At 51.0% G+C, this 61,886-nt stretch overlaps 1 protein-coding gene across 10 annotated transcripts; it reads left to right on the forward strand.

The window, feature by feature from the left end:
* Window positions 1–16,513: 16,513 nt before the first annotated feature.
* On the forward strand, window positions 16,514–59,929 carry Jade2 (jade family PHD finger 2). Of its 10 annotated transcripts, none has more exons than XM_029483637.2 (14): window positions 18,182–18,229; window positions 18,970–18,991; window positions 20,574–20,661; window positions 26,489–26,546; window positions 28,933–29,027; window positions 40,459–40,616; window positions 44,903–45,063; window positions 45,689–45,900; window positions 47,674–47,841; window positions 49,418–49,534; window positions 50,685–51,149; window positions 55,104–55,221; window positions 57,588–57,719; window positions 58,526–59,929. In XM_029483637.2, exons 4-14 carry the CDS (start codon window positions 26,489–26,491, stop codon window positions 59,329–59,331), a joined length of 2,490 nt encoding a protein of 829 aa, XP_029339497.1. In that variant the 5' UTR covers window positions 18,182–18,229; window positions 18,970–18,991; window positions 20,574–20,661; the 3' UTR covers window positions 59,332–59,929. The 10 variants fall into 10 exon arrangements, with proteins under 10 accessions (XP_029339499.1, XP_029339496.1, XP_029339493.1 ...); XM_029483638.2 differs by lacking the exon at window positions 18,182–18,229 and adding an exon at window positions 18,488–18,510; XM_029483639.2 differs by lacking the exons at window positions 18,182–18,229; window positions 18,970–18,991 and adding an exon at window positions 16,514–16,633.
* Window positions 59,930–61,886: the final 1,957 nt, after the last annotated feature.

A 61,886-nucleotide genomic window follows, 5' to 3' on the forward strand; every position in this document is an offset into this window, starting at 1 on the left:
CAGGAGGATTGTAAGTTTAAGGGTAACCTGGGTTATACAGTATACATAGTAAGTTCAAGGCTAGCCTGGGTTACAAATGAAATACAGTCCACTGGGCTGGGGTATGGGTGGGGGGAAGAAGTTTGGGGGGAGGGTGAGGGGTAAGGAGGCGAAGAGGGAGAAAGGAGAGCATGAGGTGAGAGAAGGAGGAAGGAAGAGATGAGGAGGGGAGAAAGAAAGGCATGGAAAATTTGAGTATGAGGAGGATGATTTGGGTAATACACAGAAGAAGAGGAGGAAGAGGAGAAGGAGGAGGAAGAGGAGGAAACAGCATGTGAAGACACAGAGACACATAAGCAGGCACAGAGGAGACAGCGTGTGGTGGTGAAGGCAGAAACCACAAAGATGTGGCCACAGGCCAGAGAATGCTTGAAGCAACCAGAAGCTGGAAGAGCCAGAAGCACCCTCCCCTGAGGAAGGCATTAGAAGGAAGAGGTCTTGTCAACACTGATTTCTGGCTTCCAGATTCCAGAGAATAAATTTCTGTGACTAATTCTTCCTTTTGTTGGTTCTTCATGGCATCTGCCTTACGAAGGTAACATGCCCAAGCTGCCTCTGCCTCCCGCAGTGTACCCCTACCCTGCCCTTTGGCAGGTTCTCTTACTGACCATCCCCACCTGCCCTACACATCCTCCCTATGCACTCCAACTCTGAGCCCCTTCCCGCTCAGTAAGTCTGTAGACTTGGTGGGTATGTTGGTCTCATTGTAGACTGCAGGCCCTTGGAGGGCAGGCTCTGACCTGCAGTAAGATGTGTGAGTGATACTCAGCACACAGTAGGTGGCTAAATACCCCCACAGTAGGTGGGTAGTGATCCCTGTGAGTCCACCATAAGCACCATCTACATGGGCATAGCCTGCTCAAGTGTGGGTTAGGGACACAACAGTCTCTTCAGAGGGCTTCTGACACCATCTACACAAGCCATCCTCAGCTCTTCCACTCCCCGGTTCCCTCCTGGACCTGTGTGATTCTGAGGAACTTGGGGAAATTCCTAACCGCCCCTTTCAACTGAGCCCTTGGCTCTTGGAGTTAGCCACAACCTAACTACTCAGGTCCCTCCAACAAGGGGACTGTGTCTGTGGCCGGATGACTCATGCACACTGCTCCATCCCGCAACCTTGGGCGGGACTTGGGCTGGGGAGGATGCCAGCCAGCTCAAGCTAGGAGCTTGCATCCTGTTGCCCCAACCCAGCCCTACCAGAACAGAGTGTACTCAAAGCTCCAGGACAAAAATCTGGAAGCAGAGAGCCGGCTCTCATTTGGACTGAGATCTGAGTGATGAAAAGAGCAGACAGAGGAAACAGCAAGTTCAAAGTTCCTGAGGTAGGAATGCGCTTGACACAACAGAGACCTGAGAAGAGCACAGCAAAGGCCATGTTACATCTGTCTGTGACTCCGGCCCCCAAGGATCTGGTCAGGACAGGCATAGGAGGACTCACCTGGATAATCCAGAGCCATGGCCCATCACAAGCTCCTTCTTTTTTTTTTCTTGCTGCCCCAAGACAGGGTTTCTAGGTGTAGCCCTGGCTGTCTTGGAACTCACTCTGTAGACCAAACTGGCCTGTGAACTCACAGAGATCCTCCTGCCTCTGCCTTCCCAGTACTAGGGTTAAAAGTCTGAGCCACTACCACTGCCCAGCCTAACTAAGCTCCTTAACTTTTTAAGAGTTATTTTTCTTTCTTATGTATGTGTATATGGGGTGGGGGTGCACAAGGGCATGGGGGGTTCCCTGCAGAAATCAGAAGAGGGTGCCTGACCCCTGAGAGCTGGAATTAAAGTCAGTCATGAAACATCCAAGATGGACGCTGGGAACTGAACTTGGGTCCTCTGCGAGAGAAGTAATGGTCTTAACTGCTGAGCCATCTCTAGGTCCAGTGTCTGGTTTTGTTTTGTTTTGTATTTGGGGGTTTTTGTTTGTCTGTTTGTTTGGTTGGTTTGGTTTTTCTTGAGACAGGGTTTCTCTGTATAACCCTGGCTGTCCTGGAACTCACTCTATAGACCAGGCTGGCCTCGAACTCAGAAATCCTCCTGCCTCTGCCTCCCAAGTGCTGAGATAAAAGACCCATGCCACCACTGCCTGGCTCCACTGTCTGTATTTTATTCATCTCTGCAGAATCTCTTTCGTCTCCTAATGGAACATCTTCCCAGGTTCTGGGAAGTACACTGAAGACAATGGGGTGGGTGTTGTTTCTCTCCTATGCCCTTTATATCCTCCCTACCTATTCAGATGTAACCATGATCTACCAGCTCATCACAGGCCACAGCTTATACCTCCTCCCCTTTGTCACATCTCCACCATCAGCCACACCCTTCGATCTTTCTCTTCATCTGACACATATCTTCCAACCCTTCAGTCATCCAATAAGCAGACTTTAAAAGGTCAGTTGAGGGGCTGGAGAGACAGCTCTGTGGGTAAGAGTCCTAGCTACTCTTGCAGAGACCCCGTTTTCAGTTCCCAGGAGCCATGTGGTGGCTCACACCCATTCATAACTCCAGTTCAAGGGGTCCAATGCCATCTCCAGACCTCCTTAAGCACCAGGGACTCGTGTGGTTCACACAGAATCACAACCCTTGTGCATGTCAAATAAAAATGAAATCTTTTTAAAAGTGCCTTTACCTCTTGGACCTCAGGGTTCCTTGACACACTGTCATTGTCAGCCCATGCGTGCATCTAATTTCGTCACCTTCATAAGGACTCTTTCCTTCTTACTTGTTTGGTGACACGTGGGTCTTGCTACATAAGCCGTGCTGACCTCAAACTCACACGTTTGAGGAGCCATCCTGCCTCAACCTCCCAAGCTCTGGGATTACAGAGATGCCCCACCAACCCTGCGGGGACCCACTCCAGGCTGCTCTAACTGCATCTTCCTTACTAAGCATAAATACTGTAGACTCTCTGGGACTGGATGTTGATCTTAGATTAAAAACGTGGGTTTAAACCATATATCTGCTAGGCAAGCACCGTGTGCATCAAATCACAAAGCCTCAAGTTAGATGGAAATTATTTTTAGGTTGTCTGGGAAAATAGCTCAAAAGACGGAGACTCCAGAGACATGGCCTTAGGCTTGTGTGGGCATGTGCTGATAAAGGGCAGACACAAATGCATATGTAAGAGTACTCTCCGCCTTCCCTCAGCCCCCACACAAGCATCTCCTTGTTGGCTTCCCTTCTCTTCCCCTCCCCTCCCCACCCATCATCCGAACAGAGCAGACACGTGTGAGCAGCAACTTATGTCCCACCTCATCTTGTATCCTGTTTCCCTTTCTTCTCTTTCAGATAAACAGGGAGGTGCACACCATACACGCCAAGACGTTTATGTGGAGGTCCAAGGAAAACTTGAGTGAACCGGTTCTCTCCTACCACATAGGTCCTCGGATTTGAACTCGGGTCATTGGGCTTGGCAGAGGGTTCCTCTACCTTCTGAGCCACCCCTCGGGCTCCTGGTACCTGCTTCCCTTAAGGAATGCTTGTCTATCAGGGCCTGGACACAAATATCTACCAGCTTTTGTTTAAGTTCCAAGAGCAAGTGGGGATCAGGGACATAAGAAATGGAGTGTCTAGGAACAGACATCGTCTAGGGTGGCATGCACTGTCCATGCAACCCTCTTTGTTTAACCTGCAATATGCCTCTCCTGCCCAGCCTGCATGCCAAAGTACTTTCCAGACAATATTCCTACAACTAGCCTAGATGGGCATGAGCTCAAGAAAAATTCTCTTGTTCCCATCATCTTCCTGATGAGGGCATCTAGTGTGACTCCATCCCAAGCCTCTCCCTGAGACTCTAGCTAGACCTCCACCACTCCCTCTACAGCCATGGGTCCTGGATATCCAATGGAAAATGCCCAAAGGAAGAACACTTGCTCCTTAGTCTGACAAGAAGGTTTCAAAGGAGTCGCCTTGCGTGCTGAAGCACTTCCCACAGCAGGAGGTTGGTCAAAACCAGGACTGAAGTCTTGAGTGGAGTGGGGTGCCTCGGGGTGCCTCGGGGCCTCACCACTTTTGGGCTCACACTGAGCCTTGACTCTATCCTCCTACCTGCTGGGGTTTGCCTTTCTTCCCTCCTGTAGTACAAGGATCTACACCTCTATAACCTGATGTCGGGGAGGGTTTAGGCCTAGAAGGCCCAGATTCCAATCTGAGCACAGCCCACACCAGGATTCACCAGCTTAGAGCCCAAACCCTGGCCTAGTCTTTCCATCCCTTGCCACCACCCAGGCTGGACTTAAACTTGCTCTGTGGCCCAGGACAACCATGAACTTCTTTTTAAAGAATTATTTCTATTACATTGACTTGTCTGGGTGTGGGTGTAGTTATCCCTTCGTGCATCACAGAAAGCAAGCGGAGATCAGAGGATAACTTACAGAAGACAGTTTCTTCCATCATGTGTGCCCCAGGGATGGAGCTTAGGTAGTCAGGCTTGGTGGTAGGTGCCTTTACCAGCTAAGCCACCTCGGCCTCCGACTTCTGATTTTCCTGCTCCTACCTCCGGAATACTAGAGTTACAGGCGTGTGGCATCACGTTCCATTGATTTGGTGCTGGGGACTGAACACAGGCCTTTGTATGCTAGGCAAACACCCTGTCACCTAAAAAACACCCGAGCCCTAGGTGGGTTCTTAGTAACTGTCCGGTAATGAATTATGTCTGCCTCTGCCACCCCAGGGGCTGGAAACATTTCATCTGAATATACTGGGAAGAAATAGAACCTTGCCTGTGAAAGGAGTGAACATCCTCTGAAGGCCAAACTTCTCAGCTGCCTTTATTCCACTTGATTTCCAGACCCAGACCCAGTGATCTGACCGAGGCCCTCAGGCCACAGGGAAATGGGGCTTGCTGAGACCCTGCTGGAGCACAAGTTCCATGCGCAGGCTTTAAAAAACATGGACTCTGAACTGGTCCATCGAAAGCATCCCAGAGAGGGACCATGATTCTAAGTACCGAAGAACACTAAACAAGCCCAGGTCACACAGATCACAACACTTGAAGCAGACTGATGGGACAATACAATGTATCTCAAGTGTCTTAAAGTAACTGTCACTTGTCCCTTAGCTGAAACTTTCTTCCACAGAGGTGGCCTTACTCCAAGACCAGCTCACTCCTTCCTATTTCCCAACACTTACCAAGTATCTTGTTCTGTATATTTCTCTCTCTCTCTCTCTCTCTCTCTATATATATATATATATATATATATATATATATATATATATATATATACACATATATTTTATTTTTAGATAGGGTCTCATGGAACCCAGGATAGCCTCAGATTCACTCTAGAGCTGAAGATCACATTGAACTTCTGATCCTCCTACTTTGGTCTCTCAAGTTCTGGGATTTCAAGTATGTTCCACTGGAACTGGAGAGATGGCTCAGGGGTTAAGAGACTGTTCTTACAGAGGACCTGGTTTTGGTTTCCAGCAACCATAGAGTGACTCACAACTACCTGTTCCATGGGATCCAATGCCTTCTTCTGACCTACTGGACTCCTGCACACATCTGGTACACAAAGACTCATGCAAGCACACACACATACACATAAGTATATCTAATGATTAAACTTTAAAAGAACAAAGCTAGGCATGGTGCCTTTAATGCCAGCATTTAAGAGACAGAGGTATGTAGATCTCTGTGATTTTGAGGTCAGCCTGGTCTACAGAGGGTTCCAGAACAGCCAGCTAAGGATAGCATGGAACTTCTAATCTTCATACTTCCATCTCTCATGGGTTGGGATTACAGGTGCGCACACCAAGACTGGCCATGCCTGCATTTCTGAGGTGTTCAGATAAAATGTTAGCTTTCAGACTGGGGTGTTTTTCAGATTCCGCACACTCCATACCCTCACTACCAAAGTAAACTAAACAAAAAGGGGGACTCACCATGCAGTCATTTTCTTCTATTGTGAATGGGGTGACATAGTACCTTGTATCCTGAGGTATGCTTACCACCTGAGGCTCTTATTCTGTGTATACCAGTGTTTGTGTGGTTTGCCTGCTTGTATGTCTATATACCACTCGTGTGTCTGGTGCCCATGCAGGTCAGAAGGGGCCATTCCAACCCCCCAAAACTGGAGTAACAGATGGTTGTGAGCTACTATGTAGGTGCTGGGATTTGAACCTGGGTCCTCTGCAAGAGCAGCCAGTGCCCTTTACCACTGAGCCATCTCTCTAGCTCTGCTGATCACATTTTTTTGGGTCTTTCTCCACACTGGAAGTACACAAGATTGCTCCTTCCTTGGCTCCTTGTTCAGATGTTCTCTTTACTCTGCCCACCCAGGCAGGGTCTCCTAAGAGGAGACTGCTGGGAGCCAAACTAAATAGTCTCACCTCCTCTTCCTTCCAAGTTGAAGACCCACTGTTCCCACCTTACCTCAGCAGGCTCCTGACACATTTCTCTAAATGAAGGGCACTTCCATCCTCAGGAGAGTCCTCTAAGATTCTCTGATACCCTTGCTGCAATGCAGTGTCCCAGGCAGACACCAGCGGCCACTCTGGACCATCTTCTCCCCTCCCTATCCCATCTGACTCAACATCTGCTATGGTTTACAAGTGACACATCCCCCAAAGATCCATGGGTCGGAAGCTTAGTCCCCGGTGTGCTGATGTGGGAGGTGATGGAACCTGAAAGAGATTGGACCTGGTGGGAGGTGTGTGAGACACTGGGGAACCTGTCCTCCGAAGTAAATGTCTCTCACAGCCAATCCTCCCAAGAGTGTGCTGCCACGCACCTCTGAGCTTGGCCCGAATCCCTTCCTTGTTTCCGACCATAGGATCTCTCCTCTCACAGAATGAGTGGCAAGAGCCACCGTGATGACATCAGGTATGAGGTTTCCAACAGAACCACGATGAGGTGAGGTCTGCATCATGACCTTGAGCCTCCAAAACCGTGCCTGTGTCAACTTTTTTTCTTGCAGTGCTGGGGCTAGCAAGGAGTTCCTTATGTACACTAAACCAGCCAGTCACTTTGTCACCGAAGGGAGGACTGGAGCGATACTACAGCTGTATACTCTTCTTCGGAAATCCTCCTGTGCTGGGTGTGGTGGTACCCACCTTTAATCCCAGCATCCCAAAGGCAGAAACAAACTCTCTGTGAGTTCAAGGCCAGACTGGTCTCCATAGTGAATTCCAGGACAGCAAGTACCACATAGTGAGACCTGTCTCAAAAGGAGAGGAGAAAGAAATCCTTTTGACCATTTTAACCCCAGTTTCCTAAGACAACACTTCGTCGTTTTGCTTTGTTTGTCTGAGATGGGCTCTCAACCTTGAGATCACTATTTAGCTGAGGATGACCTTGTGTGCTTCTGCCTCTACATCCCAAGTGCTCAGATTACAGATGTTCACTTCCAGGCTTGGGTTATGTGGTGTGAGGGATCAAAATCAAGGCTTTGTCCATGCGAGGCAAGTACTGTACCACCTGGCTGCGTGCCTACCTAGCCTGTGAGTGTTTCTAAAAGTGAGCTATTTCTTTTTTTTTTTTAAAGATTTATTTATTATTATATGTAAGTACACTGTAGCTGTCTTCAGACACACCAGAAGGGGGCATCAGATTTCATTACAGGTGGTTGTAAGCCACCATGTGGTTGCTGGGATTTGAACTCAGGACCTTTGGAAGAGCAGTCAGTGCTCTTAACTGCTGAGCCATCTTTCCAGCCCAAAAGTGAGCCATTTCTAAGAAGGCCAGTTATTACACTTGTAACTAAGCATAGAGAAAGCCTGGGTGTCTGGCAATATAGAGACATTTGTTCTGATTTATCCGAAGCTCTACGAGAGGTGAAGGCTGTTTGTTCACACAACTCAGCTTGATTTAAAACCTGTACCTTAGGTTCCTGAATGGTGTTGATCCCCTCAGCTCGGAGTGGGGCATCTCACACTTGGACTCTGGTTGGGTGGGCACTGATCTGACAGGAGTTACTGGTTGCTGCCAGGTTCTGGAGAGGCGTCTGGAGGCCCATGGGATCTCCACTGCCCTCTGCCATCTGTGGCCAACAAGCTAGGTCTGAGAGGATGACGAGGGGACAGGTGGCCTGGCTGGCACATTATCCAGACATCTCCAGGGACTGGTCAGAACCATCTTTGAACTGGCTGCCTGTGGCTACGGAGGGGCACCTCTCCCAGTTACACACTGGCGTACACCCAGGCAGAGCCAAGTTCAGATCTTGCCAAGGTAGAATCTTTAGCCACAGACAGCCTTGAGGGGCTTTTCCCTCGGTCCCGAGTCCCAGCTGCAGTTTCTTTGTATCGTCCAGGGGGGCTGGACTTTTAGCCTTGCCTTCTTTCTGTGTTTGGCCTACAGTAGGTACTCAGCAGAGTCTTATTGAATGAGCAATGGCTGGAATGATAATCATACTTCAAATAAAGCCACCTCTTACTTCTGACTCTAGATGGACGAGGAAGACAAAATTCTTAGAAATGTCGATAATAGGAAATATGGAGGCTGGGAATGTAGCTTAGTTGGCAGAGCTGCCGAGCATTCACAGGCTCTGGGTCCTGGGTCTGTTTCCCCAGTACCACATAAACCTAGGCATGGTGTCACGTCCCTGTAATCCCAGCAGTGGGAACTTGTAAAGTAGAAGCAAGAGGAACAAAAGTTCAAAGTTGTCCTCGCCATCCTCAACTACACTGAGAGTTCAGGGCCGGCCTAGAATGCATGATACCCTGTCTCATAAAGAAAAAAAAAAAAAAAGAAGCCAGAGGTGATGGGCTATTTATGACTTTAATTCCAGTAGTTGGGAAGCAGAGGGGGGCCATCTCTGTGACTCTGAGGCCAGACAGGGCTACACAGTGAGACCATCTGAAAATAATTTTTAAAAAAAGATTTATTTATTTATTTATTTATTTATTTATTTATTTATTTGATGTAAGTACACTGCAACTGTCTTCAGACACACCAGAAGAGGGCATCAGATCTCATTACAGATGGCTATGAGTCACCATGTGGTTGCTGGGATTTGAACTCAGGACCTCCAGAAAAGCAGTCAGTGATCTTAACCACTGAGCTATCTCTCCAGCCCAGCAAAGCTTATTTGTATCTGTACAACAAGCATTCTTTCCAGATTCCACTCACAGAACCCCTCCATAAATGCTTCAGGTAGGAGCAGGGCTCTGACCTGGCTTACTAATGGCTATGCCCATTTGATTTCAAGGGCAACATGGCTGCTGCCACAGGGAACTTTTGAGGCACACAGGCTCAAGTGCCTCCCCTGGCTTCACAGATCAGAGCCTTCCCTTGGAGAGGCTCCTGGTCATCCATGGACTTGTTATCTTTGAAGAGACATTGCCCTGAGCACCAAGTGAGTGAATGTCAGCCTGGAGCCTGCATGAGGCCTCCACACCCCACCCATCTTTGGAGGCAGGCTGCTGGCAAGTTTGCTGGCACAGCTGCTCTCTCAGGCTACCTGGATGACTCAGACAAATGACTGAGTCAGAGAGTTTGTCTCTCCAGCCCTTGAATGTTGCCTGGAACATAGCAGGCACTCAATAAATATTCAGTGCACAAATGCTGAATTCATCTTAAGCATTTTTTTTTTCAACTAAAGCACTTAGGATACCGGGGACCTCTGCTTCTGGACATAAATTGCAAGTTAGTTTAAAGGATATTTGTGTTCTCAGGAAAGAGTCCTGGAAGAACACCTATTGTCTAATGAGCAATTTCTGATTGCCAGGCCAGGATTTGACACCATGCGCACAAACTTCATGTTTCACAATGGATGGTTCACGGGGAGGAGCATCAAGAATGACCAGCTAAGGAGGTTGGAGAGTTGACTCAGAGGTTAAGGACACTGGCTGCTCATGCAGAGGACCTGGGTTTAGTTCTCAGCACCCACATGGTAGCTCTGAAATTCCTGTTCCAGGGATCTGAAACCTTTTCCTCACATGGTGTTCAGAAATACATGAATACAAAATACTTGTAAACATAAAATAAGTGAATACTGAAGGACAAGAAAACTACCAGGCAAGGGCCAGGGAGGCGCAGAGGGAGTAGCTCAGGCTAGCATGTATGCTACTCTGGACTCAGTACACAGTCCTCTGTGGACGTACATACTTGTAATCCCAGGCACTGCAAAGGTAGAGGCAGGAGGACCAAACATTGAAGGTCAAGTCATAGAAAAATAAAGTTCAGGGACATCCTCAGCTTCAAATTCAAGTTCAAAGCCATCATGGGCTACTCAAGATTCTCTACAATAATAATGATGATGATAATGATAATGATAATAATAACAACAACAGCCATCACGGTGATGGTGCATGCCTTTAATCCCAGCACTTGGAAGACAGAGACAGGTGGATCTCTGTGAGTTTGAGGCTAGCCTGCCCTACAAAGCAAGTTCAAGACATCCAGAGCTACACAGAGAAATCATGTCCCAAAACACCAAAATAAATAAATAAATATGTAAATAATAAACTAAAGTGAAAAAAAGAAAACAATACTGATGTAGCAAGACAAGCATGGTGATTTGAACCTATAATCCTTGTACCTGAGACTGAGGCAGGAGGATTACTGTAAATTCAAGGATGTCTTGGGCTACAGAGTCAATTCTAGGCCAACCCGGATGATAGAGTTAAGACTGTAACACAAAAAACTGAAAGAACTGCCGAGCAGTGGTGGCGCACGCCTTTAATCCCAGCACTTGGGAGGCAGAGGCGGGCAGATTTCTGAGTTCGAGGCCAGCCTGGTCTACAGAGTGAGTTCTAGGACAGCCAGGGCTACACAGAGAAACCCTGTCTCGAAAAACAAAACAAACAAACAAACAAACAACCTGAAAGAACAAAGTGACTGTGAGGATGTAGATCTATAGACCCCCAGCCTTGCTTTAAACCTGCTTATTGAAACCTGTGGGCATCAGGTAGGACTATGTCTGTCTGTCTCTTTTTCTTTGTGTGTACGGTAGAGATCAAGCCCAGGCTGTTGAAATCTGCACCTGTTTTGTTGTTGTTGTTGTTGTTGAGGCAGTCTTATTTAACCCTTGAACTTTCTATACTAGAGGTTAACTGAGCTTCTGGTCCTCTTGACATTCTTTCAGCCATGCCCCGCAGCCCTTGCTCCTCTTTCTTGATCCCAGTCAATTTTAAAAAAAAAATTTTTATTAGGTATTTTCTTCATTTACATTTCAAATGTTATCCCAAAAGTCCCCCATATCCTCCCTCCCCCCAGTCAATTTTTTGCTTGCTTCTCTCTACTGTTGTCAAGGTCACCAGGCACCTCCGTGTTTCTGAACCTTAAAATCTTTCTATGTTTTGTTTGTCAAGGCAGGGTTTCTCTGTGCAGCCCTGGCTCTTCTGGAATGCTCTGTATAGAACAGCTGACCTCACACTCAGAGATCTGCCTGCCTCTGTGTCCCCAATGCTGGAATATGCCTGGCTGAAACTCCCTACACAGGTCAGGCTGGCCTCAGCCATGCAGAATCACTGGAGTTAAAGGCCTGAACCACTATGCCCAGTATCACAATAAAACATCCTGTGATCCTTCAGCAGTTTGGGGCTGCTTCACACCTTTCTTCCAGCTCTCTGGATGCTTCTTAAATGGTTTACTTTCTAGATTTATTTTATTTCTGAGTCAGGGTCTCATGTAGCCCAGGCTGTCCTCAAATTCTGTATGTAGCTGAAGATGACCCAGAACTTCTGTTTCTCCATCTCCACCTCAGCATCACAGCGGGGACTCAGCAGCACTCTGGTTTATTGGAGGCCAGGGATTGAATCCAGGCCTTTGTGTGTGCCCGGCATGCAGTCTACCAACTGAACCACATCCTCAGCCCCTTCTTTCTCTCTTTCTTAATGATACCTTTGTTGCAGGCTCCTCTTCCAGATCTTATTCAGTGCCCAAGGGTATCACCTGTATGCCTTCTTCTACACTTCTATGATGCTCTCAGAAAGCCCCACAGCTTTAAATAGCATCCATCAGCCCCACTTTGCCCAAGTTGAAGCTGCCATGTCAAGCTGCCTGTGAGAGGCCTAAAGGTGGATGCTCAGCAGGAACCTCAGACGTAACATGTCCAAAGAGAAGCCCTCCCCTCCTCAAGTCCCCTCCTTCCATTTCTTCCCCTTAAATGATGGCAACTCCATCTTCCTATTGGCTTAAGACGAAACTCTGGTAGCTGTGCCTTATTTAACACAAACATTTTACTTGTATTTATTTATTTGTATGTTTGTGGGCATGTGTGGGTTTGCATGGGCCTGCACATGCCACAGCTTCATGTGGAAGTTGGAGGACAGCATGCAGGAGTTTATTCTCTCTCTCCACCAAGAATATTTGGGAAATTAAGCTTGGGCAGTGAGGATTGGCTGTACCTGCTACACCATCTCACCAGGCCTTCTAATTTTCTTAACGCTTCTCTTTCTTTAACAGAATCAGCAAATTCTGTTACAATACATACCGAACCCGCCCAAAACCATCCTCATGGCAACTACTCAGGTCCATGGTAGTAGCATCCTGCATCCTAAATGCTCTTCCTGCTTGGGTCCTGAGTGTGCAGTCTGTTCTCCATGTGACAGCCTAGTGACCTGTAAAATCTAGTGTTGGATCACGGCACTCTCCGTTCACCCCCCCCCCAACCCCCATGTCACTCAGGAAAAGCCAAATCCTTTACAAGGTCCCACAGAGCCCTACAAAGTCTCACCCTTTACAGATGGCACACTCTGCCAAGAGCACGTACCTGCTAGCCTCTTAACTTTGTTTGTGCCATGTATTCAAGTGCTCTGATACCTATGGATTCCTCTTGAGCGTAAGATCTTTAATATTTTTGCAATGCTAAGAGTTGAATCTAGAACCTTAGGCAACCTAGGCTGACCTCAAATTTGCCATGTCGTCAAGGATGACCTTGAACTCCTGGTTCTCCTCCGCCAGCCCCTGTAGGTGGTAAGAGAGTAGGTGTGAGCCACCATACTGAAGCCCTTGAAGTAAGTTCTATGAATTACAAAGAAATCTAATTATACTGAAATGCAACTCTCAAGATATTTTCAAAATGTGTAACACACTAATCTGTGTGCTTTATTAAATTACAAGTGCAGCATAATTTGAAGTAGTGACGTGTAATGGCATTCTAGGGTATTAGTAACAACTGTAATGGTTGTAAGATACCTGTGATTCCTACCAGGAACCACATCACAGGTGCACTTAATATTGAAGATTTACTGTCCTTATTTATAATTGAAGAACATGCTACATTTTACTGATGGAAATGAAGATGTGACCGTTTCGCCCATCAAAAGTCAAGGCCCCTGAATTCTACCCACAGATTTATGGAGGTGAGTACCCCTAAACTCCAGGTTAAGAAGCTTTGGTTCATAATGCACCCTTTTCACACACGCGTGCGCACAGACACGCTCACTTGGCATCTTCTCAGATCATCCGATTTAAAACTGTACCCCTTAGATATGATGCTGTCTTCTGGCCTCTGCAGGCACTGCACATACACAAAACACAGATATACATGCACGCAAGACATCCATAAACATAAAATAAAAATAAATCTAAGCCGGGTAGTGGTGGCGCACGCCTTTAATCCCAGCCCTCGGGAGGCAGAGGCAGGTGGATTTCTGAGTTCGAGGCCAGCCTGGTCTACAGAGTGAGTTCCAGGACAGCCAGGGCTACACAGAGAAACCCTGTCTCGAAAAAACAAACAAACAAACAAAATCTAAAAAAAATTAAAATTGTACCTTATACTGTTGTGATTTGCAATGGAACTTTTCACTGTAGCACTTAATTCTCTTCAAACACACCAACATATATCTCTAGTCCCAGCATTTGAGATTGCAGAGAATTTGAGGGTAGCCTGGGTTACACAGTGAGTTTGAGGCTAGTTTTGGCTCACAATTGATTATTTGTTTACTTGTCTGTCTGTTTGTTTATTTTCAGGGCTGGAGAGATTGCTCTTGCAGGGGACAGGAGTTTTGTTCCTAGAATTCAGGTCAAGTGGCTGACAGAGCCTGTAATTTCAGCTCTAGAGTTTCTCATGCCCTCTTATGGTCTCCACAGGTACCTTGCATTCACACACAGATATCCACACACAGGCACACACATACACATAATTAAAACTAGAACACAATTTAAATTTTTCTTCCTCTCTTTCTCTCTTTTTTTTTTTTTTTTGCTGAGGGAGGGGCAGGCTATTCCGTTCAATCTGTTGTCTCATTATTTTGCTGTCTTGGTTAAGTTGAATTCTCTGTGTAGCCCAGGCTAGCTTTTAACTCTTGGTAATCCTCCTGTCGCTGCTTCCCAAGTTCTGAGATTTTAGGTGTGAACCATGATGCCTGGCTATACAGATTTCCTATTTGTTTAATTAAGCTATGTACATAATGAATTAAAGTCAGTCTCACTGTTATTTTGTTAGCAGGTCCAAGGTCAGCCATGGACAGTAACACAAAGCTCTACGGAATCCAAGGACTGGAGGGGATTTGGGTTCTAAGCCAGTGGTATTTCCTAAGGACTGTTTAGGGGCCCTGGTTTGGCCCCCAGTTAGAAAACTATGTCAAGGACTAAATAGAGCTGCTGCTCTCGCAGAGATCAATCATAATGTGACTAGGCAATAGCATGACTTTTCTCCAGCGTGTAGTAAAAGCAAAGGGTAATGACACCAGTGCCAAGGTCACCTGCACTTAGGTGTCCACTCACCACTGCCGGCCTTGGAAACTATCGAGTTTCTAAGGCTTTTCTCAAGAGGGTAATGGGCTTTTGTGGGAATGAAGTGGACCAGCTTGCACACGGAGCACAGAAGGAAACACATGCACAGAAGGTGTTCCTTCCCCCTATCATCTCTCTAGGTCATTTTACGGTTCCTTTTCTATTAGGCCAAGACATTTTTCTATTCCAGTTCATGGGCTCCCAATGACCAAGGCAAACAGCTTGTCCTGTCCTCTCCTGCACAGACATCCCACCCCACCCCCTAGGCCAAAGACCAAATCTGTGGGTCACTTTAGACTCTGCCTCTGTGTATTGTGTCTCTACCTTCATGCCGGATTCATGGCTGACAGTTATCGGGACCTTGACCACTGTTTCTGACCAGTTCCTCTCCTAGTCCTCTTTCTGTGCACACTGGAGTTCTTGTATGTATCCTCAAGGGAAAGACTGAGAGAGAGAGCATTGTCCTCTTGTTCTTACCTAACATGGGTTCAATCATAAGCAAAAACAGCAAAAAGAAAAGGCAGGGGCTGGAGATAGGGCTCTGTAGTTAGGAGCACTTGCCGCACTCCCAAAGGACCTGAGTTCAGGTCTCAATCATACACATTAGGTGGCTCACAAGCATCTGCAACCCCAGCTACAGAGAGCATCCCATGCCCCTGGCCTGCCTCACCTGCCTGCATCCCTACCTGCCCATGTGCAGACACATAATTAAAAATAGGTGCACATACATCTACACATCATTAAAATAATTGGGAAAAAGGAGTTTATAAGAAAGAAGCCATGAGCAAAGCACTCACATGAGCTGTGCACTCTTAGCCTGGTCCTGCCTTACTTATAGGGAATGTAAATTTACATATTCACATACATGGGTATGCGTGTGGTCATGTGGTCTCGGTAATCTTCTGCTCCCCAAGGTGAAAACAGATCCAGAGAGAGGTATTCACTGATCTGCCTCACACAGCCTTCTGAGCAGGAAAGCCAGGATTAGAAACCATTAACCTCTCGTTGGGCACTCCCAGCCTCCAACACGCGTTAGCAGACATTGACCTTGGCCTGGGAAAATCTTCTCAGTGGACCTCTGAGAACCAGAGTTAGGGCTAACTGTGAGGTGCTGATGAGCCAGCCCCTCCTCTTGCCAGACAGGCCTCTTTTAGACTTTGTGAATGAAGACCAAAGAAGAGAAGTTCTGCGGGTGGCTTCCTTGAGTTCTCCTGTTGCAGAAAGCGCTTAGGTGGCTTACTTGAGTTCTCCTGTTGCAGAAAGCGCTTGGTTCAGCGTTCCTCGTGTCCCTCTTTGTTGCTGAGACAACCTCCCCGTCGGAGGATCTGAGCTGTTTTGAGTTTGTTTATTATTAGATTTATTTCTCCTATAAGCAAATGTGTTCACAACATTCCGTCGGGGAATCTTCTTAATTGTCACATAAATGTCATCTTATGTAAATTGAATATTTATCTTTGCATGCAAGGGGGTTGGGGGTGGAGGGGAAAGGAAAAATAAACAAACTTCAGTCTTGGAGAGGGAAAGGGATTTGAAACTCATCCACCTGCCTTCAAAAACAAAGGTGAGTTGGGGGGGGGGATCATTGGATTATCTTGGAAGGGGTAGAATACATTGGCAAGGGTGAGATTAGATGCCTTAGGGATGCTGGAGATGAGAGATGCCTTAGGGATGCTGGGCCAGGCTTCCCCAAACCTCAGTCCAAAACTAGCCAACCTCCCCAGCTGGAGCATTCCCAGGAGGCAAAACGTTGCCCCCCCCCCCCCCCACGTGCCTACCCCTCCAGGAGGCCTGCCCTTTTCCTTCCTAGAGAGAAGGTGAGCTTCCCAGGCACAGCGGGTTGGGTGGGTGTGGCCCGCAGCTCAGGGAACCGACCCAAGGCTCCGCCACTGCCGGCTAGCCGCCCGACAGCCCGCCCGCCTGGCGAGCGCAGGCTCTTCTTCCAGAAACTGCGAGGATTGGAGAGCACTGTTTGTGCACCACAAGGTCAAGTCGGGAAGTGGAGTCGGAGGAGGAGGGGCGAGAACGAGAGGGTGGGGAGAGGGGCGCCCCGCTTCTCTGCCAAGTACCAGCCCTGGGAAGTTGCCCCTCGGTTTTTAACCCTTTGCGGTTATAAGATGCACGAGGCAGAAGGAAGGGGGTACCTGGGGGCAAACTCCTCCTGAGGCTAGGACATGTTGCCACCCTGCTAGCCACCCACCCATCACAGTGCGCCTCACCCCCCCCCTCCGGAAATGCAGGGCAGCACCGGGCGCCAGGAGGCACCCGTGAGGGGGAGGGGGCAACAAGCCCAAGAAGGGACCCCCTCCCCCTAAGGACAGCCCCTCTCTTCCGGAGGTCGCCCACAATTTCAACTTTCCCTGCCTAGGATGCTAGTTTGCATTTGGTGTGGGTGGAGGAGGAGGACCGCGCCCCCTCCCCCAGCCCCATGCGCGCCCCTCCCCTGCACTCCTGCCAGCACTTTCTGCTCACTTCTGGCGCTGCAAAAAACGCCACGCGATTTATTCGATTTCGATTTTAAAACCAGTGATTCCGAAACCGGGCGGAGGGCGAGGGTCTTCCAGCACCAGAGTCCCTGGGGGTGGGGCGGACGAGCTGGGTACTCCGTGCAAGCCTCGTTTCCTCCGCGAGTGTCGCCTCCAAGCTGTTATTTGCAAAGAAACGTCTTTTTGACGCAGGGAGAAATGGCAAATTTTAAGTACGTCATTAATATGGCGCCAAAAGATTTTTTTAAGTATAAGCTTGCTTTTTTTTTTTTTTAGGTTGTGGGGGGCTCCGCCTGGGTCTGGGGCGCGAAGGGGGCGGGGTGTGAGCAGAAAGTGTGAGTGAGCGAGTGGAGGGGCGGGGTATGTGTGTGAGTGTGTGAAGTGTGAGCCGACCTGATGGGACTTGCACGGGCTCAGCCGGCGCTCGGGCCCGGCCCTGGGGACAGGGCGGGTTGGGGGCGCCCCGGAGTCCACGAGGAGTCCGGGCCCGCGTGCAGGCGGGCGGGTGACCGTGTAGGGCACCCCCCCGGGGGGGCCGCAACGCTACCTGGGACTGTCGCCGGAGCCAAACAACTGGGAAGGGGGGGGGACACGACAGGGGGGTGCCGGGAGCGGAGATCCGAGTGAATTAGAAAAAAGTGGCTACTCCCCCTCCCTCTCTTCTTGCCCGCCCCCACCCCACCCCACCCCCACCCCAACACATTTTTTCCCCCTCTAAAGAGATCACAAGGAAGTCTTGGTTTAAAAAGAAACAGAAACATACACAGGGGGTTGGTGAATGGTGCCGACCGCGGCCATCGCAGTTGGAGGCTATTTTTTTGGGGGGTGAGTAGCGTCCATGGAGTTACTTTGCGCCCACTCCTAGTGGCACCAGCTCTGGGCTGGAGGGCTGACCATCTTCCCAGCAGGGGTGCGGGGCTTGGGGGGCGCCGCGGCCCGGTCGCCTCCCTCGCCACGACCCCGGATGGATGCGCGCCCCCCGCCCTCCCGCGCCGGCCCCAGGAGCTCCTGGCTTCGGGAGCATCCTTCCCGCGCCGGCCCCCGCCGCCGCGCGTAGCCGAGGGCAGCGCCCCTCGGGAGGGCACCGCGGAGCAAGGTAAGAGCCAGCCCCCAGCGGATGGGTCCTGCGCATCTCCACGGCATTATTTTGTGGGCTTTTTTTTTTTTTTTCAACAGATCTGCCAGTGCTCCTCGCTCCCTCTCTCTTGCTCGCTCGCTCCCTCTCTCGCTGGCTGCCTGTTCTAGGAAGCCAGCGCGGGGGGTGGGGGGGGGGGACGCACAGCACTGGGGAGAGAGATTGCGCATGTTGGTCAGCCGTGTTTTAAAGAGTACAGTGCGGGGAGGCTGAGAGGGGCGCATGCAACAACTTTTGGAAGGGTGAGCCTGGCGACCTTCTTTATTAATGACTGCGGCAAAGCGCCCCTGGGCCGGCGAGGGGGCGCGGGCGGGTGGGGGCGCTGGGGCTGCAACTTGCCTCGCGGGCTCCGGCCGGCCCGAGGGGCTGCGGCGCTACCGGGGTGTGGGGTGGGGAGGCCGAGTGGCGGGCACCGGGGCAGGGGAAACCTGGAGCTATCTGCCCTTCTGTCTCCCGAGTTTCATTTTGTTGATACGCAGCACGTCCGGGTGCCGAACCGGGCTGAGCCGATGCACATGACCCCGCACTGGGCTCACGTGCAGCCGGTCCAGTCCTAGACACCTTCCGGGGGCCACCGCCTCCGCCCTGCGCCCCCTTTCCAGGCTGGGTGCACGAGGGAGCTGCACGCGGGGGCAGCATGCTCGGTTCTTGGGTTCAGAGGCATTGCACAAATTAGTTTTTTTTTTTTTTTTCTTTTTAAGGGGCGGGGGACAACGTTCCCAGGTGAGTGCTGGGTGCGCAGCCCAGGCAGCCAGGGTGCATACTGGGGTAGTGGACAGCAGCTCTCCGGTGCTGCGCGGGAGTCCGGTGGGGGAGAGGCACCGCGAGAGTGGAAATGTACCGGCGACGGCCGGAGCGGCGGGTGCGCGCTCGCGGGGCGACGGCAGGGGGCGTGGCCCTTGTTTACCTTCTCCCAACTCTGATGGTTCGCGTCCCGCTTCAGGGACGACTCTGCAGCTCCCCGCTCTTCCCTCCGCCCTTACTAAACTCTGGGTGGTACCTAAGAGCAGCAGACAAGTGGAGGGCCCTGCCTGGGACACACGCACCTGACCCCAAAATGAGTGACATTGCAGCCCCCGCCCCCACCAAACATTGCTGCAGTCCTTCTGCCGGATCCCCGGCCCCGCCCCGCCCCCGGCAGTGGCATCTTCCCGGCTCACCTCCTTCCTCCCTCTCCCTCCCTCCTTCCCACCCACTTGCCTGCGCTTGCGGAGCGGCTCTCGCTCGCCCACTCCCCGCCTGGGTGCAGACTTGTGGCTCCCCATGGTCCCTTCCCGCCCATCCCTGGGCTCTGAGACATCCCCTTCTCTAAGCAAGGGGTGATCCTGGGTCAGCTTGGAGACTCGTAGCTTTTCTGCCGGAGGGTGAGGACATCTGCAAAACCGGCTTGGAGGCTTTCCTCTACCTTCCAGAGAGGCCCAGCCAGCTCAGCCCGGTCCCTCTACTGCACACCTCTGCCCCGCTCAGTACCCCCGCCCCCACCCCGGGCTCAGTTGCCCTTCCCCGAGTCCCCTAGACCCCTCCCCCGCCCCGGGCGTCAAGCCCACCCACCTCCTGGCACCGCCCCCGGCCCGAACCGCCTCTTGCCCTTCCTACGCCTGGGCCGGAGCCCCCCGCAGCCACCTCCGGCTCCTCCTCCCGGCTCCCGCGGTCGGAATCACGCCGGCGCGTCTCCAGCCTGCGTGCCCGTCGCCCGCCGCCAGGGGCAGGCTGGAGGCGCGCAACCCTCTTCTAATCCCCTTAGCCGCTGCAGCCGGCCTGTGCACTTTTTTTTTTTTTAAAACCAGCTTGGCCTCAGGCCTCCTGCTGGTGGGGGGGCGGGGGAAGGGGACCGGGTTTCTTTATGCCCGAAGGTACATTGTACTGGTTATCCCGGGTCTCTGCAGATTTCCAAATTTCACCCTTGCCCCTAGCACCCCCCACCTCATCTGCAGGATTCCGAGGTACAAAGTTTTACCCAGAGGCAGTTTGCAAGAGGTCAATGGGAGGGATTATGGTTGTTCTCAGAGAAGTGGCTGAAGGGTTAGGGAGGGGCGCGGCCCCCCATTTAGAAATGAAGAGTTCTGAGCCCGGAAGAATGTTAGGATGCTCCCTTAACGTTTATATTTGCATACAGACCGGAGCTTGGGAGCTGGGTTCTCCTCCCAGAGTGGCACTGTCTCTCCCATCACTGGTAAAATTCCCAGTAGGACATTTGGCAGAAGATCCCGGCAGAGGGTTGCCAACCAAGCCTGGCCCTGTTTCCTGGGTTCCCAGGGTGCTGACTTCTTTTTCCCCTCGCCTGATTTCTTTTTTCCCCCCTTAGGGCCCCAGGCGAACACACCAGCCCTCCAGGCCCTCCGGTCCCATCTTCCTTGGGCGGGTTAGGACTCGCAGAGCAATCTACTAAGCAGGCAAGGAAAATAAGAGAAAGAACTGTAAGGGGGGGAAGGAATGAGTAATAAAACTGACCTAGTCAAGAGGAAGCTTTTATGTTTAGGCTATGCTATTTGCTTTTTAGGTCACAGGCTGCAAAAGCAGGCTTTGATCCGAAGTGGGCGAATAATTTATTGAGAAAGTTTGCATGGTGTGTGTGTGGGGGGGGGGGGGGTCATGTTTGATCTGAAGCCCTCTCCTCGGTTGTTCCAAGAGCTGTTGGCTGCTGTTTTGAGTGGAAAAGCATTTGGTTCCACAGTAAATGCCTTTTAGAGGGGAGTCCTCACTCTACGCAGCAGGACTTAACAGTGAATGTTGGCTTTGAAACTGTTTGGCCAAGGGTCTCCCCAACACTCTTGGAGATGAAGTGTTTAAGGACAGAGTTGTTTGGGCTCTGGATACAGCAAATGTTTCCAGAGTGCTTTCCCGAATCCAGCATGCTTTTCCCCTAAATTGCCTGGGTAAATGGCCGGTGACTCCTATCCAAGAGGCTGTCAAAGATCTCAGCCGCTAGGTTCTCATTGGTACTGTGTATGTGGGGGTCCCCGGGTCCCTATTGTACTTTATCTCAGTGTAAGCCTTAGACACTGACTCCCCTAGGTTTGAGGCAGCGGGCAGGATATTCCCGTTATTTATAACCAGTGTTTCTATTAGACTAGAAGGTGGTTGGTTGCCTCAGTGCCCCCGCCAAATGCTTCACTGTATGTACAGCAAGCTGTCTGCAGATCTCTCGGATGGGTGTTTGCGTTGCATGAGAGGTTGCCAGGATAGAGTTGGGGGTGGGGGTAACTTTGACGTATCATGTCCCCCATGCAGTGGGACACTTAGACACTTAAATGGCAGGTCTTAGCTCAAAGCTTCGGCACCTCCTGGAAGTTGGTTCTGGAGCCTTAGGCAGCCCTCTAAGCTTCCGCTCAGAAATCTCATTGGAATTTAGAAAACTTTATCTGTGCCGTAAGCCGTCCTGCAGTCTTGACCATGGAGTCAGCTAGCCTAGGTTTGAATGTAGTTTCCAGCTGTGCTAAAGGCACCAGAGGTCTTAGTTTACTTATCAGCCAGTGGGATTGATAATAATTCCTATCTGTAGGTAAGCGTAGGAAGTAATAGATTGTATTAAAAGACTAAACCTGGGTCTAAGGATATAGCTGGTCAAGCCCTTGTCTAGCAATTCCAAGCCCTGGGTTCTAGCAATATAATGAGTGGAAAGAGAAGGAAAAAAGAAGAAGCAGCAGCCTAAAGTGAGTGGTAGCACACGCACAGTGTTACCACTCTGTTAATGAACTGAGGCAAGCCAGTTATTATATGCACTGTGGCCTTTGATCTGTTAGCCCCAGGCTAGGTCAGAAAGGCAGCTTCTCTTCTCCGAAGAAGAAATGAGCATCTAACAGGTGCCTGTGGGCAGCTAGACTTAGGAATGGTCCACTGAAATTTGCCCTGTGGGGAGAAGAGTAAGGTTGAGGAAGTATTGAAAGGTAAATTAGGTAGAACCCGTCACACTCTCCTTGGTTGGGTGGTAGAACTGGCCTGCATGATTGACACCTGTAGGTACTGGAAACTGGGGCCTGGGTGGGACACTGAAGGTAGGCAGTAGTGTGGCAGGAGAAGAGATCCCAGCGCCTCTCAGGCTTGGAGAAGTAGAGTTGACAGTCACAGACAGCAGCCCTCTTGCCCTGTGCACAGAATCATTTCTTGTATCCGCAGTTATTGTCCCTGAGAAGGCATTAAAGCTAATGAGAGATGGGAAAGAGTGGGGCTCTGACCCCTGTTTGAAACAGTTTAAGAGTGTGCAAGCTCTTGTTTTCTGAACGTCTGGCCTTCCCTGCACAAGGAGGCTCTGAGGAGAGGTTTTCCAGCCGAAATATCATTAAATTGTATTAGCATCTTATTACACACACGCCTTCGCGGTCCGCCTCAGACAGGGAGTTTTTGTTTCTCTCTGAGAGATTGTGTCTGGAATGGTAAATTGCCTGCTTGAAGGCCCCCCTCCCCTTCTTCTTCTCTCTCTCTCTCTCTCTCTTTTTTTTTTTTAAAGAAGGATGGAGTCCTGCTGTGTGTGTGAGGGCAGGTCTGGTGGCCCCTGGAGAGGAGAGACTGGAGGCCAGGTTGGGGTGTTTTAACTGCCCCAGGGAGTGGCTGCAGTAGCTGGCCTGAAAGACCCACTGTTCCCAGGGTCAGCTGGGAGGGCGTTAATGGAGGCCCAGGGTGTTTATTTGAATTTATTTGCAGAGACATCTTTAAAAGAGACTGGCATTGGGCAGTAGTGTTCCAGGGCCAGAACTTTAGTGGGGGGGTAGGGGGGTGGCTAAGGCCGGTGGCCTGTGCTGCCAAGAAAACATCTGCCACCAAATTGCTGCCCTATTACTGAGTTGACATTGGTCATTAGCCAGGAGCCCAACCACATAAAGCTGCCTGGAAAATGTGTAGGGTCAAGACTGGGAAGGAGGAGTGTGCAAACAGGAGGGAATCTTGGGCTAGGGTGTCAGTTTCTGCCAGTAGCAGGCCAGCCAGCTGGGCTGTGTGGTCCTGACACTCCATGAGGGAGGGACCCGTAGTGTGTTCAGTACTCCCCACTATACTGGGTGCAGTGTGAGAGTTCCTGGCCTTCACACAAGGATCTAGCCAGACATGCTCTTTACTCTTTCCCAACAGGGACAGTTGGCAAGTAGCTCAACACGCCGACGTGCGTGCGCTCTGTAAACGGGGATGGAACAGCTCATTTCTCTAAATAGGGTAATGGTCAAAAACCCACACAGGCAGCTGGCACAACTTGTGCCCAGGTCTGTGGACGCAGGAAGAGCCTTTAGCTTGGAAGAGGAAACAGAAATAGGCCAGAGGCTGTAGCTCGTTGGTGAGTTCTTGCCTTATATGTAAGAGGTCCTAGGTTCAGTCCCCACTGTTGCAAGAGCGATGTCACTGTCCCTCAATGTAGTGAGGGAGGGGATCGTCACTGAACTTTACGTAGGCAGGGTCCAGATAAGTTTAGGAGGGACTATGTGGAGATATGGAGATCTGGCCTTGGGTCAGCTGGAAGCCTGTGAAAGAGTTTACGGGGTTGGGAGTGAGGCAGGATTTAAGCTTGGAAGTTCTCTTTGGGTGCTGTGTGTGGAGTTTGGATTCTGTGAAGGAAGTAGTGAAAGAAAGGAAATGAACTTAGATGGGCCCAGGTGAGAGGTGAGGTGGGCTTGAACCAGTCGGATGAGTGTAGAGTTGGGAAAAGTGGGTGTGTTCGGAACTTGCAGAGGAGACACAGAACCCTTGGGCCACTGCTCCATTCAGGGCACGCTGGTTACCCATCGTCCAAAGGAGAGCTTCCCTGTGTGTTTGCATACTGGGGTGGTATCACAAGTGCAGTGGAGCCAGAAGAATGGCAAGAAAAGACCTTTCTTGCTTAGATTCACTCTCCTTGACAGATGGATTACAGGACCGATTCTTATCCCTCAGAAGCGAGTGCCATGTGTCACGGATGTCCTCTGCCGGAGCAGAAACTTGACTTGGGAGAGCTGGGAGGGGATGTTAGAGTAGGAAAACCCGAAGCCAGGCACACTAAGCAGCTCCATCACACACACACCTGTTTGCTGTCTACCCCTTCTCCCGCCAGTGGGCCGCACACAGGCTGCCGCATTGATGGGCCTGCGTGTAGGACTACCAGCTGACAGGTTACCTGTTGGTTTCTGGGCAAGGACTCAGCAGTGTAAGAAGGGTGTGGGCAGCTATAGTCACTGCCTGTGCTTTGCAAGGGGCCGGCCCGGCCTCTGTAGGGCTGTCCGTTCTGGCCCAAGGCTGCCACCCGCGCATTTACTAGCTAGCATCAAGGCTGCCGTGCATTTCCTAGCTAGCGTCCATGTGCTGCTTCAGTCTTCACACTCATTTACTCATTCACTCTCGCCAGCTGATTCCCGCCAACAAATGTGTTTAGTTTGGCCCTTTCAGGGTGTTCTTCAAATTCTGACTCAGTTGCCAGCACTTTAAATTCTGGAGATGTATGGGGAAGTCAGATCCAGTTTACCTCCTGGGGAGAAGTTTGCCAACACCTCTGGCCTTGTGAGTGCTGGGGGCTAAGATTTGACCCCTAGCACTCCTAAATCCATGGCCCCTGTTCCTCCTCTTCCTGGAGGTCACACCCAGGGGCTTGTGCATGCCGAGCCCTTGGCTGGCTACTGCTGAGCTCTACCTTGGCTGGCTACTGCTGAGCTCTACCGTTAGCCCCCAGCCAGCTCTTAGTGTTGCAGGAGATCCTGGTTTGGAGGTACTGCTGCTCTCGTTGTTGAAACAGGGAATTGTGGGAGACATTGGCTTGGCGAACTTACAGCCACACAGTGATGGGGCTAGGTTGGGCCAGGTGTGGGCTAAGGCCAGAGTTCTTTTCAAAGTCGGCCTTTCTCAGATCCTGGATGTCACAGAGGGTGATGGTTTTGGTTCTGGGCTTCCTCTCTGCTGCAAAGAGGTCATGAAGTCTGATGGTCAGGGATTGGGTCTTTTAAGTCTGTTGTTATAAAACTCTGTCACCTAGCCCTGAAGCTCCTTTTCCTCATGTCATAGACTCTTAAGTGAGAGAGACAATTGGCATAGCTACCGGGGGATGTCCTGAGAGTTTCATGGGGTCCTTGTGTGCTAGAGGAGCCCCCCCACCTTCATAAGAGGTGAGGTTCCTGCTTCTTGGGTTGCTTGCACTGCCGAGTGTCTCTCAGTTCTTTGCCCTTTAGGAAACACTAGGCAGCAAGCAAGCAGCCCCAGTAAGCTCCTCCAATTCTAGTGGGAGGAGACCATGGGTAAAAGGCTCCTCACTGAGGTCAAGGGTTAAGCAGGTCCACTCGGAGGTCTGGATGATTCTCCTTCCCACTTAGTGAGTAGATATGTCAGGGTCTCTGTGGCACTGCGTGAAGATAGAGGCATCTCCTAGCTTGACAGGAACAGGCTAGAGGTAGAGGTGTCGAGAGGCAGATAGATGGGTTGTACTGTAGCGCCTTCTCCCTAAGAACTAGAACTGAGCGGGAACATGGTGGGAAGCACCCTGGGCCAGGTATCAAGCCGCTCCAGGTGTTCTCCTCCTCCAAGCAGGCTCTGCCGTTCAGGCTCCTGTCAGACCTGAGGAAGAAGTGGGTAGGCACAGCCTTCCAGGCTGAAGCGGATTCTTTATGCAGAAGGAGTTCAGGGTAACCTCGGGAATCAGACCTCACCCTCTGGGATTCAGCGTTCATCTTCCATTTGCTGGTTGGTAGTGGAAAGAGGCAGGCTTCCTCCGTAAATGGGCCTGAGTCTTACAGCTCATCAAGCTGCTAGGCACTCAACACCGTGGACAAGGTTGTGAGAGAGCTGCCCTTAGTGGCTTAAAAGTTAGATGGCATAGATAGGATTGTACAGTAGGGTTGTATTTACCTGAGGATGGACCTGCTGCCCCATTTCCACACCCCAATAGCTACCACGCACAGGATCAGGTCTCAATGATGGTTTGTGCCTTACTTTGACAGCAAAGGTCCTAGAAGGATCTTTCTTACTTCCTCTTCTCCCTCTTCCCTGTAGGGAACACTCACTCCGGAAGTATGGGGAACTGGGGCTTGAGGGGTCATTGTCACCTTTCAGTGTGTGCCTCCTGGCCTCCCTGCAGTCCTCTGACACCAATGGGCAGACTTCTGTTTATCTGAGTTCCCTGGGGCCTCCTTTCCCAAGCGCTGGCACTGTGGGTGTGTAGAGAAAGGATGAGGCTGGAAGAGGGGCAGGGCTTGACCTTCCTCTGCATGGGAGCGTGAGCTGAGGATTTTCCCTGATGTCTGGGAAGATAATATCCCTTCTCGACTTTTGTTGCAGATGGAAGAGAAGAGGCGAAAATATTCCATCAGCAGCGACAACTCTGATACCACTGACGGTGAGGCCTTCCTACTTGGCTCTGTGGGGTTGGGGGACAGTGGTTAAGTAAAACTGCCAGGCCCAAAGACCTGGTAAGAGGGCGCTAACCCTTACCATTCAGCTCAGCCCAGGGCTACAGGGGTGAAAAGTCAAGTTGGGTTCCTCTGCCCCTGAGGTGTTCAGTCCTTGCCCTTATCCGAGCTTCTCCGACCCCTTTAGTCTACGGCCCTATCCTCTAGGTAGGCCTTCCTCTCCTTGGACTAGACTAACTCTTCTCAGGACACATGCTGCTGGTTGATACAAGAAAATAAATCCTTTAGCTTTTAGAAGTCTCTACAAAACAGACCTGAAACCTGTTGCCCTCTATTGTTATAGTTAGTTAGTTAGTTAGTTATCATAATAAGTAACTTCCTGACCAGTGTGGTAAACCCTGACCGAGAGGATTCTTATCTGCTGTGTTACCAGCTAGAGTCTGGCACACAGTAGGTGTTCTATAAAGGTTGGCTGAAGAAATTAACGAAGAAGCCCAGCTGTCATGGAAGATTGGCAGTAGTGTGTTCTAAGAGGTAGATTTAGATAAAGAGGTGGGTGTGTCAGTTGGATGTCTAGAAGTGGGGGAAAGGTCCCATTGTCAAAATTCGAAGGTCGATTTGGGAGCAGAGAAAAAGGTGTGTGTACAATAAGAGCGTTCTTCCTGGTTGGTGACAAAAGGTAGCCATTGCCCAGTGGCCCAGGAAGCCATTCCTCAGCCTGTTGGACCAAAGAATTCCATCTTCATGGGCAGGAAGGGGCATGCAGCCGGGAAGATCCCATCTTGCAGTAACTACTTGAGTGGATCCCTCTAAGAAGGAAGCCAGCCACACTGCTGGGGAGGCTGAGCCTGGAGCCCTGCATCTCTAGACCTGGTGGATTCTCAGCCTCCTTATCAACCCGGGGATCGATAATGCCTAGCCCTGTCTGCTTCTAGGCCACATCTGCTGCCCTGTGTGTCTGGCTCTGGTTGTAGGTCACTCCTCCCTTCCATGTCCTTTGCTGCATGAAGAGATCACAGTATCTATAGAGTTTTGTGGCCACCCATCTGCCACTCCTAACCTGCAAAGTCATGGGCATTTGGGCCATGGAGAAGAGGCAGGTTGGACCCAGACTTGAAGTTGTTCCCTTTCCATCAGCTCCCATCACTGTCCCCATCTGTGACTGTTAACTCCTGTTCTCATCAAAAACCTTGGCTCTGGGGCTGGCTATAGTGGGGCACTTAATCCCAGCACTTGGGAGGCTGAGGCAGGTGGCTCTCTGTAAGGGAGGTCAAGGCCAGCCTGGTACCCATAGCTGGTTCCAGACCAGCCAGGGCTAAGGAATGAGACTCTGCTCACAACCAAAACAGAAAAACCCTGGGTCTTCCTCCTGAGGCCATTGCCCTATAGTCTAGCAAAGGCCTCGGACTATACAGTCATGGCTAACTGAAGCATCCCTTTGGATCATCCTAAAGCTATAGATATGTTATCCTTCAGTTAGCCTTTAGAGGACAGGTCATCTCCTATCCTGTTAATCAGCTTCATATTACTGTCATGTAAGGTTATTAACTTAACGAAGGGCAGGTTTACTTAGCCCACAGTTTTGGGACTTTTAGTGCCTGAGCAACTGGCTCTGACACTCTCTGAGGTTTCAGGTTCTTAAATAAGCTGCACCACCTCCCAGTAGCATTATCCTGAAGACTAGGGTGGGAGGGTGGGGGGCTGGAGGATACCAGTGCTTCCCAGTCCCCTCCCACCGTGTCCCCCTGTCTTCCTACCTCAATTAACCTAGTCAGAACAGTCCCTCAGAGGCTTTGGCACAGGTTAACTGATTTGTCACGGGAGTGTCTAGAGACTTAATCTTCTAGATTATTCCCATCAAATTGGCTTTTAACAGTAACTGTTTCACACCCACCTCTTCCAGGCTTACAGAATATTTATTGGTGGTGGCCAGTAATCAGGCAGCTCACTTGGGTCTAGCCTGGTAGGCTCCAGGTCTGTTCCGATTCATACTCCCCTACCCTGCTTCTGTAACCGGATAGGGCATCCAGGAGTGCCATGATGCACCTAACCTGGGGCAGACTGGAGAAAGGGCATGCATGGAATGTTCTGGCATTCCTTGACCAAGTAGGAAGCAGAGTCTCAAAGAGAATAGGGACTTCTTTGGAGCCACAGAAACAGCTGGTAACTGCTGTTGATTTCTTAAGCCAGTGGTGAGTGAAGGAGCCTTCATATTTCCATTGGTCTGGAAAGATTGGGGCCCAGGGAAGGGACAGTGCCTCCCACCTTCTGATCCTACAAGCAGGTGCTCCCCCTAAGACTTCCCATCCCCTATGGGATTAGATGATGTTTCTGGCTCTCCAGGAGTCCTCATGGCCTGTCTTCTCTCTGCAGGTCACGTGACATCCACATCAGCATCAAGATGTTCCAAACTGCCCAGCAGCACCAAGTCGGGCTGGCCCCGGCAGAACGAGAAGAAGCCCTCAGAGGTAGGCAGCAGCGGTGGAAAGGTTCAGGGAAGGATGCGGTTGGGGTGGAGAGGCACCTGTGGGGAGTGAGAGAAAGAAAAAGCTGAGCAGATGCATGAAGGTCACGTGTTCTTGGCAAAGGGCCTATGCCCAGTGCCCAGAGGTGGTCAGTGTGGCAGAATGGGATGAATGGGGACACCAGTATATGCTTCTGACAGTACTGCACGTGAACCTGCATATTAAGCAGGGTAATGCCTTCACCTCCTGATCTGCACGTAGAGGCGTTGATGGCTTCTGTGGAGGGAGTCCTTGGTACATGACCTCACAGCAAGACCTGGCTTCTTGTGGCCAATGAAAAATTCCATGCAGGGGCTTTATCTCTTCCCACTTAGCACTTCACCGGCAATGTCACTGGGCAGAGACGAGGCCCTTGGAATAAATGTGGCTGTGAGAACTTCCAAGGCTGTGCATTTCCAACCTGGTCCTTACACATGTAGCTGGTGTAAGGACCATGCTTACATGGATGTGGGGTCAAGGACCAAGCCACACTCTATTTTCTCCTGTTGCTTTCCACTGAGCCATCTAGTTTTTACAAGCTCCTAGATATGTATTTGGGCTGGACCTCCGGTATACTCTTTTAAGTGGTCTTTCCTAGAGCTTTATATTTTAAAAAATTGACTTCTTGCCTCCCAAGATGCCTTGCTTTGTGCCTTTTCCCTTTGGGGCAGGGGGGTTGGGATAGGGACCCTATGAGAGTGGTTTCCATTTTCCTTCCAAGTTATAATAACTTGTTAGTTTGTGTGTGTACACATAGGGACACACGAATGCACATGTGTGTGTCATGGCATGTATGTGGAAGACGGAACAACCAGGAGGAGTTGGGTCTTTCTGCCACTTAGGTTTCAAGGGTCCAATTTAGGCCCCAAGGCTTGACAGTAAGCACCTTTGCCTGCTGGACCGTTTCAGTGCCAGCCCTGATAGCTTCCAAACCTGGTTCGAGTGGTTGTGGGTGAAGATAGCTCTGAGTGTTGTGGAGGAAGGAGCTGGATGCTGGGGCTGAAGAGCGAGAGTAGTTGTGACTCTTACCTACCCTCCTCCTTCCTTTCTTTTTTATTAGATATTTTCTTTATTTACATTTCAAATGTAACCCCCTTTCCTAGTTTCTCCTCTGAGACCCCCCCATCCCCTGCCCCTCCCCTTGCTCCCCAATCTACCCACTCCTGCTTCCTGGCCCTGGCATTCCCCTACAATGGGGCATGGAACCTTCACAGAACCAAGGGCCTCTCCTCCCACTGATGACCAACTAGGCCATCCTCCGCTACATGTGCAGCTCCTACCCTCCTCCTTAGCTGACCACTTGGGAGGATAGAGTGTGCCAAATACAGTGTAGGAAGCAAAATACGGATAGGATCTTGGAAGGCTCTGCCTCTTCGCGGATGAACAATAATTGGTCACCTTTATTTGGCCCTCCTGGTCCTTGGGGGCAGGAACTGCCATGCTCATGTAAGACTTGAGGAGGTGGCCTCTGACATTCCAGCCTTTCTCCAGCTCCCTTAGGGTTCTGCATATTGGCCTGAGATGGGAAACTCTGGAGGGAGCTATCCCTTCCCCTGCCCCCTCTCCTGTGCTAGTGGGGGATGGGGCGCCTTCTCCACTGGCTGGGACCAACCCTGGGTGGAAACAGGTGTCAGCAAGGCTGAAAAGAAAGAACAATTTGCATGGGGCAGAAAATTCCCCTGCCTCTTGGGTTTTCCAGCCCAGAGGCTTTGTACCTAAAAATAGACTTGAACCTCTGTAAGGCACCTTCTGGGGACTGGCTGTGTATAGCCCGTGCCCAGACCAGGAACCCTGCAGGTGTGGCTGTGATGTCCACCCAGGAGGACTGAAGAGCCTTCCCCGTCTTGAATGGCAGCCAAGTCTTTCCTCCCGCAGCAGGCTGGAGAGCAGCCGGGGAGGTTTTCCCTCATCCCCTGAGTGAGCGGGTTGAGCCGTGGCCGGTATAAATTCTTGAGTTATGGTGGGGCAGAGAAGAACGCATCAATGAAAGCTTCCGAATGATCTGGCTCGTGAGAGGGCAGAGAGAAAAGCTAGCGCTTGGCTGCAAGAGTGTGTGCATACTCTGATGAATGAACTGGAAGCAGAGGGCCTTGCTACGGAGCCTGGCCTAGGTGGCAAAGGCTCCAGGCATCTTAACAAAGGGGATTCTTGGGAGCCCTGTCTGCCCAGTGCCCTATGGGATAACTGCTGGTCACACTGTATGCTCTCACTGAGGCAGACTGGTACAGAGACCCCCTTCTCTGATGGCCGTGGGTCACTCTGTTTTTATTCCTTAAGTGTGCCCAGGCGTCCAGTAGAGAACTTGAGGCCCCAACGTGCTTAGTATTGCACTAGTAGTGGGCATATTGTAAGCTGTAAAATGGCTGAGGGGTGGGTTTCAGGAAAACAGATACCCTTCCTTGCCTACCTAGGGGCTTCTGCTTTTCACACTAACATGGGCCAGGGCCAAAGAACACTGACCAAGAGTCAGGACCCTGGACAGGGCTGAAGCAAGCTTTCCCTTATGGCTTGTTACCCAGGCCCCTCCCTGAGCCAATGGGAAAGGGGAGTTCTAGGCTGGGTTAAAGGTCTGCCTTTAAACAGTGGAAGGGGAGGTGGGAACAGAACCAAGGTTTCAGCCTTCTTTTCTTAGGCATTTTGTGGAACTCCCACAAAGCTGGTCTGTCTCTTGGACCTTAAATTCAGGAAGGGGGGAGGGACCCCAGTCTGAGAAACTGGCACTGTGTAAATTCTGCTACAGCCTTGGAGTTGTCTTGCCCAGAAACGTTGGCATCTTACCACTGCATCTTTAGTGGATCACGGCTTCATAGAATCTGAAGTAAGTGGCAGCCTGAGACCATCTTTGATAGTCCAGCACCAGCCCTCTACCTTGGGGCAACACTTAGTAGGGAAGGACCTTCCTCCTGGGGAACAAGCTGAGACCTCGGCCTTAATTTCTCCAAGTGGGGTTCCAGGCTTCTTGTCGTCAGAAAGCTTCTTAAGTGGCAGACGGTAGTGGCCTGCCTACCTGTTCTCCCTGGCTAGTGTCCAGTTATCCCCATGACACACACTACCCTTGTAATGGACGGGTTTCTTCTAAGCCAGAGTGCTACTTGGGGTGTTAAGGATGGTTCTGGGAGAGACCTGGAGGCCTGCCCTGTGGTTGGTGCCCCAGGTTTTTTATATATATATATCTATCTTCCTCATGCCTTGAGACTGCAGGCGGGTAAGCAGTGGGGATTTCCCCTAAGCCACTTGTCTGGAGGTGAGACGCCGCCACTGTGCATCAGGAAGTCAGTCAGTGAGCCTCTGCTGCTGAGTAAGGGCAGCATGCTCTGAGGCTGCCTGGGAGACATGGTGGGAGGTGGGTGCGTTAGGAAGTGTGTCTACTGGGGAAGTCCAGCCTGTGTTGCCTTGTCTCTGAGGAGCTTGGGACACTTGACCAGTGACACTTCTCTCTCGCGTGCTCTCTCTCTCTCTACCTCAAGATCAATGTTCTTGCTCTCTCTCTCACGCTCTCACTCTCTCTTTCTTTCTCTCTCTCTTTCTTTCTCTCTCTGCCTCAAGATCAATGTCTAGAGACCTATACCTAGAGCCTGTTATGGGGAGATGGCTAATTTTTCCTGATACCTGTGGAACCTGTGGGAGGGTGTCTTAGTTATTCTACTGCTGAAAAGAGACACTGTGACCAAGGCAACTTATAAAAGGAAGCATCTAATTGGGGGCTTGCTTACAGATTCAGAGGGATAATCTGTGACCATGGTGGCAAGCCTGGTAGCTGGCTGGCAGGGAGGCAGCAGAGTTGGAGCAGAAACTGAGAGCTTACATCTGATGTGTAAGCATGTGGCAAAAAGACTGGGCCTGGTGTGGACTTTTGAAACCTCTAAGCCTACCCCCCAGTGGCACACCTCCTCCAACAAGGCCACGCCTCCTAATCCTTCCCAAACAGTTCCACCAACCAGAAATCAAGCATTCAAATATATGAGGCTAGGGATACAGGGGGCATTTTCATTCAAACCATCACAAAGAGGAAAGTTCCAGAGAGAGTGGGATGGGTGGATGTCAGGATAAGTTGGCCACTTGCGGTCGTCTCAGAACAGGGAAGGTGGGAGTTGGGAATCCCATGCCCCTCCCATCTTCTGTAGGTTCTGCTGACGAATGAGTCTCTAGAGGAGAGAAGAGGATGACCTTTGGACATTCTGCAGAGCCCCTTTCCTGAAGCCCATCTCCCTGCCCTGGGCACCAGGTCTGGCCGAGAAAGTGAAAATGCCCTTTACAGCCAGCAATAGGATGTTCCCAGATGTGTCCTAAAAAGCTGTGTGAGGACACCCCTGTCCCAGCAGTGCAGCTTCATGTTTTAAAACAAAATGATAACAACATAAAAAACAGTCAGATCTATCCCGAGAGAACAACGATAACGGCCAGTTTGTTGGGTCAAAACCAGAAAATGATCCCAGAGGCAGAGGCACAGAGATGGCGCCTAGATGTTTGGGATTAGATAGCCTCAATGAAAGCCACAGTGAGGGCTGGGGATGCAGCTCAGTTGGTAGATGCCGGCCTCGCATGCATGAGGTCCCGAGTTTGATCCCCAGTCCTATTTAAATGTCATGGCTGGAAGGTTAGAAGTTCGAACTTGCAGGGCTATCAGAATGGCTTAGGGAGAAGTGGCTGCCAAGCAGTCCTGGCCACCTGAGCTGAGTCCCTGCAACTCACAGTGGAAGGAGAGAATCAAGCCCAAAACACTATCCTCTGGCTTCCACACAAGTGCTGCGGCACACAACGCACAGATGACTGCATGAGAAAGTCTGAGTCCTCCTTGGCCATACACAAGTTCCGAGCTAGGCTGGACTACATGAGACCCTAAAATATGCCAACACTGGGCAGGGTACAGTTAGGAGAATGATTACAGAGTACACCCTGGACCCTAGGTTTAATCCCCAGTACTGAATATTCTGGGTCTGGTGGTGCTTGCCTGTAATTCCTGGATTCAGGAGGTGGAAGCAGGAAGATCAGATATTCAAGGTCATCCTCCACTATGAAGCAAGTTAGAGGCCAGCCTGGGCTAGAGACCCTGATTCCAAGACACAGTGTCTCGTGTGTCATCATCATACATAGCACTCACACACATAAACCAGAGAACCCCCAAAGAAATTTCCTGCTCGTCCGTCCCTATTAGATCCAGATTTCCAGCCAGTTGGGTGGGGGTGGAGTGTGTGCTCTTCCTCCAGGGCCAGGCACTTGCTCTCTAAGACTTCACTTGGGTGGGCGGAGCGGAGGGGTGAGTAAGGGCCAAATCCACTTCTAATAGAGTCAGAGATGCAGCTCTTCCCGCCAGCTGGAGAAGCCTCCAGGCCTCTGGGACTTGTCTTGCAAAGGAAATGTATGTCATAAATTCTCTTTAAGAGCAGGAAGTGCAGTTATCCTCATGAAACTCAAGAGAAGGAGATGTCGAATGGTTTTTCAATTTTTTTGAGCACCTGACCAATTGGCTCCGTGGTAGTTTGAAGCTGGAGCTAAGTGGACGGTGACTATTCCCCAACCCCTGTCTGGGATTACATATCTAATATGTAATGTAAATTTGCTCTTGGCTGAAAAACTGTATCAGGTTCCAGCCCAGAAAAGATTACTTGGAAGTTAAAATGAACGTCTGGCTGTCTCAGGGATGGTGAATTCTGGTATGGCTGAAGACCTGAAGCAAGTGGTTTATCAACTCCTGAGACTTCTCCACAACTGTGAGAGGGGATCCGGTGTGAGCCTGGACGGCATAGGGAAAGAAAGCATTTGGCACAAGAGCTGTTATATTACAGAATGTTACTTCTGACAAGGCAGGGCACTCAAGAAACAACTGTCATTTAAAATAAGGTTTCCAGGGCTGGAGAGATGGCCCAGCCCTGGCTGCTTCTGCCGAGAACCTGAGTTTGATTTCCAGCACTCAGGTTGGGTGGCTCATAGCTACCTGTAATTCCAGTTACAAGGCATTGAACACTTTTCTAGCTTCTATGGGTGCTTATTCACAAAGGGCACACATACACACACATACACACACACACTTTCAAAATAACCCAGTTGGTAGAATGCCTAGCATGCTGGAACCCTGGGTAAATCCTATCACCCCTTAAAAATGTGGTACATACCTGTCCTCCAACCACCCCCCCCCCAGGGGTAGAGACAGTTTATGATCATCCTCAGCTGCACAGCAAGTATGAGCCAGCCTGGGCTGCATAAGACCCTGTCTCGTCAGAAAAGTAAAATGATGTTCAGGACAGATCCCCAAAGCTTTCTTGGGCAGAAAAGATAAAAATAAGGAGGCACAGGTCCTGACCAAAGCCATCTACATTGGCTTTGGGACAGTGTTCAAGACTCACTTCTGAGTTTACACACACACACACACACACACACACACACACACACACTCGGCCTGGTATGAACAGCTAGCTATACTTCAGGGAAATCTCAGGGTGGTCTGGTTTGGTTTGTATTTATTTTACTCACTCATTCCACAAGCTTTTATTCAGCAGTTACTATACATTGAGATGTTAATAGATACAGGACCTACAGGACATACAGGACACATCCTTACGTGGCTTTCCGCAGACCGCCATCAAGGTGTGTTTGCCTGTGGTTTGGTTTAGTTTATTGAGACAGGGTTTCATGTAGCCCAGGATGGCCTCAAACTCACTGTATAGCCGAGGGTAGTCTTGAACTTAAGGTGCTTGTGCCTCTACCTCTCATGCTGTGGAGACAGGCATCCACTGCTGCATCCAGTTTCTGTGGTGCTGGGGACCACACCCAGGGTTTCCTGCACACTAAGCAAGCGCTCTATTAACTGAGCTCCATCCCTAGCCCCTGTGCTGAGTCTTTCATAGGTAACCAGATTCCCTCAGCCATCCAGCCTTCGAGAAAGGGAAGCAGAGGACTGAGTTTCCAGGATAAAGTGTTTCAGGCCTGCAGACCCATGCTTTGCGGTATAGGAGTCTCTGTGCCTCCTGGCCTAGTGTCAGTGTACTTTGAAAGTTGCCCAGTGTCATTGTTAGTTTTAGGGAGGTCACTTTCCAACTCCATAGACACTCGCTCAGAGCCTGTTTTTAGCTCTTTCTGGGCAGCCTGTGGTCTTGAGAAGAACAACTGTGGGTCAGGACCATGTCATGAGCTCTTGGGTAATGTCCTAACATGTAGGAAGAGCAGGGTCTTTGTTCCCCTCTAGGGTCATCTTTACACCCCTGGCCCTTGGGTTGGTTGGTAGGCTTTCAGCATCCTTTATACAGTTAAGAGAAAACTACAGTTAATATCACTCAGCAGTTCTGCAAAACTTGGTTGCTAGGCAGCAGACATTTAAAGACAACTAAAAGAAAGAAAACTGGTAAACATTCCTGCCCTGAGAAAACTGCTTGTTTTCTAGCCCCTCGACTTCCCTTGCCACAGTAAGAATTCTGTTCGTTAGTGTCCATTTTATTCTATATTTAGCTTTCATAAATTATTCAGAGGAGTTTTAGGAAAATCATTAGGCTTTCTCCAAGCCTAGCTTCTGGTAGTTCAAACAGAAAATATGTAGATTAGGAAACAGGCCACCATGTTGGCAGTCAGGTGTCACCCTGTTCATGAAGACTACTGAGTACCCAGCAGCTGTAGCCTGCAACTGAAACTGAGGTGTTAATCTGTGGCAACATCTGGAGTCAGCACCTAGCATGTGCACCCCAGATGTTGACCAGTACCTTTGGCCCAGCCAGACCTCACTGAGATGCTCTGGCTGGAAAGATGCACCAGAAAGCCAGGAGCATCCAGCAGCAGGGGCTCTGGCAGTACTGGAGACAAAGCTCAAGGCGCAGGCTGGCTGTAAGCAAAGCTTCCTAGAACCACTGAGGGCCAGGCTGAGCAGGGGAGGGTGATGAGGGAGATGTTCAAAGGGCAAAAAGTGTTCCGGTGACTGCAGTGGCAGCTGCAGCCACGGGACCTGGGAGGTTCCATTTTCGTCCCCACTTGTTGCAGTCAAAAGCAGACAAAAGCAACTTAAAGAAGAAAGAATTTGGTTGTAGTGGGCAAGCCATGGCCATAGAAGCCTTCTGTGGGGTCTCACACAGCCCCTTACTATGTAATTTAGGATGACCTTGAACTGGTGTGTGTGTGTGTGTGTGTGTGTCTGTCTGTCTGTCTGTCTATACCAGGCCCATACAAGTCACCAAATACAGGTGGAGGTCAGAGGATAACTTCTGTAAGTCACTTCTCTCCTTCAACTCTGCTTCTAGGGTTTGAAGGCAGGGCATCAGGCCTGTATGGAAAGTGTTTTACCTTCGGAGCTACCATTCTTGCCCGACCTTGAACTTCTAATCTCCCTACCTCTACCTCTTGAGTGCCCAGATTATAGCTATGCATTCTCACTGTGCCCAGTGGTGGTGCTGGGAATTGAACCCAAGCCCGTGGTCATACTAACTGCTCATGATGCCTACTGAGCTACATCCCCAGCTGAAAAATCCTGACGCACAGTTCTTAGACTATCTCTGCCTACTGAGAGGTGGCTGATACCTCTCAGGAGCAAGTGCTCCTGTTTGTGTTTTCCTGAGTCCTGCCTAAAAGAGGCACTAGTGTCCCATCACCTGTTCCCTCGTGATGGGGACAAAACTTAGAACTGTCTTATCACCTGGCCCACGCTGCTAAAGGACCCCAAGTTGAGCCCCAGGTCCTTTCCTGTTCTGAGGACTTGGGAGTCTAAGTCAGGAATGCCTCTCTGCCACTGAGACCTGGTCACTCCAACTGCGGCACAAGCTTTTCACTGGCCAGGAGACATCAGGCCCTGAGAAATGGGGGCTGCTTAGGGCTCGGAAGCCTCATGCAGGTCCATGTGGTTGAGTGTCTCCAGCTCTGGGGTCTCTCTGGTTTGCATCTCACTCTGTAAGTGTTCACAGCACATGCAAGGTCCCTGTCTTCAGTGCCAGGCGCTGAGAACACACCTAACAGCCGAGCAATGCATGACAGAGGGGACCAGAAACATCTCACAAGTAAAGCAGGTGATGTCACTGTGTATGAGTGCGGTGCCAAAGCTGATGGTTGAGGTCACTGAGGAGGTGACAGTTAAGGTACATTCCAGGGTGAGGAAACCGCAGGGTGGTTTTATTTTTTGAGACAAGGTCTCCTGCTGTTCTTGCTGGCCTTGAACCTTGTAGAGGAGGATGGTCTAGAACCGATTTCTCCTGGCTCCATCCCTGAATGCTGAGATTACAAGCGTGTCTCACCACATCCCATTTTATGTGGTGCTAGAAACAAAGCCCAGAGCTTTGTTCAGGTCGGGCAAGCAACTTAGCTACATCCCTAGCAGTTTGGTTATTGTTGAATTAGTCTCCCTGTGTAGATCTGGCTGGCCTGGAACTCACTCTGTAGACTAGGCAGTCTTGAGGCAATCCTCCTGCCTCTGTCTCCAGAGACTGGAACCTTGGCCATTGATTTATTTCTTTCTAACCACATTGTCTCCTCAGAGGTTGATTTCTAGATGTGGTGTCCCAGTTCGCTGAGTCCCTGGGGCATCAGAGCCACAGGGTCTGGGATGTCCCACTGAGAAGTTAGAGGGAGTTCTACATCAGCTCAGACCCTGTTTGTACTAGCCTGTGTTGAAGCCTGGAAAGAAATAACCCAATCTCTGCAGCGCCAAGCCACACCCTCTCCAGAAGCCCCAGTGGGGAAAGCCTCTCAGGCCGCTGCAGAGGCCTCTTGCCTCTCAGGCTGCCTGAGTTTGCACTCTTGTCTTTAGCTGTCTTGCTGCTTGCTAATAAGATATGCAAATTATCAGGGCTGTGAAATCCTAGCCCCGTTCCATCTTCTGTTTAATTAGCATTTAATCTAATCTGGTTTTAATTTTTTTCACACTGGCACCCTAATTAAATGTTAGGGTGTTAGTCTTAACAATTAAATTATATTGGCAAATAGAGTCTTCAAGAAACTTGACCTTTTTTTCAAGTCAGAACCCTCTGCAGCTAGATACAGATATTAATTAGATTCTGTGAGATGCTGCTTCTGGGTCCATTGATGAACCCATTCTGCTGTTTGCCTATGGTTAGGGCCCTCCATTCCGCAAGGCACACACAGCCAGTGAGCTGGTCCCAGTAGGCAGTGGGTTACAACTGAGTGGGTTTATCAAGGGTTTGTCAGGAGGGTCCAGAGGGTCAAGTGAACTGGCCAAGCCCCTGACTTACACTTCAGCAATGGGTGTTGACTTTGCAAAAGGGCTGGGGTGGGAGGTGGGGCTTAAGTCTAGAGGGTTCTTGCTTGAAGTGGTTTCTCCCTTCTCAATGATGTGTGTACGCGCCCTGAACTTGTGATTTTCAAATGATGACCACTGGGAAAGTTGGGACTTGAATAAGGTTATTCTCGGGTAGAGATTCAGAGGAGCAACGGGAAGAACAGTTTTCTAGTGAGAAGACAGGTTGGTGGCAGAAGAAACCTTAAATGGCCTTGTGGGAATTTGGGACAGACTTTGTTTTTTTAAGATATATATATATATATATATATATATATATATATATATATATATATATGACAGACTTTGTTTTTTTAAGATTTATTATATATATATATATATATATATATATATATACACACACACACACACACACACACACACACACACACACTGTAGCTGTCTTCAGACACACCAGAAGAGGGCATCAGACCATGTGGTTGCTGGGAATTGAACTCAGGACCTCTGGAAGAGCAGGCAGTGCTTTTAACCACTGAGCCATGTCTCCAATCCTGGGACAGACTTAAGGACAAAGGAAGACAAAAGTCTTTCTCTCCTATCACTATCAACCAAGGGTTGCTCTAAGGTGGGATGCAGTGTCTCTGAGGGAACTTGGAAGCCCAGTTCATGGGAATTTCTCACTGGGCTGCCCCAAGTCCCCACCTCTTGCTTTACCCTTTGTGTAAGATCCAGGTCTTCCTTCTCAGAACTAGGGTGCCTTGTATTTTATACGTAGGGTTGTGCCTCTGGGTACAGGTCTGTAGCACAATCGGAACCCTCCTGGGGAGAGTCTCCGGGACACTCAGAAAGCAGTAGCACTGATTTCAAGGGGGACCTTTCTACTCTTAGAGGTTCTGCTTGTGTGTCAGGCTGTCTGGCTATGGGAGCTAAGAGGTCAGATTGGGACCATAGGTCTGGGAAAGATAAGGAGGCTGCTTTCCTTTGGTGAGGGGTCTACCAGTCCTGGCTACCTTTCTTAACCTGTCTCTATGCTGTGATACAGACAACAAGTTGCCGGAATCTTTCCTTTTACCATGTGGGTCCCAGATACTGAACTCAGGTCATCGGGCTTGGCGGCAGGAGCCATTACCTGTTGGCCCTACTGTGTGCTGCTTTATTTGCCTGCTCCTCTGGCCTATGAAGCCGTCCTCTCTGAAGCATCCTGATATCTCTTTTCCCTCATGTCTGTAGGTTTTCCGGACAGACTTGATCACAGCCATGAAGATCCCAGATTCATACCAGCTCAGCCCGGATGACTACTACATCCTGGCGGACCCGTGGCGACAAGAATGGGAGAAAGGGGTACAGGTACCTGCTGGAGCAGAGGCCATTCCAGAGCCCGTGGTGAGGTGAGCCAGGTGGCCAGGCTAGGACCATCAGGGTAGGGGGTGAACCTGAGGTAGCTTTTTGGTGAGTTCTGAGATTCGTTCCTAGCCTGTCTCTATTTTGTGGTTAATTCTCTTGCCGAACAACAACAGACATTGGTCCCGAGACACTGGTAGGGTTACCCATGAGGCTTTGGGTTTGTACTCTGCAATGAAGCCAGATCGTGTGGCTCCAGATTGCCTCATTGCTTCAGTAGGATCTTGAACCAGAAGTAAAATCCTTCTTGTTTCTGAACTAAGGGTGACACCTGATTTCCTTATGGGTGGAAAAGGTCTGGTCAATGATTCTTAGAAAACTCGGGATGGGACCTGCATGTCGCTGATGTGGCAGAAATGGCTAAGGTTAAAATATTACCCTTGAGCCGGGCGTGGTGGCGCACGCCTTTAATCCCAGCACTCGGGAGGCAGAGGCAGGCGGATTTCTGAGTTTGAGGCCAGCCTGGTCTACAAAGTGAGTTCCAGGACAGCCAGGGCTATACAGAGAAACCCTGTCTCGAAAAACCAAAAAAAAAAAAAATGTTACCCTTGCACACGTTGGCAGAGCGGATGAGGGAAGCCTCCAGTTTTGTTTTTGGTTTTTGTTTTGTTTGTTTATTTGTTTTTTTTACCATCAATTACCATGAAAATAAGCCATGTTGTTCTTTAAAGATATATTTAGAGGACAGAGCTGGTGCCCATCACCCAATAGAGACTTAAGAAGTACTCGCCGGTGTCACCCTCTGAGGTGTCTGTCCTACTAGGGCCGGGTCAGAATAGAATCCCCAAGGGCTTCATAGCCTACAGGTGGTCTTGTGAGCAGGTACTCTTGTCAGAATGTAACCACAGATGGTCTTGCCTCAAACTACAGAATATAGTCAAGTGTTTGATTCTGCAACCTGAAGGGACTGGCGGCCCTGTCCCACCAGCTCACCTGAATTGATCAGCTCGTGTTAATTCCCCCTCCTGGTGTTGACAGCCTCATCACTTTGGCTTGGGGCCAAGTAGACCAAGTAGATGACACTTGGGGCAAAGGTCACGGCTATCCCCTCCTTTGACATTGGCACCATTGCTTGCTAGCAGCCACATGTATGAAGAGCCTGCTTTGTGCCAGCCCTGTGCTAGGCTTGCAGGTTTAGGAAGGCTCAGTCCAACTTAGGTACTCTGGGACAGACCAGAGGTGGGAAGGCCTTTTTGTATCTGAGGCCCTCTGACAATCAGGATGGATGGATGGACAGATGGACGATGGGTAGATGGATAGATGGATGATGGACAGATGGATGATGGACAAATGGATCCCCTTCTGGGGCCTGTAGCATGGGTCAAGATCCTACTGGGTTTTGTGCCCTGACCTTGTCTCTCTGAAGCAGCCTGCTCCTCTGTGAAACGCCATGCTATTCATACCAGTGGTCACCTGACGGTGTAGGAGTCGGGGTTAAGTGAGAATTCTCAGGCCAAGTTGTCACTATGTGCAGCATGACAATTGATTGCAGTTCCCCCTACCCTGGTGGCTTGACTTCGTTAAGTCTGTGTATAGGGTTCTTTATCAGATGACGTGGAGAGGAACCATGCTGTCTGGCCTCCTGAGGTTCCAGCATCCTTCATCCGGTTCAGTTGTTTCATAGCTATCTCTCTCTCTTTTTTTTTTAATGTGTCCCAGGGTGGTTTTGAACTAGGTGTGTATCCAAGGATGACCGTCACATCCCGTTTATGTGGTGCTGGGATAGACCGCAGAGCTTTTTCCTGTGCTGGGCAATCATTCTACTAACAGAGTACATGCACAGGGTCCTCATGGCTGGGAGTGGCTGGCATGAGGTAGACATGCAGAGCCTTCCTGTACTGAGAGCAGACGTGCTGAGATGGGCAAATGTGTCCTTTCAGACTCTAAAACTCAGAGGGTCGTCACACCCATTTTCCAGCTTCCCACCAATCTGGGTGCCTCCCCACTGCACAGCCTCCTGGAAGCCTTTGTGGCAGCTACCATGAGGGATACTGAGCGCCTCTCACCATTATTCAGGGACCATTCTTGTAGGGTACACAATACTGTCCCCACTTTATAGATGAGGAAGTCAGGAAATTCAGGGGAATTTCCTATGGGGCCTAGTAGGCCGCTGGGCCAGGAAATGACAGACCACAGGAACAAACCCTGGGCTGTCCCTGTGAGGCCTAGGGTAAGAGTTTAGGCATCCCCTGACTACTCTTCCCCCAGACACCATGCCAGCCTGACTCCTCTGCCTCAAATGGCCTTTGGGCACTTGTGCTTACCTCATGGTCTAAAATCTGCCCCTGAGGATTTGCACTGTCCCTTTAGACTTGGTCCATGGCAAAAGAAACCTCTGGCGTCTGTCTACATCTCTGGGATAGCCTCTGCTCTCCCCTGTAGGTCTTGGAGGAGCTTTCCTTCCACACTGTCCAGCTCATTCTGTCTGCTGTGTCTGAGGAAGAGGCGTTGGCTTAGGGTCAGGTCAGTTCGCCACCTGGGAGAAGTGCTCTTTCTGGTGTGTGTCCCTCAGCTCTGGCTCCCCAAAGGGAGAGCCGGGCGGCACCAGTGAAGCAAGCAGGTGTGACTGGTATTTGGCAGTAGGTGGCTGTTCAGATAGGGATGCTCAAACGCTTGACTAAGTGTATGTTTATGGCACACAAAGCTGGATTGTGACAAAATTACAGGCTGTGCTTTTTAAGAGACGCTCATTTGAAGTGACAGTTTCTTGGGAAAGGCAGCATTTGGTTGTACTGAGGGCATTGGTGTTGGCTTCTGTTTGAGATAGTTTACTTGGTGTGGGAGGAGGGTCCTGCCATCATTGTTACCTATGACTCTTCTCATGTGGGTGGTGGCGCTAACCTTTAGCCTTTGACCCCTTCTCATTGTCCTCATGACTTCTAAGCTTACAGTCTTTTCTCTCTGCTTATACCCCTGGCTCCCTGAACCCAGCATACTTCCTGTCCCCTTTCTGACACTAGGGCATTTCCTGAAGCCAGGAGCTCTCCCTGAAGCTCAGCCCTTGCCTTTGTGCCATCTTGAACCCTCCCTTCCCTGCTCAGGCTGAGCTGAGTCACAGCCCTTGGCAAGCCCTGGCTCCGACCCCAGGAGGCCTCCTGGGCAAGTGTGGGGCTTCTCAGGCCTGGCAGGGCTGGCCAGATGGAGGCCAGGCTCCAGACAATAACCATGGCAACCAGTGGGTATGGGAAGGCCTGGCATTTTGAACTGGCCTCAGAATCTGACGGGTAGCACACAGATGTGTGGAGAACCCCACCCACCTGAGGCAAAGTGCCCCTTATTTTCCATTTCGGGGGGTAGAAAGGTGATTGACATCTAGCAATCTTCACACACACACACACAGAGTCCACCTACCTAGCACTTTGGCTAAGAGCTTTCTTTGTTAATCCCTGCCATCCTCTCACCAAATGCCTATGGTAGATTATGTTAAGATTATGTTAGTAGTATTCCTGGGGACTGGAGGGAACAGATATTCAAGGGTGGAGCTTTGGTGCCTGCAGCAGGTCCCTGGTCCCAAGGGAAAACTGATCTGGCATGGGATCTGAGACAGTGTTGGAGCTTGGAAGTCTGGAGATGCAAGCTGAAGCAGTAAGAAACACGATGCCTGTGTGGTTCATGGGGAGGCTCAAGGTGTGTAGTCAGCATGTCCCAGTGGCCATACACCTCTAATCCAGAAAGCCCGCTCCTGGGTTCTATAGTAGAGTCCCATGAAGCTGAAACACCTGGGGAAAGCAACCAGACTTCAACTCAAGACCATGAGACCTGTAGGCTGTTGGTGAGGAAGGGTCAGGGATTATGAAGCCATGCAATCAATCTTTGGTCCTAGCCTGGAGGGGTATTGCCAAAGGGTCTAGAATCCAGCTGGCTCTGTCTCACTTGTCCCCGAGTAGCTGGCACAGAGCATTGACCAGAATGGCACTTGGGACACCTCCTGCAGACCAGGCAGGGCTGGTCCAGGTTGGGAATAATCCCCAGCTGGGCAAAGCAGATGCTACTGTGGTGAGCCAGGGTTCCATGTCATTCCCACAAGGTCCTCACTCTGCCTTACAGCCCTTAGGACCTACTGTTCCTGAAGATCCAATGTTAATAGAATCTGTAAGGCAGACTGGCAACAAGGAACGAAATGGGAATGGAGGTGGATATGAGGGGATGGGCGTGGTCAGGCATCAGCATCTCACACCCATCTTACCCTTGGGCCACCAGTTCCTCAGCCGGGCAGCCTGAGGAGGACAAGCTAAGGCCTCTCTCTTTACCACTACCATTCTCTGTTTCCCAGGCTCCTCCCACCACTGAAAGGCCCCCACACGCAGATGTCCCCCGATAGCCCCACACTTGGTGAGGGTGCCCATCCTGACTGGCCAGGAGGCAGCCGCTACGACCTGGATGAGATCGATGCATACTGGTTGGAACTTCTCAACTCGGAGCTCAAGGAGATGGGTAGGTGACGCTCTTCACCGGGTACCTGGTTGCAGATGTCAGAGAGGATCTTCCTCCAGGCCCTTCCAGTATCTATACCCCCGGTGGCTGTGACTGGGGCACATCCCAACAGCCTTACCGACAGGTGTGGGATTCCTTGCCTCTGCCTCCCAAGTATCTACAGCTGTCAGGTGGAGGTGAAAAATACCGTGTGATTCACGGGACTCGATGTCATGTGAATAATGTGTAAGCATCGGGCTAATGGGCATGGATCTCTCAGATGAAGCCTGTTGATATGTCCTAGAAAACACCAGCTTAGCCATTATCTGTGTGCGCACACAGATGATGCCCACATAGTGCATGCAAGCAGGAGATTCCTCATGGGTCCAGCTGCATTCCAGACACACCCTACATCGTATACAGATGTGTGTGAGTGGTAATGGCAGACTCTAGACAGTGAGGTGGCCCTGATGGGCAGGAACCTGTGGGATTGGGTGGGTCTGTTGTCCCTGATGGAGCTGAAGCCCAGATCACCACTGTAAATGGATGGATGGAGCCTTCCCCTTGACACCACTGATAACGTTTGCCCTGTGGGCTGCAAAGCTTCCTGAGCTGCTGACAGTGTTCCCTGCCATCCTGCCCACAGAGAAGCCCGAGCTGGATGAGCTAACGTTAGAGCGTGTTCTAGAGGAGCTAGAGACACTGTGCCACCAGAATATGGCACAGGCTATTGAGACACAGGAGGGGCTGGGCATCGAGTATGACGAGGACGTTGTCTGCGATGTGTGCCGTTCCCCTGAAGGCGAGGATGGCAACGAGATGGTCTTCTGTGACAAATGCAATGTCTGTGTGCACCAGGTGGGTGAACTCTGTCATTCTCTCCCATACTGAACCCTGCTGAGGCTGGTTGTCCTGGATACAGGAACATGGGCACAATGGACCAGTATCCCTAAGGAGGGCTAGAGGCAGGCCTGGCAGTACCTGGGACATCCATGGCCTGCTTGGCTCAGTCCTGCTAGCCATATCGAAGCAAGTGTCCTTCGGGTAGTCTGTCTTCTCTGTCTCTCTCAGGTCCTTCCCTCAGAGAACCACCCCCAGCTCCTCACATCCTGACCTTACAAAGGCACAGCAGCATCAGGTAGTGATGGAGACCCAAGCTGCCCAGTTTGAAAATGTGGTTCTGCTTTTTACAACGTATGAGGCTTAGGGCAAAGTTCTTAACTTCTCTGTGGGCCCCGTTTTGTTAACTATGAATAAATGTGAGCAGTCAGAGCAGAGATGACTAAGTGGGTGGGTGCTTGCCCAATATTCAAGAGACCTTGGGTTCAAACCCCAGCACTACCCCCAGTACCCAAAAGAAAGTGAATTGTTTATGATGGTTTTTGCGTAGTGAAAAATAGTAGAAAAATAGCCTGTGAGATGTCAGCGGGTAAAGGCACTTGTTTTTTTAAAAAGGCATAGTCACGTGAATTCAGGACCCATATAAAGATGGAAGGAGAGAACCAACTCACAGAGTGGTCCTCAAGTCTACACCTGCATGCCCTGCCATGCTCTATCCCAGTAAGCTTAGGATATACATACAGCACGTCTATGATAAAGTATTTCTTACTGTTGATACTGTGATAGAGCTAGCCAGACTCCCTTTTCTTTTTTGAGATTATTTTTATTTTTTGTAAGGGCTGTGTGCGTGTATGAGTGGATTTGTGCAGAGGCCAGAGGCAGTCCATCCCTCTGGAGCTTGACGTTAAAGGTGATTGTGAGCCGATGAGGGTGCTGGGGACTGAACTCGGCTCCTCTGAGCTCAGCAAGTGCTTTTACCTGTTGAGCCATCTCTCCAGCCCACAGTTACCTTTTCTTTATTTTTAAAAAAATTATCTTATTAACTTACGTGTATGGGTGTTTTGCCTCATGTATGTACATGTGTGTGTCTGATTCCCAGAGAGGAGAGAAGAGGACATTGGATCACCTGGTATTAGAATTATATAGTGGTTGTGAGCCACCACATGGGTGCTAGGAACTGAATTTGGGTATTCTGCAAGAGCGGCAAAATGCTCTTAACTGCTGAGCCATCTCTCTAGCCCGTAGATCCCCTTTCTAGATCTTGGGGCCTGAGGCTCTAGGTCTTCTGTATCTCTAGGCCTTGTTTCCAGAAGTCCTGACTTGGACTGGGGGCTCCCTTTGGCCTCCAACTTTGAGGCACATGTGTGCACTGTCATTGAGCTAGAAAGATCCTGGGAAGCAGGGGCTTGCAGCTCCTGGGTCCCTGTGTCTCTCCTACACCCCTGGGATGGTGAGATGGGACATCACTGTTCGCACAAAGGATCCTGTATAAAAAGATAAACGTCTGGACTTTTGACATGGGAGCTTTAGAACCAAGTTTGCATACAATTTAAGAAGCAGTTGAGGCTTTTCCTAAAGTCTATGCTGGTTAGAAACGTTTGGCTAACTCAGGTCTTCCAGCCAAGAGCAGCCCCGACTTTCCCCAAAGGATAGGATTGTACACCCTCAGGGAATCTCTGTGCCACCCAGCATATAGCCTGGGGACAAAGATGGCCACCATTGGCAAGTCACTGAGCAGACACATCCAATTTGTCAGTGCCCCTGACCTATAACCACCCACTCTGTTCCCAGGCATGCTACGGGATCCTCAAGGTGCCTACGGGCAGCTGGCTGTGCCGGACCTGTGCCCTGGGAGTCCAGCCTAAGTGCCTGCTCTGCCCCAAGCGAGGAGGAGCCCTGAAGCCCACTAGAAGTGGGACCAAGTGGGTACACGTCAGCTGTGCCCTGTGGATTCCTGAGGTGTGTAGATTTCAGGGAGTAAAACATGGGGGAGGGAGTGTGTCGAGAGCTCGGGTTGGGCCTGGCAGGATTTACGTGACAGAATAGAGGAAAAGAAGGAGCTCTTGGGTTCCCATGAAGACTTAGAAAGACAGTGTCTTAGAGTTTTACTGCTGTCAACAGACACCATGACCAAGGCAACTCTTACAAGGACAACATTTCATTGAGGCTGACTTATAGGTTCAGAGGTTCAGTTCATTATCATCAAGACAGGAACATGGTAGCATCCAGGCAGGCATGGCACCGGAGGAGCTGAGAGTTCTACGTCTTCATCTGAAGGCTGCTAGCAGAATACTCCCTTCCAGGCAGCTAGGACTAGGGTCTCCGAGACCACACCTACTCCCACAGGGCCACACTTTCTAATAGTACCACTCTCTGGGCTAAGCATATATAAACCATCACAAACAGGTCTAGGAACAACTGGGAACGTTGTCTGTGGACCTGGTCATAGGTCTGGTTCCCAACTCTGAGGCACTGGGAAATTCAGGAGGGACAATTTGAGGTCTAGACCTTAGTCAAGCAAAGGGGTTGGGGTGGAGGCTCAGATTATGGACTCCATCAAACAAAGTTTTGGTTAAAATCAGAATGAAACCAGCCTTGGTGACGTATGCCTGTAAATCCAGCACTTGAAAGATGGGAGTAGAAGATCAGGAGTTCAAGGCCATCGTCAGCTTGAATTTGATGCTAGCCTGGGCTATATAACTCTGTCACTAAACCAAGCAAAAGGGCAGATGATCCCCTAGTTTAGAAGGTAACAGTAGTACGTTGGATAATGGGCCTGCTCCTGTGGCTGCAGAGGTGGCCTGTGGCTGGGGTCACATGGAAGGGCCATGGACAGCAGGCTGGGTCCACAGTAGCCATCTTCACTGAGGCTATGGTCAGCTCTTCTATGTCGAGGTGCCTGCCCAGTGCTGTCCGTGCCTGGAAGCAACCCAGGAGACCCTGCCAGCATGTGACTCTTCCCTTCCTAGTTCTCTGTCCTCCTGGGGCCCACCTTGCCATTTCTGGAGTAGTGGTTATTTGTGTCAGATTTTCATCTTGAAGGCCCTTTCTCCTGGTTACTGCAGGGAGACCGACCTATTGAGGACTGTACGCTTGGGGGCCAGCAAGGCGGCTCAGTAGGTTAAAGGTGCTTGCTGCTAAGCTTGACAATCTGAGTTCGATCCCCCGGACCTACATAGTGGAAAGGGAGGACTTACCCCTGCAAGTTGTCCTCTAACCTCCACACCTGCGCTGTGGCATATAAGAACTCACACGTGTACACATGCACCCCCGTGCCTCAAAGTCTACAGTTCCAGGTGCATGCTTCTCTTAGCCAGCTACATTCTTCTATATGCGCACTCTGGGGCAGGTTCCAAGTGAGCAGGTACTTGATTAGGCCAGGATCGGGGACTCAGACCTTCAGCTCTGCATGTGTGGAGACGAGGAGGACTTGACCTGTGAGTTGAATCCACAGCTCTGTCTGCTCACTATCTGGCTATGACTGACAGGATCCCACCTGGGGACTGAGGCAGCTCTCTGTATTCTCTCTCCCCAGGTCAGCATTGGCTGTCCAGAGAAGATGGAGCCCATTACCAAGATCTCGCATATTCCGGCCAGCCGCTGGGCCCTGTCCTGCAGCCTCTGCAAGGAGTGCACAGGTACCTGCATCCAGGTATGTGGCCTGCTTCCTTCTTCTGTTATCAGACAGATGCACTAAGGTACCTAAAATACCAGTAGTTACCACCATATAGCCCCTGTGGCTGCATCACTGATGGGCCTGAGAGGCTTATTAGGACAAAGTTCGTGTGGGAGCTTCACCCACTAGGAAGGTACATTCATTCATATGTCCCCAGGCTTCCAAGGAATGGGGACAGACCCCACCCATGGAATACTAAGAACTTGGCTTTCCCCGTGAGAGCAAGTGTCTCTGGGCTTAATGATTCATTGGCTTTTAGACTGTAACCCTGACATGCGAGAGGAATGAAATCTGAACTCCTCTCCAGCTCAGCAAATGGGCCTTACTGACCAATACAGGGGCTTACTGGTCTACCTGGGATGGCGGCTCCCATCTTGATGATCGCCGGGATCACCCGAGGCATTCAAACCACATGAAGCTTTTAGCGCCCATGGCTCTGATTGAGATGTGAAGAGAGCTGTGTGCTTGCTTTTCTCACACAGCAGGGTTTGCCAGTGCTTCTGGTCTCAGCTGTGGGGTGGAAGCCCTCCTTTGTCCCTCCCATCTCCCCAAGAACACAGTCGGCCTTCCTAGTATGCCTCCACCCCATTTATCTGACCTCCAGAAGGGCTCTGGATGCTGTGGCAATGGAACCTGATGTTGGGGACACTGTTGATGAACTGTTTCCAGCGGTCCAGTCCACATCTAGGGCTGGGAGGAATGATGGGTCTAGCCTTTAGCTGCTTGGATAAGAGAAGGCAGGATCCAGCTGCTCTCAGAGAATAGCACCAGGCAGACTCCTGGCTTGGATAACAATACAGCAGAGGAGACTACGACCCTCCTCAGGCTCCCACACACAACCCCCCTCTAATCCCAAAGTCATTTGTCCACGGACAACATGCATCTTGTCCCCACGAGGGGCTCATTGTCATCTTGTGATTCTTGGCTTCTTCAGTATGTCTGGGATTTGCTCTGTCACCTTTCCCAGGTGTCCCATGGCTCCTTTAACACTGTGTGATGTGGGAGCCTGTGCCATTTTATGTAGTGTCTCCCCAGCATTGTGTGTGCTCCTCGGTGCCTTAGATGGCCCCTAAGTTGTCCCCTGGCTCTTCTTTAATGCTTGACGTTGCCCTTCCTCTCTCTCCAGTGTTCCATGCCTTCCTGCATCACAGCATTCCACGTTACATGCGCCTTTGACCGAGGCCTGGAAATGCGGACTATATTAGCCGACAATGACGAGGTCAAGTTCAAGTCACTTTGCCAGGAGCACAGTGACGGGGGCCCTCGGAGTGAGCCTACTTCTGAGCCTGTGGAGCCCAGCCAGGCGGTTGAGGATCTGGAAAAGGTGACCTTACGCAAGCAGCGGCTGCAGCAGCTGGAAGAAAACTTCTATGAGCTGGTGGAGCCAGCTGAGGTGGCTGAACGGCTAGACCTGGCTGAGGCACTGGTGGACTTCATCTACCAGTACTGGAAGCTGAAGCGGAGAGCTAATGCCAACCAGCCGCTGTTGACGCCCAAGACTGACGAGGTGGACAACCTGGCCCAACAGGAACAGGATGTCCTCTATCGACGCCTGAAGCTTTTCACCCACCTACGGCAGGACCTGGAGAGGGTAAGTAGCCCTGGTGGGTCAGGGGCCTTACCTCTTTTTTTTTTTTTTTAAGATTTATTTATTTATTTATTTATTGTATGTAAGTACACTGTAGCTGTCTTCAGATACTCCAGAAGAGGGAGTCAGATCTCGTTACGGATGGTTGTGAGCCACCTTGTGGTTGCTGGGATTTGAACTCTGGACCTTCGGAAGAGCAGTCGGGTGCTCTTACCCACTGAGCCATCTCACCAGCCCGGGGGCCTTACCTCTTACTCCATGTGCCCTGCCCGGGGGCAGCCAGGGTAGCAAGCTGCCTGCGTAGGCTCCAAAGATTCAGGGGGCTGCCACAGACCCCTCCAAGGACAGGTGACACCCATCTGAGCATCTAGAAAGAGGTGGGAGAGCCTACGTGGAACTCTGTGAAGTCTCTTGGGAGCTTTAGACAGAGGAAACCCTGGTGGGCAGGGGTGGGGGGTGGGGGTTTGGGGGGGAGGGTTGTACAGTTACCAGGCATGCTTGTGCTGGCCAGAACTGGGAGGGCAGGGGTGGGTAGTGGGTGAGACTCCCATGGCCTGCCAGGCAGAGAATAGGGATTGGGACAGATGTCACACACTTGGCATTGCCCCACAGAGGCATTCCAGGCCTGGCCTGGGTGACTGAGCCACACACACACACTTCCATCTTTACTCTAGGAGGCAGGACAGAATTGTGGCTTGTTCCTGGTGGTATATTTGGGGCTGAGGGAGATGGACATGTGTGTGTTGGGGGAAGGAGGGGGTTTTTAGAAGACTGAAGAAGAAAGCTATCAAAGATAGCAAGAAGACCCAGCTCCAGGGGTCCAGCCTCGGTCCCTCTGGGGGCTACATGTTGGTGACTTTGACTAACAATGCAAAGGACCAAGTGCTCTATGGGGATGGGATGGGGGTTCTCTGCAAGGCTCCATAGTGGCAGTGGCCTGGCCAGCAGGCCCAGTCTCTAACCATGGCCCAGGGCCAATAGCTACCTTTGCCTGGGCACCAGGCCAGCTTGGTCCTGCTCCTGCAGTGAAGGGACAGGGCAGGACTGGAGTTAGAGACCTTGGGTGGTCTGGCCCTGTACTGATTCTCTGGGCCCTTTCCCCTAACGGGTGACTTTCTGTTTCCTTTTCCTTGAACTGGAAGTAAGGATCCATCTGACCTTGGGGTCAGCGTTAGTGGGTCACACAAGGACAGTGGCCTCCATCTCTTGGAGTCACACAAGGATAGTGGCTTCCACTGTTAGTTGTGTTGTTTGAGGCTACCTTCTCACCTGGTAGCCCAGGCTGGCCTCACCCATTCCTCCCAAGTACTGGGATGATAAGGATATGAGCCCCCCCCCCCGCACCCCCTCTTCCTTACTGCAGGTTGGTGTTTTTATTACTATTGGCCCCATAAGCAGTTCAGCTCGTAGAAGAGAAGTGAAGCCCTATATTCTGAGAGAGGGCCCCACAGAGCTGCAAGGCCTGGTGCTCCAGCACGGGCATCTTCTCTGATGGGTCAGGAGCAGGATTGCCACCAGCAGAAAATCGATTTTACGGCCAACCCAAAAGATACACTCAACTACAAATTTCAGCCGCAGGCCTGGACCTTGACAGGCAGCGTGGATGGGCACGGCCACCACAGCGTCCAGAGTTATTTACGGCTGACAGAAAGATTGCAGTAGTGGACATCAGCCTGCAGATGCCAGCTCATGTCCCCTAGCAACCGCTGACTATTAGGCCCTGCAGGACATGGTTGTGGTTCTTGCTGGAAGAGTTTATTTCAGCGACTGAATGGACCTTGTGTGAGACCCAAGAGGGTGGCCAGAGCTCTCGGTCATCGGAGATGAGTATGTGGTAGCCTCGCCCCTGCGGCCCTCCAAGGATGGAGAGGAACCATGGGAAACAGGCCCTTTCCTTTTCTGATCTCGCTGTTTGCCTTGGGGTCCCTGGCCAAAATCCTTAACAGCACTTGGCTGGTGACACAGTCACTCTGTCCACCGAGTCAGTCAGCACTCCCGTTCTCCAGGCCTTTGTCTTCATTCAGTCGTAATCAAGCATGGGCCCATCCCAACCCGAGATGACTTCATCTTAGCTAATTTTATCTTCTGAGACCTTATGTCCCACTCTGAGGTTCCCAGCAGGAAATCTTGAGGAATTCCACCCATGTAGAGGCCATAGAGGCCCTGGAAGGTGTAAGTTTGCCAGGAAGTGGTCTGATTTGCATTTCAAGAGAATTGCTGAGGGATTGTTTTACTGTCCCTGTGAAAGGATGGGGGATGGGGAGGGGTGGAACCAGGCTGTGAAGAGAGCTGGTGTAAATGTACTGATAGGTCAGTTGTGGGTGTGGGCCAAGAGAGCAGGCCATGGGGATGAGTCCACTTTTCAGCCATCAGTCTTCTACAACTCCCCTTTTCCCGGAGGGTGCCCCCCCCAGGGCCTGCTCATCCCCCCACCCCCCCCTGCTGGTTTTGAACCTCCTTTTTTTTTTCCAGTGCACTGTCACCACCTCCTGCTGGGCTTAGGCGTCCTGGTCTAGGCCACCTGCTCCAGGGAGTTCTTCCTGCCTTGCTGGGTGGCAGGCAATAGGAAAAAAGAGATGCTGGCCCCTCTACAAATTTATTCCAGAATGTAGGAAGGCACAGAGCCAGGCTAAAGTGCAGGAGGAGAGGGGTATGAAGAAGAGGTTGGTTGGAAAATGGGTCATAGTAAGAGGTGCACAGGCTGCTACCAGTGGTTCAAACCCAGGGCTGTCCCTTGAGGAAGAGGCTGGACATGGGAACTGATAAAGCTGGGGTCAGTAACGAGTGAACCATGACGGCCTGGTGTTGACAGTGCAGGTGAGGAGTACACACACGGAATGTCACAGCAGAGTACATATCACACGGGATGTCATGGCAGAGTCCATATTGAATCGCTCCTGCGATGCTGTCCGCCGCACTGGACCTCCTTCTCAAGTAGTCTCAGAAAGGAAAGGAAGGTCACACCTGATAAAGATCTGCTCATACTACCTTGAGCTAGGAAGAACGGAGTCACAGGAAGGAGAGGTGGAGAGGTTCTTTTTTTTTTTTTTTTTTTTTTTTTTTTGGTTTTTCGAGACAGGGTTTCTCTAAACTCAGAAATCTGCCTGCCTCTGCCTGCCGAGTGCTGGGATTAAAGGCGTGTGCCACCACACCCGGCTGGAAGGAGAGGTTCTTAATTAAAGGTAACCCAGGCAGCTGAAGACCACCTGGCAACTGTGTAAAGGATGGCCTGAGTGGGAACAGGACCCAGGCTGAGCAGCTATGGTCAGTAACTGTCCCTGTTTCTGGAAAACTCCACGTGAGCCCAAAGGTGTGATACCAGACCAAGGGAGAGTCTCCAGGGCTGTAGCCTGGAAGTATGTGAGAGAGCAGTCCTTAGGGGATGGAGGAACCCTGAACAGGCAGTGACAGGTCCGCTTCATATCCTGCCAGCCAACCTGAAGAATGTGTGCCGGTCCTCTGGGCTAAGCCAGATGACTTCAAAGCCTACTGTGGAGACTCTAACCAGCTGGCCCAAGGGAGTCAGGGGCTGCTGTCCTTTATAAAGTCAGGCGTCATGTTGCTGCGGACATGGGAGCATCGGCCCAGGGGGCAAGGCCCTGGCTCAGGTCCTGGGATAGCCGGTAGACTTGGGAAAGCTATTTTGCCAGATTGTGTTCATTTGAAAGTACAGTGATACTTGTGCCTTGGGACATGCCTGGGTTTTGCCATGATGGTTGTATCTGCAGAGTCGCTTTGCTGGGAAAGGCGGGTGTTAGGCAGGAAGACAGGGTTGCCAGTTGGAGACCAGATACTCCCTGCATGCTCAGGGTTTCGGAGTGAATTCTCAATTGTCTTAGGCAGAGGGGAGGCAGCAGCAGTGGCTGGTGTTCAAAACACTGCTTTTTTCCCAGCGGCGAGGCCCCTTGAGATGGCCAGCAGTAGGTGAGGTGAGAAATCTCTCCTGTGTCTCTTCAGGTAAGGAACCTGTGCTACATGGTGACAAGACGGGAGAGAACGAAGCACACCATCTGTAAGCTTCAGGAGCAGATATTCCATCTACAGATGAAACTTATTGAGCAAGATCTTTGCAGAGGTAGGCACGGCGCCCCCTGCTGGGAAGATGTGTCTATGGGGCCTGGAAGGGCATGGGACCAGAACCTTTCAGTCAAGTTCCTTCTCACCGACAACAGATCCATATGGGAACCAGTGAAGGCCATGGTTGTGCTGATAGGCGAGGAAACAGAGTTTGGACTGTGGCTTTCAAGCCTCTACCCTCAGGGGCATCACTGGTGCCCTGGGATAGCCCAGTTCCATCAACAGTGGCTTAGCTTGCACAAGGACAGGTGCAGACCACAGTCTTCCTGACTCTGCTGGGCTCAAGACAGGTCAGAGCTGGCCAGCTCCCCTGAACCCTGGTCCGTCTTCAGGAAGGCAGCTGTGTGGAGATGAGGCTATGTCGCCCTCTCTGTGGTGTCATGTGATGAAACTCAGGCTCTGATCAGATGTGTCTTCTATCCTTTAGGTATAACATGCATTTAGCAGATTGAGAAACCAGGAGCAAAGGTGTTGACATTGGCTTAATTCGATAGTTATGGCATCTGGACATGTTAAGGGAAGATAAGCTTAACACGCACATTATTTACGCTCAGACATTGAACATACACAGCAGAAGACAGCTAGGTAGAGAGAGCTTTGGGGATATGCCGGCCGCTACCGACTCAGCTCGTGGGTCATTCTGGGACGTGAGAGGAGCAGGGAGTGCATCTTCAGAGGGAATGGTTGCCCCCTTTGCTGCCCGTAGCTGTTGCTCCATTTACCCTTTGGGGTCACCAGCATTCATCAAAGCCAAGTGTGGCGGTACATACCTGTAGAGGAGGGGGTCTGGAGGCTCAGGGATTCAGTACTGGCTGCTCCTCCAGTGGCTATGGCTTTAATTGCTGGCACCCATGTGGTAGCTCACAACTGTCTATACCTCCGGTTCCAGGGCATCCAGCGCCCTCTTGTGGCCGCTGAGGGACTGGGAATGTAGCTGACTTTATAGGGCGAGAAGCCTCCCTGGGTTTGATCCCCAGCATTGGCTAAAACCAGATGTGCAAGCACACATCTAATTCTAACCCTTGGGAGGTAGAGGCAGGAGGATCAAGAGTTCCAGGTTATGCACCGCTACTTAGAAAGTTCGAGACCATCTGGACTATGTAAGAACCTCTTTCTTACCTATAGTTAGTTTACATGGGTGTTGTCTGCATATTTGTACATGCGCTACATGTGTCCCTGATGTCTGCCTATGAAGGTCAGATCCCCTGGGACTGTAGTTACAGATGGTCACGTGCCACCATGCAGGTACTGGGAGTCAAACCCAGCGTAATCAAAGGGGACAAAAAGAGAAAAGAAAATGACTGTTGCTAATGACAGAAGTCAGCATAGGTCACGACCCCGTGGAACTGACAGTCATGAAGCCTACCCAAGTCCAGAAGAGAGGAAAGTGGGGTCCCAGGCTGTGCAGTCAGTCATGGCACAGGGTGTGGAGGCAATGAGGGGAACTCTACTGTACTTAGAGACCACACACAAGTGCCAGTGTTCAAGGAGGCTGAGGGCAGCACGGCAGGAATAGCACCTTCTGTCATGGTCTCCTACACACCAGAGGGTTTGCACCCCAACCTAGAGTCTGAGGACCCTGCAAGCTCCTTCTTGTGCGTAGGAACCATTGTTAAGAGCATTGCATCGTCAGTGCCTAAAGCTGATGCACATGGAGGAGAGAGGGTGCTTAAGGAGGCTGTAGGGTAACCAAGGTGAGACAGACATGTAAGGCTATAACCAGGGTGAGACAAACATAGAAGGCTTTAACCAGGGTGACACATAGAAGGTCAAGGGGCCTTGTAATACCAGGTGTGGGGTCTGAGTTACAGGCCAGGAGTCTGAGGTCTAATTAGAGGCTCTGGGGACTGAGAAGAGCTCAGAACACAGAGCTCTGCCTTCTTTTGACATTGTTCCCAGAAGCCTTCCTGCCTCCCTGCCCCTGCTGAGCAGCCGGGGACTCATCTTCTGCAGACCAAAGGGCAGAGGACCAGATACAGAACCCGCACCTCCTGTCTTGTGCTTGGCTGTGGTGTCAGGCCCAGTCTAAGCCTCTTATGTCCACATCACGATTCTCTGCCCTGTGTCCAGCTCCTTACCCTGGCATTTGATCCATATAGCATCCAGTCACCTTTTCCACTCAGTAGAACTCTCCAGGGTCTGTGGGGTTTGTAGTCCAGTTCATAGTGCACTTTGAAGTCCAGGTCCCACAGGACTTATGCCTTCCTTTATCCTTCATAGAGCTGTGGGCAGTTCCCTTGTGTCCTACCCCCTGCTGCCCCGGTTTCTGCCACACTGACTCTGACCTTGGTACCACGGTTGGTAGACCCAGTACCCAGGGCACCCAGGGGCAGCCACTCAGGTTTAACTCTTTCTCCAACACAGAGCCTTCTGGGAGGAGGTCAAAGGGCAAGAAGAATGATTCGAAAAGGAAAGGCCGAGAGGGCCCCAAGGGCAGCAGCCCTGAGAAGAAAGAGAAAGTGAAGGCTGGGCCCGAGTCTGTGCTGGGGCAGCTGGGTAAGTGCAGGGCCCTTGTGGCCTGGCAGACGCTGACTTTACGCTTTTCAGCTTCACCCAGAAGAGGACCAAGCAGCATGAAGCAGAGACGGACTGCTTAGGCCCTTCCTCTTCCAGGGCGCACAGCGGCTCCGCCTCACGCACAAGAGATCCCAAGACACTCTGGCTAGATAGAGCTCTGCCAGCTCGGGAGCTGCCCTTGCCAGGGTGCTGGATGCCCCCACAGGTCCCTGGAAATCACCTCCATGCTGAGAGGGCAGGACTACATTGCTCTCAAGGTCTTGATTATCCCTGTTCCCCCCTTCCAGAGTCTCCACCGCTCTTTGTGCCTTGCCCCCTCAACCCAGCCACACAAACCTGCTGACCTTTCTTGAGCCACCCAGAGACCGAGAAAAGTGACATCAGGTTCCCTAGTCACTGCCACAATTTATCTCAGTAAAACCGGGCCCAAAACCGAAGGTCCCGGCCACCCTGTTTCAGGGACCTCTATCAGGTGTTTCCTGCAAGCTGCTGGAGGCACTGCCTGTAAAGATGCAGCGCCCCCTGCTGGCTGGTCTGCTCTTGCCACTGAAATAAATACTTACTGTTTGAACAAAGAATTAACTCACCACTTACTCCTTTCCACTCCACAATTTTAAAAAGCTGGTCCTGGGGTCAGTCAACCTGGTGAGCAGGGGCTGGCCTCTGCTCCTTGGTGGCACTGGTGGGATGTGTGGACAGAATAGGATGGCTTGCCTGGGTGGGTCGGTTGTCTTGAGCTCATACGCCTGTGGTATCTCACCTGCCTCCTGTCTCCCATTCATCAGGTCTGTCCACCTCGTTCCCCATCGACGGCACTTTCTTCAACAGCTGGTTGGCACAGTCTGTTCAGATCACAGCAGAGGACATGGCCATGAGCGAGTGGTCTTTGAACAGTGGGCACCGGGAGGATCCTGCTCCAGGTCTGCTGTCAGAGGAATTGCTACAAGATGAGGAGACGCTGCTCAGCTTCATGAGGGACCCCTCGCTACGACCTGGTGATCCTGCCAGGAAGGCCCGAGGCCGCACTCGCCTGCCTGCCAAGAAGAAACCATCCCCGCTGCAGGATGGGCCCAGTGCATGGACCACTCCAGAAAAGCAACCCAAGAAGGCCTGGGCCCAGGATGGCAAGGGGACGCAAGGACCACCCATGAGGAAGCCACCACGGAGGACGTCTTCTCATTTGCCGTCCAGCCCTGCAGCTGGGGACTGTCCAGTCCCAGCAGCACTGGAAAGCCCTCCACCACTGGCCTCCGAGATCCTAGACAAGACAGCCCCCATGGCTTCCGACTTGAATGTCCAAGTGCCTGGCCCTACAGTGAGCCCTAAACCCTTGGGCAGGCTCCGGCCACCCCGAGAGATGAAGGTCAGTCGGAAATCTCCGGGTGCTAGATCCGATGCTGGGACAGGACTGCCGTCTGCTGTGGCTGAGAGGCCAAAGGTCAGCCTGCATTTTGACACCGAGGCTGACGGCTACTTCTCTGATGAGGAGATGAGCGATTCTGAGGTAGAAGCAGAGGACAGTGGGGTACAACGAGCTTCCAGGGAGGCAGGGGCAGAGGAGGTGGTTCGCATGGGGGTGCTGGCCTCCTAATTCACCCAGGCCCTGCCCTGGTCCCCCTACAAGGCCTCAGCCCAATCACAACTGCCATTTCCAACTGCTGAGTGTCTCAGACCCACCACTCTGTTGTGGTTTTATTTTTAATATAGAGAGAGTTCTGAATTCCACTCCGTTGTCTTTCCTCTGTGCTGGCGTAGGACATTAGGATTCCTCCCGTGGCCCTGGCCACGGGGACTATACCAGGTTCTATGTGCCACCCTGGTCCCAGCCCATGCCACATCGCCGGGCTTCTGGCTTGATGTAGACAAGGTGAGGGAGAGAGCTCAGGGCTCCTGCCCACTGCCATTGGGTGACACAGACTGTCGTTTGGGCATTATTTCATGGCAGATGGGCCATCCCAGGGTCTGCCCCGCCTTGTCACCCCCAGATTGCACTGGGGTCCATTTTGGGTGGGGAGGTGTCCTGCTGCACTCCATGATCCCTAAGGAAGTATCTAACAAGTGATACCCAGCCAGTCTAGTCACTGTCACAAGCACAACGAGTTTCTATGAGAAAGCACTGAGGGGGTGCAGGGGGCCCACTGGCTCCTGAGTAGCCCACACCATCTGAGGCCCGCCCGCCCGCCCACCCGCAACCCCCCTCCCTTGCTGCTCTGTCCCTGCCAGTGCCCAGCCCGAGCAGCTCTGAGAAAGGGTTCCCTGGATCCTTCCTGAGCTGTGTTCTTTACTCAGGGGACTCCCCAAACAGTCCTCCCCCTGTACAGGTGGAGGGCTCCAAGGGAGGGCCAGTGCCCGGCCCGGGACTTGGGGCTCAGATCAGCCCACTGCAGAGAATCACTCTGGGGCTCTAACTTCCTTCTTTCTTCCTTTGGGGCCAGTCTCGGCCACGGTCTTGCCGTCTCCATTATGGAGCTGGCCAGACCAGACCGTTTGCCTTTTGACGTTTCCTAGTCCTGCTAAGAGATGAGCTTCCTCTTTGGTTTCCTTGTGGAAACATCCTTCCAACAAGTGTAGTGGGATCCCGGGGCCCAGGGCAGGCCGATGCCGGCCTGCTGCGGCTGGCTGAATGTTGCTGGATATTCCTGGATTCCTCTGTCCCTTAGCGCCTTAACCCCTCCCCTTCCCTACTGTACCCCCCCCTTTCCTACTCCTCTACAAATCCTCCCTCCTCCAAGCCCCCAGGTAGGACTGAAGAGTTTTGATGGAGTGGCCCCAGGGTGATAGATAGCTCAGGGAACAAAGGAATTCCGTGAAAACATTTTTTTTTTCTTTTATGAATTACTCTTGGGTCACTTCCGCCACTGGTAAAGCCAGAACTTCTCCAACCAGAACCTTGCAAAAGTCCAGTGAACCAGTCGAATCATTCTGAGAATGCCAAAGAATCTTTTGACCATAATACACAGCACAGCCCGGACCTGACAACTGTCGACTTGAACTTCCTGTTCAAAGGAATTGGTTAGCAACAAAGTTCAGAGACTCGGTTATTGCACACACCTAACAGAGAAAGGGCCCAAGGCCTCGGAGAAGGCTGCGCTGCTGTTGCTGCTGCCGCCGCCTGCTGCTGCTGTTGGTTTACGGTCCCTGGGCTGAGCCACTGTGAGTGTGGTCCTAAACTTTGAGGACTCCCTCCCCCTTTTGAGGGGAGGGAGAACCCTGACTGTGAATCCAGCGTGGTTCCCCCATTGCCACCACTTAGATACACAAAGAGCAAAACACACGGGACCTTCACCCACCTCGACTCCAAAACTATCAAGGTACGACAGTGAGTTTGAGCAAAATCAGAAACAAAGATTAATGACTTCAGTTTGGGGATTGGACCAATCTGATCCAATCTTATCCAAATGGACTCCGAGGGCGTGGGGTGGGCTCCAAGGATCCTGGGCATCCGGATGGCATCGGCTACCACATAGACTTAGTCTGCCTGCCTGTCTCGGTAGTAGTGACAGCTCAGTCGGCGTCGGCATCCCCGCCCCGTCTCTTGTTTACTGCCTCTGAACAGACCTTCCTCTCCCCTGTGCTTTGAGTCACTTCGGGTCACAATCTCATCTGCTGAACTGCCTGGTGGTCTGACCTGTGGGACACGAAGGGCATGGGGGCTTAAAGAACAATCAAACGCTGCAGGGGGAGGGAGGGAAGCCCAGTTGTTGTCTGTCATAATGGCCGGCTGGTTAGCAGACCCCTTCAGAAGACCGAGCCCCATGCCAGTCTTCATCCAGCAGCTATCTCCACTCCTAAGATGTCCATCAGGCTGCAGGGGAGGATGCAGATGTCCCATAACCTCTCCCTAGCTCCTCCCAGGCCACACTGTCTGGGGTGTAGATGGCTTTGCCACACTATGACCAAGGCACCATTTCCAGGCCTGAGGCAATGCCCACTCTTGCCCTCACCCACAACCCCTCTCTAGGGAGGGCAAAAGGACTCTGTGACTCGTTCTGGCTAACGTACCCCTTCCACCTCATTTCCTCATCACAGGATACAGGCTAACGTACAAGGAAAGTATTTTTCTGTATCATAAGTGTATTTTGAAACAAGTAAAAGAAAGAATGCTCATTTACTTTATTAAATGGGCTCTGATTTTGTGAAAGGCGA

Source organism: Mus caroli, unplaced genomic scaffold, assembly GCF_978045245.1.
Source record: "Mus caroli unplaced genomic scaffold, Mus_caroli_1 scaffold_13, whole genome shotgun sequence".
Taxonomy (NCBI): Eukaryota; Metazoa; Chordata; class Mammalia; order Rodentia; family Muridae; genus Mus; species Mus caroli.

Bases quoted from the DNA above. Each gene is read 5' to 3' on its own strand.
- Jade2 (XM_029483633.2), top strand. From the start codon at position 18,102: ATGCGCGCCCCCCGCCCTCCCGCGCCGGCCCCAGGAGCTCCTGGCTTC. The intron at 47,842-49,417 runs GTGTGTAGATTT...CTCTCTCCCCAG, and splicing joins GTGCCCTGTGGATTCCTGAG to GTCAGCATTGGCTGTCCAGA. The intron at 51,150-55,103 runs GTAAGTAGCCCT...GTGTCTCTTCAG, and splicing joins TACGGCAGGACCTGGAGAGG to GTAAGGAACCTGTGCTACAT.